The sequence below is a fragment of the Hakea prostrata genome, chromosome 2 (genome assembly GCF_041222555.1).
Source record: "Hakea prostrata isolate BN-2017 chromosome 2, UWA_Hpros_2, whole genome shotgun sequence".
NCBI classification, from domain to species: domain Eukaryota; kingdom Viridiplantae; phylum Streptophyta; class Magnoliopsida; order Proteales; family Proteaceae; genus Hakea; species Hakea prostrata.
This window is the reverse complement of record NC_142601.1, coordinates 22368459-22440547: the sequence shown is the minus strand read 5'-3', so window position 1 is coordinate 22440547 and position 72089 is coordinate 22368459. Positions and strand designations below refer to the sequence as shown.

Genomic DNA, 72089 nt, shown 5'->3' with positions numbered 1-72089 from the left:
GCATACATTCATATTTTGTAGCAAATGAGCACCTGCCGAATCTTATGTATGATGATTCCATGAACTTGCAATCACTATTTGCAATTTTCATGACGAAACCATGCCGATTCAAAATGGAATGGTTTCTTACCTTTACGTTTCCCACCAATAGAGTCCAGAATCGAAGTACAATGGTCTGATCCAATAGAAGCCCAAACAAAAACTACAACATCCATCCATGTAAGCACATCTCCAATCATAATTTGCAAGAACCCTATCCAATCTGGTCTTGATATTTGCATTACCCTTCCTTTTGTTTGACCAAGTAAATGCCGAACCATGAAAACCCAAATCGAGAAAGCCACGAGTATTAATCATATCAAGAAATGCTTTCTTTCATTAAGAGGTATTGCTAGTAGATGGAGCAGCCAAGATAATTGATACTGGATTGGGATTTGATATAGATTGGTTAACTTGAGTAGGGGAAGGAGTGGTGGTTGTTGGGTAATTGCATAGCTGATAGATGAGGAAGGAAGTTCACCAGCGATGAAAGCAACTCAGATCGTTGATTTAGGTGGGCTCGTCACAAAGAAATTTGAGAATCATGATCTGGGTTACAGGACAAGGTGGGTTGGGTGGGGAATAATTAAGGTGAATATGGGTTACTGGGTAAATTGCCCATTTGAATAAACTACTAAATTATTAACTAGAAATTATTCACAAACTATACTAGCAGAGCAACCGTGAAGGACCCAATACATCTTCAATTCTTCAAAAAAAAAAAAAAAAAAAAAAAAAGAAAAAAAAACTCTTACATCTCTGTTGTCCTCAATGACCAATTATAATATAGTAGTTGTATGTTAAGATATCCATTCATGAAGTAGTATAACTTTCCATTAAGAACAAGAGGGGAAAAAGAGAAAAGAAAATATAACCCTTAGTAATTTGGAACTGGAATTTAAGTTGTTGGGGATACGATGCACAACCACAAAGAAGAGGAACACAAACAAAATACACCGGAGGAACTTAATGTGATTTGACAAATCTACTTACGTTCACTAGAGAGAAAAGGAGTTTCACTATTCCTAGGAAACCTCATACCACTTTTCACATCTCACAAAGTGCTACCCCTTTGCTTGCCCCCATTCCTTCTATGGATGAATTCCTCAATCCCTGGTAGGAATTGATTTACCTAGGTTATCCCACAAAGACTATTTATAAGGAAACGTAAAAGCCTAATCCCCATATAATTACAATTTTATCCCTTTACAAGTAATTGAACCAAAACCCTGATCTAATTACAGATACAACGACACCATAAATATAAAGACCCTCATAATACAACACATACAAACCCAGTAATCTCTATATTAGCTTGAATTTTGCAAACCACATTGAGGAAAACTATTGATGATGTCTCTCTGCAATCAACCATCTCTAAGGATGCCTTCCTGACTACCATCACCTAAACCAACATGCCCCCCCCCCCCCACTTGGGGTGTCTTATATAGCTTATTGCCGCTACATGACATGGCTTCACCGCTCCTCCTGCTACGTACAACCTGCTTTGAGAGATCCCTGCCACTCACCAAGTCCTAAGCGGAGTCATCTACTTCCTTCCCAGATTTGCCCTTATTTGATACCTGAACAACCTGCAAATTCTGATTGCTTGTACCGCTTACCCAAGTGCCAAAAGAGCTCCACCTGTTTCAGCACTTCCTGCAAGCTTGTACAACTTACTTGATCTATACCCTTTGTACCCATTATCGACCTAAATGACCTAATTGTTGATTTCTCTACGAGCCCACAAGATCAATACAAAAAAAATGAAATCTCCTCAATCTATTACTTCCATTGAGTTTGGAATGCCCAAAAACCCTAAGAACACCTAACTTTGGACCAAGAACCTTCACACAAAATCATGTGAGAACAACCAGTACGGAATAGATCTGATAATAAAAACAAAAACCTTTTTTTCCCTTTTTTCTCTCCCGCCGACTCACACATTTTTTTTTTGTGGGGGGTCTCCTCCTTCCGTTTCACTTTCTCAATTCTCTCAATTTTTTTTCCTTCTTTCGATGTAATCATTACTTCAAAATAAAAAACAAGAAAAAAAGTAATAAATCTTCAAACCAGAAACTACTATTTGCTTAAAACCTCTATGAACACTTTCCCATGATTTCACCTCAATCGAAACTGCTCCATTTTGTTTCCGTCAAAAACTGCCAGTACAACTTATGAACTAAAAAAGCCTTTGTTTAAAAGAAAAACTATAGAACTTCAAGCAAAGTCCAGCTGAATCTCACAATTGGACAGGCGCCGCTACTTTCAACTATCAAGACCAATCATCACTCATCTTTTTTTTTTTGTGTGTGAGTGTTCTCCTTCTCCTTTCACTGATTTAAACTCTGATAAACAATCGCAAGAAAAAAAAAGGATAAACAAACTTAACAATCTCTAAATCAGAGAATCATATCTTTGATCAATCCTTTGAAACCTTCTCCATACACTGTTCCTCCATACACTGTTCCTCTCCAGTGACTTGTTGGGGATACAATGCACAACTACGAAGAAGAACAACACAAGCAAAACACATATGAGGAACTTCTACTATTTCTAGGAAAATCTTCCTATGTCCACCAAAGAGAAAAGAAATTTCTAGGAAATCTCACACCTCACAAAGCACTACACCTTTTCTTTCCCCCATCCCCTCCATGGATGGATTTCCCAATTTGTAGGTATTGATTCACCTTGGTTACCCCACAGAGAGAATTTATAGGGAAATCTAAAACCCTAATCTCCATATAATTACAATTTTATCATTGTACAAGTAATTGACTCAAAACCCTTTTCCAATTACAAATACAACCAAACTATAATTATATGCAAGGTTTAAAGTATCTCACGATAACATACGATACTAGCCGATGCATATCTATATTTGACACAACCGATATGATACATCTCTGTAGTTAATTGCACTAAAATAAATTAGTCAGAACGACACTATACTCGAAACGGGACGATATGTCTCTTAAAATCACCTGATCGATACGATACTTGATACCGATACTTAATACCTTGATTATATGGACCTGCAAAATACAAAACACACAAACCCAACACAAGCCCCTGATACACCCCATCTCTATTCCTTTTTCTCACTTTGCCACTCACGCATTCAACTCTTTCCCCTTCTCTTCTTCTTCTTCCCCCCCCCCCCCCCTAATTTCTTGATTCATTCTTAATATTCTTTATATTCTCTACATATAAGACACATCTCTCCTATGTTTTCAATGGGTTGTTCTTTAAGAACATGTTTTTTTCTCTCCTTGAATTTGTATGTGATCTTTTTGTTCTGGTTATTGTTAAAAGTAAGAAAAAAGAAAAAAGCTGGAACAAGAGTCTCAAAAGAAACTAGTTTATTGAAGATAGAACTTTTTTTTTTTTGGTTAAGAAGATAGAACTAGTCTCTAGGTAGACATTTTACACAACCGAAAAAACAATTTGAAAAAAGAAGCTAAACCATGCTAACGTGCAAAACATAAACTAAGAGAAAAAAATAGGTTGTAATGTTTAAATTAGAAAAAATAGGAACAGTAACAGGAAGTTTTTCTTCCAATGACAGTGTTCCAATGATCCAATTTGCAATAGACTCCTACTGGCTTCAACAACCTCAAACAACTCTAATCAGCCACATTCCAAATCCCGACTCTAATTAGCCACATTCATTGACTAGTTTAGCCTCCTATTTTATTGGAGCACTTCTCAACACTCCCCTTTGCACCAAAATCACACATACCTAGCAAAGACCTCAGATACTCATCTTCCTATTTTGTTGGAGCACTTCTCAACACTCCCCCTTGCACCAAAATCACACACACCTAGCAAAGACCTCAAATACTCATGCTTATTTCTTGCCAAGGTTTTGTGAAAATATCTGCTACTTGCTCCTAGTGCTATAGTACTCAAGAACTATCTTTCTTTTAGCAACAAAATCTTTGATAAAATGCACCTTATATCCACATGCTTAGTTCTTGCATGATATACATGATTTCTTGACATGACAATTGTTGATTTATTGTCACAATAAATTTTCATTGCTTCTTTTTGCTTGTGTCCAAGTTATTCTAGCACTCTTCTTAACCAAACAGCTTGACAAGTCGTTGTATATAGTTTCTGCCATATGTTCAACCTCTTATGAGGATAGTGCAATAATTGCTTGTTTCTTTGAATTCCATGAGATTTCTCTTGACCCAAGGTTGAAAAGATGACCTTAGGTACTTCTTCTATCTTCTAAGCAGCAAACCCAATCACTACCTATATATCCAACCACCTCACAATGCTTTACATGTTCATACCGTATTCCCAATTCGTGTACTTGCCATGTATCGGAGAATACGTTTTGCAGCTCCAAAAAGATGCTTTGAAGGAAAGTGCATAAATCTGGAAATTACACTCACTGAATGAGAAATATTGTTAGGCCTAGTAGGAGTTAAATAAATAATTCACATACTAGACTCTTAAAATAATGCTCATCTTCTGGTCCAATGCCGCCTTCTAGTTGCAATTTTAATTTATGTTCATTGGCGTGCCTACTTTTTTTCATCCTAATATATATTATACCTCTTCAACAGGTCTATAACATATTTCTTCTGTGAGATGAAGATGCTCCCTTTCATCTACTTTAATTTAGAGAAAATAATGCAACTGTCCTAAATCTAACATTTCAAACTCATTGCTCATGCTTGCCCTAAATTTATCAAGAAGAAAAAAAAAAAATGATAAGCACATATAGATCATATCATCTACAAAGAGGCTAACAAGCAAAACATCTTTACCTTCCCTTTTGATGTACAATGTGGGTTCACTTTTGCTCCTTTCAAAATCATTCTTGATGAAGTGCCTTCATCAACTTGTACACCTTTGTCTCTGCATTTTCAATCTCAAATCCTCTAGATTGTGTTACATAGACCTCCTCTTCTAACTCACCAATAAGAAAGGATGATTTAACTTCAAGGTGATAGACTAACCAACCCAATTGAGTAGCAAGAGCTAAGAGTGTTCATACAGTTTCAAGGTGAGCAATAGGTGAGAATGTTTCTTCATAATTATCCCTTTTTGTGGAGAATACCCCTTTGCCACCAGCCATGCTTTGTGCATTTGAATGCTACCATTAGCGTTATGCTTGATCCTGAACATCCATTTTACTCCAATTGCTTTCTTGTCTTCAAGCGATCTAACTAGCTCCCATGTGTCATTCTTCCGGATTGCATTTAATTCTTCCTCCTTGGCTTGCTTCCATTCAACCTTTTTGATTGCTTCTTCATGGGTTCTGCTACATATAGGGCTTGGGTAGATGCATAGATATTCTGCAATGATCTATAGCCTCATAGTCCTTCATCTATTGAGCTTGATGAGTCTAAAGGGGATTCACTATTTGAAGGAGTGGTGGGTGGCGTTGAGACTTTCGAACTACCAAGTGATAGAGTTTGTGGTTGACCGTCAACATGGTGCTCCTCATCTGCTATCTGTTGTTTTTCTCTTCCTTAATAGCTATTTCTTGAAGGCAAATCATTCATCTAATGTCTTCATTCAATGTCCATCGTCCTTCTTCATTAAATATGACATTTTTGCTGATGATAATCTTTCCACTTTTAAGATTGAATAGTCTATATGCGTTTGAGTTGGTACAATAACCAACAAAAACACACTTTATGGCTTTATCATCACTTGCTATGAATCTGAGAGTTAATTAAGGTATAAGCAACACCACCAAAAACTTCAAGTGGCTTACCCCTGGTCTTCTACCTGTCTATACTTCATAAGGAGTTTGATTTGGAACAACTCTTATTGGTGAGATATTTTGGATATATACTGCTGTAGCAACTTCTTCCCAAAATTGAGCGGGTAGCCTTTTTCCTTGGAGCATGCCTCGTGCCATCTCTACCATTGTTTGATTTTTGTGCTCAACCGCATCATTTTGCTCCGAAGTGTGTGGAGCAGTGAGACCCCTATGAATGCCATTCTCTTTATAGAAAGAATTGAAAGCTTGTGAACTGATTTCTCCCCTTTGATCCATTCTCAATGCTTTAACATGCTATCCACTTTGCTTGTCCACTTAACTTTTCAACTAAAGCTTTGAATTTTTTTGAAGGCATCAAAGGTTTTTTCTTTGTTCTACAAAAAATACACCCAACTCGATCATTCGACTATGACAATTAGTTAGAAGCAAGAATTATTTACTTTGTCAAAATGTCTTTGTCTTCATAGGTCCGCACAAGTCTACATGGATTAAGTTAAAACTGTTAGGTGCTCTCCATGCTTTTCAGTTGGAAAGGGTCTCTTGCTTTGTTTCCCAAAATGTAGGCTTCACATACTCCTAAAGCATCAAGTTTGGGCTACACCATCTCTGATTGTTGTAGCAGCTTCATGCTATTTAGATTGAGGTGACCATACCTCTTATGCCAAAGTCTTGTTTCTGTTTCTCCTTTTGCAGTCATGACATAATTCTCCAAGCTTGAAAAATCAACTGGAAACAACTTATTTCTTGTCATTTTTATTTTTAGCTACAACTTGCTTAGCTTCTTTGTGTTTAATCCAGCAAGAAGAATTATCTAATACCAAATTGTACCCATGTAATATTAGTTACCCCACACTTAATGACTTTTGAGATAAGCAAGGAACAAAAAATACATTGGGAAGATAATAAGTTTTACCATTGCCTTTTCTTATTGCAACTGTACCCTTTCCCTTCAACTTGGAGTTGTTTGTTGTCATCAGACCTAGCATTGATCTTGTAGCTTTCATCTAGCTCCTCAAACATGGTTTTAGTACCTGTCATGTGATTTGAACACCCACTATCCAAGAACCAAACTCGTTGATTTTGAGGTTCTTGCTCACCAATGCCATGAACAATTTGCAATCCACTTTGTCTCCTTCACTAGGTTCGCCTTTTTATGCATAATTAGGTTGACTTTGCTTTTTCTAGTAGCTAGCTTGGCGATGACCATAACTTTTACAATAGAGACATTGGATCCCTTGACCATGACCTCTTCCTCTTCTCGAACCTTATCCAAGTTCTCTCCCTCCAACTTTCTTGTTTCACTGTACTTGCATTGTTCTTCTACATTCCCTCACATGGAAAACCTTCTCCTCAACATCCTCCTTAGGTCAATTGATTCTTGCTTCATGAGCTTGCAAGGATCCCATTAATTTAGTGAAGAAAGGCTTGGTTAAATCCTTCGATTCTTCAATTCCTGCATCCACATGATCAAATCGGGTTCTTAGACTTCTCAGGACTTTTGTTACAACGACATAGTCACTATGTTTCTTTCCATACACCTGCATTTGACTCACAATTGTCCTACTTTGGAGAGGAACTCTTGAATGGATTCAGTATTTTTCATCATTGCAGTTTCAAATTCCCATCTAAAGGTCTGGAACCTTACTACTTTCACTTTGTCATTTACTTGAAATTCCTGTTTTAGAATTTCCCATGCCTCTTTAGATGTTGTGGCACTCATGATTGTTGGAAAGATAGCTTCACTGACTGCCTACTGAAGAAGATAGAGTGCCTTGGCATCCTTCTTCCAATTTTCCTTCGACTTAACAGCTTCATCAGGATCTGCAAAGCCATCTTCAACAAACTCCCAGAAGTCTTGTGACATGAACAAAGTCTTTATTCTCACACTCCAAAATTGATAGTTATCTCCAATAAACACTACGATTGGAAACTTTGAGGATGAAGACCTCTTTGCTACCATTTCAAACAATCTCTCGTTCTCTGTTAATTTCTCTTTAGCGGTCAACAACCAGCCTGGCTCTTATGCTACAATGTTAAAGTAAATAATAATAATAATAAATGGAACAAGGGTCTCAAGAGACCAAAACCCACAAATCTGTTCAAGTGTTTATTGAAGATAGAACTAGTCTTTAAATAGACTTTTACACAACCGAAAAAACAATTTGAAAAAAGAAGCTAAATCATGCTAACGTGCAAAATAGAAAGTGAATAGGAATAGTAACGGGAAGTTTTTCTTCCAATTGTAGTGTTCCAACGATCCAATTTGCAACAGACTCCTACTGGCTTCAACAACCTCAAATAAATCTAATCAGCCACATTCCATTGACCAGTTTAGCCTCCTATTTTATTGGAGCACTTCTTAACAGTTATTTCCCTGTACAATGTACCCTCTTGTGTTTAATTCCCAAGAACATAGACTGTAGATTAGTTTAGACCCATCAATCTCCATGCAGTGGAAGTAAAGGTATAACCAAGATCAACGCCAATAGATTGAAGATCATCTTGGATGTAGCAATTTCTCCATCTCAGCCAGCTTTTATCCCAGGACGATTGATCTGTGATAATGTCTACATGGTGCACGAGCTCCTCCATTGCATCAACCATAAGAAGACGGGCTAGAAGTTTATGGCAATAAAGAGGAAGAAGGCATAGGATAGGGTAAAATCGATTTCCATAGATAAAATTGCTGCTACAGTTTGGCTTCTCTTCTCCACCTTCTCATGACTTGTTTGAGGTCAGTTACCTACAAGCTTGTTATCAATGCATGGAACCACTTTACCCTGTGCTTCATTTATGCTCCTAGGTTCTCAGCAGTTTTATCTTACATCCCTCATAGAATGGAGATGTCACAGGCATCCCATTTGCAGCCCCACTGTTCCTATAAGTCACTTGTTCATTGACGACTATCTACTCTTCTCTGAAATGAGATTGAGTGAAGTATGCCAACTGAAGCATTTGCTAGATCTCTATTGTGGTGCCGATGGACAAACAATAAATTACAACAAGTACTAAATCTAAATGTACTGCTGAAACTCCAGCGTTGGTTTTCTTGTATCCTCAAAATTTCCTATGGGAAAGGATATGTGAAATATCTTAGGCTTCTTGTTTGTGGTTTATCTAGACCTAGTGTGCTTCAGGAGCTAATTGATAAATCAAGCAAGCGCTTTGCAAGATGGAAGACCAAGCTAGCTTCTCTCACAAGTAGGTAAGAAAGTCTTACTTAAGTCAAGTGGCTTCTCGTTGTCGAACTATTTCCACTTCAAAGTCCCCTTGTTTGATCTTAGGAAGACGGTTACTAAATCTCTAGGAGATACTTTAGACAAGGAAAAGATTCACTGGATTTCTTAGTTAGGACTGTGCCAATCCAAGAACAATGGAGGGCTGGGGTTTAAAAACTCTGCTTCACAACAAAGCCCTCCTTTTTTTTTTTGGTTGCCAACCCCGGTTCCAAGGCTTTGTCCTGACTAATCCGGTGTTCGACCCGGGTCGCACACCTGGCTGTGGTGGGTGAGTCTCCCAGCGGGGATTTTTTGCATCCACAAGGTTTCGATACCGGAACCTTGCTTAAGCGGACCAAGCTGCTTACCACTTGGACCAACCCCCGTTGGTTAACAAACAAAGCCCTCCTTGCTAAGGTGGTATGATGGCTTTGGAGCTAATCCTAATTCAGCCTGGGGAAAATTTATGAGAGCTATATATTTCCCAAAGAGAGATTTCATGGATGCACCTTGGGAGCTTCCCCCAATTGGGATTAGAGGAGCCTGCCTTATTGAGGACCGAGAGGCTTTGCGTATGGTTCTTCTTTGGATTGTAGCGATGGGTGAAAGCATCCACGTCTAGACAGGTAGATGGATCCGAAGCTCACCTAACTACATGGTGTAATATCCTTCCACAGAATTAGATGACCTGCCCACCATGCTCTCAGAGCTTATTGATGCTCAAAATAGATGCTGGTGAGACAATGTTGTTGATAGATTATTCCATCCTTTGGACAGAGCTGCTATATATATATATATTTATAAGATACAATTAGCATTATTCAAATCAGATGATAGAACAGAAAAACATGGGATATGCTCGGTCAAGAGCATACATGATGTGTTGAATGACCAATGGAGCTTAAAGAGAAGAGCAAAAGCATCACTGCGTTTGGCTATTGATAGCTATCCATCCCAAAACAAGTCTGATAATTCATATGGAAAAGTAATACTCTCCCCAAAATCAAGAATCAACTATGGCATGTTTGTGCCAATGGTGTACCAACCTCCATCACTTTAAGTCGTTGGTAGATTCCAGAGGATGAAGGCTCTGCGGGTTTTCTAGATTAGTCTCGTTTGGCTGCAGGCTTGGTTTTACGATTCCTATAGATGATAGAGTAGGTATCCCAAGGTGGATCGATCAGGAGCTGGAAACACTTTTCTCATCTAGGTAAGTCAGAGGCTAAGGGGTTGCTCTATGAAGTTCTCTTCTATGGTACATCTGGATCACACGAAATGATCTCTTGTTCAGTAGGCAACATTGGACTCCAGACAAAGAGTTATACTATCGGCCTAGAAAACCTTTGATTAGTTTACGAATTCTAAGGGTGCGTTTGGTAACATTCTTAGAAAATGTTTTTGGCTTTTGAGGCGTTTGTTAAAATGGTTCATTCTCCTATTCTTTAAGAACGGACTGGTCAGAAAAGTGGTATCAAGAACACTTTTTGCGGAACATCAAAAAAATGTTTTTACCAAAGAACAGAAACAGAAGTGATAAAATTGATCCCTGTTGAAACCTTAGAATGAGTTTATCAAACACCAATTTATTCAAACAATGTAATGAAAATATTTTCAAAACGGATTTATCAAACACCCATTTCCAATCAAAGAATGATCTTTTAGCACAGAAACACTAAAAACTGGTTTTGCATAAGATCTAGTCTCTTATAACAGAAACGTCACCGAACGCATGCTAAGCTTCTTCGAAGTCAACAGAACATCTCTACAGGGGTGAATCAAACCACTACATGGGCTCCTCCACCACCTAAATTCTAGCTTCAAGGTTAACAACAATGCCTCTCTCTCACCCAACATCTCTAAAGGCGGTCTAGTCGGATTTGCTTATTAATTAGAAATTAATTCACTTGGTCAGACTTGTATGGCAATGTCTAAACCTGTTGAATTGATGGATATCCCAGTTGGAGAATCCATTGCTATAAGATCAGAGGCATGTTGGAGAGTATCTCAGAGGGGTGCTACAAGCTTATTACAAAAAACGATAGTAAAAAAGGGAAATTGCTTGGATGCTGCGCAATTAATGCACATAACCTGCAACGAACTGTCCGAAATCGAGATCTCTACCGTCCATTTTCGAAAAGTGTGTTTTCACACTTTTGATAAACGAATGGTGGAGATCGAAATCTTGGTCGAGATCAAGATCTCGACCATTCGTAGCACTGCGCTACACTGAAGTCGAACTCGTAAAAAAAACCATATCTTACCTTCAAGATTTCTCAGGACCTCTAGTTTTGTCATTACAACCATTGGTTGAAAACATTAAAAGCATGTGCGATAATGGGCTAGGGAATTGTTTTCAGCGTTCTATTGTTCTCAGAGTACGGAAAAAAGGACCATAATATATTTGGCAATTCAGGTTGATTTATCATTCTCAGGAATAAACTAATTAATCTGATTTTCGTGCTTGAGAAGGCATTTTGCAAAACAACTTTGACTAGCTTTGTAGTTCTCAAAAGCAAAAGGCAAGTCTCAAAATAAAAAATGAAGAAAGAAAACACAACCTCTTCTTCAACGATAAAGATGAGATGAAAATTGTAAATTTATCAAAACTTTTTAATTTGGGTTGAAAAGAGAGAAAGAGAGAAAAAAGGTGTAGAGATTTGATAAACAAAAGAGAGAATAATTACTAATGTCCCCTGTACTCTAATTTAGTTACTAATTGAACTCTGCTCTTTATGAGATTACTATTGCACCCCTCACTTTTAATGCTAAATGACTATTAAGGTTGGGTGTGCAATGTCCATTTTGCCCTTTGCTAAAATTAAGAAGACAAAAAGATGATATTACGACCCTCAATTAGAAAAATTATATGAAATACCAATTTTGTCCTTATATTTCTTGTTGTCATCAATTAACTAATGGAGTTTAAGGTAGGGGAGCATCACTAATTTCAGAAAAATCTAACATTGGGATTGTAGCTTCAAAAAATATAGAGGATAAGGTACTAATTGAGCTATAGTACAAATGGACATCAATAACTATCTCTAAAAAAAGGATGTACTAGTTACTTTACACAAAATATTAATAAAACAATTTTCGGGTTCTTGTACTTTAATATTAAAATATGATTTGATGTATTAGACCTTAAAAATCTTTTGTTAATGACACTTTTCTCATAAAAATCATTCTTAGAAATAAAAGTTATCAAACACCAATTTGTTTGACACTCGTTTTCAAACTTTTGAGTACAAGTTTTACCAAAAGTCAAAACTATGCTCAGACCACCATTTTTTTATGATAGCACAAAGAACGATTCTAGAAAAGAATGCCATTCTCAAGAAAAAAAAAACATTACAGAACGCATGCTAAACATCCTATCTCCTACTTTGTTGTATGTATCTTTAGTTATGTTTTAAGGCAAGTCAATTGTTTGGTACATATCTTAGCTAGAGGTCCCAATCCATTGCACGAAGGACTTGTCAACCTAATTCTGATCCCTATTTTTGAGTATTTCATTGACCATGGGAGCCTCTCCTGTTTTGCTCAATAGAAAAATCATGATTATATTTTCAACATTTGAAGACCAACTGTATGTATCTCATGGAGGAATATATTTTGATGAATGTCATGTTCTGAAAAGAAAAAAAATGATCTAGAAAAGTAAACAAGTGATCTGCTAAGAAATTATCAAGAGAGACAAATGAATCAATTGGTAAAATCTGAGATCTTGTTTGACATAGCTTTGAGGAAATTTTGATTTACCATCTTTGTCCACTGCTTCACCTTTTCTTTTTATGCATAGGGTCCTTGAAATATTTGGTCATAGATGCATAGGAGAGGGGAAAAAAGAAGAAGGAGAAGAACAAGGGAAAGAAAGAAAGAAAGAAGAATTTAGAGTACTCTAGCTTTTGGAGACCTTGAGGCTAGGGTGCAGGGTCTTAGGTTGAGGTAAGGCTGATTGTCTTTTCTTTTTTTGGTGAGAAACAAATCTATTTGAGAAGAACGGCAAGGAAAGCATGAGGCATCCAAAGTACACAACTCCTGAAGCCACAGAGAGGAAAAAAGCCAAGCAATCTGACTTGCCACAGACAAGGCCTTCCGGTCTAGAGTATGAGTAACATTTGGCCACCCTAGACACAAATGAAAGGGAGATGTTGGGGAAATTCGACAACAATTTCCGTACGTCCCTGACAATGGTAGAGACCTCTGTCAATAGAGGAGAAGATCCATCCACCATGTTTACAAAATATTCACTATCAGATTCTACAAGCACATCAAGAAAACCTTGTTGAATAAACTCTAAGAGGCCCGATCGAACAACAATGGCTTCACCCACCAAGATTGATGTATGTTGTACCGGGACAGAAGAAGCCCACAATGCCTCTCCTAGGTGATTACGTATCACTGCTCCATAACCACCTCTAATCGAGTTTTCAACCCATGCAAAGTCACAATTCAACTTGACAAGTGGCTCCATTGGAGGATTCCAAATAGGTTGAACAACCCAGGATTGGTTATGTGTAGCTTTATTGACCTTCATAAATTCCAGATGGGCAGTTGAGGCCTTGTGCATCACGAACTCGAGAGCCAGTCTTCACCTCTGAACACCAAGGCATTCTTGGCTAACCATATGGACTAGTAGACATAGAAGACCATGCTCAATGCCTCTTTTTCTACTTGCTTTGAGGGGAATGTCCTCTTATGCCAATTGTTGAGGTTTTCAATTAGGTTTTCAGGTTGGGAGCTGTAAAAGATACCAGAAAGACTACACTCAAACCAAATTGCCTTGCAAATAGACAGTCAATAAGGATATGGTCCATTGTTTTCAACTTTGCACCACATCTTCTACAACCTAGTTCGACTTGCACTTGCCTCTTATTGAGGTTTTCAGCAGAAGGAAGGCCTTGAGCTGCAGCTTTCCACATGAAGGATCTTACTTTTGGGACACACTTTGCTTGCCAAATTCTCCTCCATCCATGTTTTCCTATAAACTCCCAATAATGCTGTCTAGAGGAGGAAGCCAACCCCATCATTTGAGCATCTCTCTTATTTAAGAGCACATGGTAAGCACTCTTAACTGAAAAGACACCATTCTTTGCACCACCCCATATTAACTTGTTTTGAGTATGAAACACACTCAATTGAATCTTAAGGATGGCCTCAACCTCAACATGATTAAATAGATATTGGGGAATTGATAGCTTCGATGTATGTGCATCTGTATCAATGAGGTCAGATACCAAAATGCAGTTTTGTTGGTAATTTGGTGGAGAGGAGATTTGAAAATTGGGAAGTGAGGAGACCCAACCAGAATTCCATATATTGATGTTAGCACCATCACCTACTTGTGTTGCTTGTATCTCAAGATATTACGCAAGTGTACGTATCGCAATCAAGTAATAAATGATAAGTAAAGTATCGATCCCACAGAGAATTCTATCCTTAACTTTCAATGTAAAATCAAAACTGATTTAAACAAGATTAACAAGATTGATTTGTGATTGACTAACTAAATAACCAAATGACAGGTAATTAAACTAAAAAACTAAAATGGAGATTGAGCAATAGAAGGAACTTAGTGAGTGAAAAGAGTGTTGGGAATGAAGTTTCCCTTCCCCTGAATTTTATAATGCAAATACTAAAGTAATACTGCAACCCAAAATATATTAAGAACCTGGAATGAAATGGCATAATGGTATTTTCCAATACACATATACTTAGCATCCTAATTCAACATCTACATATTCCTATGAAGAGTTGAAATATGAATGCAATTTAAACCCAATCTCAATCATGGCAATGTGAGGTAATTGAGTATTCTTACCCAACCTACTAATTAACCCAAAATAATTAAAGATTATGCTTACTCACACAATTCAGCAAGCATCTAGACTGCATTAACTTTCCAGTTAACTAAATCATAACAATCGTTCATGAAAGATTAATCAAGAACCGAAATTAATCAATATATATCACGCTGAATTTATTGACAATAAGTTGTATTGCAGTAAAACTAAAGAACACATGATAGTTGCATCTTAAAATTCAGATTTAGGTATTACTATCATCCCGACATAGCACAAGTTTAGCCCATAACAGAAATCAAATACACAGCAGTAGTTATAGTTATCATTAAGCTAGAAGATAAGAAGATAAAGTTATAAAACTGAAAAGAAACTAAAGCTTCAATGCTTCCACAAGAGCTCCAGCCTTCTTCTCCAGCAGCTCTCCCTGCTTCCGCACGAGTCAGCTCTGGTTCTCTTCCTCCCAGCCGTGTCCTCTCTTCTCCTTCTCCTCAGCCTTCTCTTCTCTTTCTTCCATAAATGCATTCAATCATTAGGGTATACTCTGGCCATAGGATTAGAACATTCCTCCTAAGATCAAGGGCTGAGAACAATCATATATTTACAAGAATAACGTCTTCCTAAGTTAACCCCTTCTGGTCATTTCCACTTGAATTGGATCTAAGAATATTTTGCTCCGTATTTGTGAAATCCCCCGGATTTCTACCCCTTTAACCCGTGGCTTCAAAATCGAGAAAACCGGGCCTCGAGTTGACGGCAAATGTGGGCCATTCAAGTGGAGCTTGAAGGGTTGGAAATGGAACCAATGTTTGTGGATGACCCTTGTGATGACTCATCAACTCTCCTAAAGTTTAAGTGAAGAAAAAGATTAATCTCGATGGTGTAAAAAGGGTGATTTTGGAATGTCGGTAAATCGACGATGGAGAATCCGATTGACGCAAATAAGGTATCAAATCGAAGATCGTCGAAAGACCTTTCCAACAAGTCAAAAATCACCAAAATCGGAGTCCATTTGAGGGGTTAACTTGGGACCGGTTGAACGGCCGGTCGACCGCCCCAACCCCCCAGCCATTTTCCAGCTTCGGGGCAGAATCAGGTTTTTCATGTTTAAAGCCCTATTCTGAGTTTCTAACCTCTCATACTCGCATTTTAGAAGGCTAGTACAAAGATGAGGCTAAAGGAGGAAGAGAAACCAAGGGAAAGTAAGGTTTCTAACAATTTGGACGCGTGCTAACACCCGGATCATTGCGAAAACGTTAGGAAAGGTAAGAATCATCAAACCCTCTTCTTTAAGCTTAGTTTTTGGAGTAGTTCTTCACAATAAATGATAGATTTGAGTAGTTGTTGATTGATAGGTGTTTTGAATGCTTGCAAATAGTTTAATTTATGTTTCCCTTTGGTTTGTAAGTGATTTGTGCGAGTCGTTGCAAACGATTTTGCATTTTGGCTCTCAGACCCAGCCGAGAGCACTCGCGAGAGCCCAAAATTGGGGCTTTTTGATTGAGATGGAATTAGATCAAATTGAAGGTATACTTAGGATCCTATTGCTGCCAATTAAACATTCGCAAAGTTTCGTTTCGATTTGACTTCGAATCGATGGTGAAATTTGATTTTTTCCGAAACTAGGTTGAGAAAGGTGGGTTCAAAACTAGTTGGCAGATTAGGCTTTTGTTGGGTGATTTTGGGAACTCTATTAGAATCCAATTGACTTCTAATTTATGTCTATTGATCTTCTTACATGATTAGGTTTATTTTGATTATAATCACCAACTCGTAAGTGTGACTTTGTGGAACTTTGGAGAGCTTATGCTAACTAAAAAGGGGAGGAATATACTCAACCTTATCTTGCATGGTTAATTATGTAATTAAATTTCATTATTGATATATTGTCTTGCTTTAATATTTATTATCACATAAGTGGGACTTTGCACGAATGAAAGGTAAGCAAGTATCTTTGCTTCTATTTTCAATATTCTTTGAAAACAATATGAGAATGTATGAGATGGATGAGATTGAATGGATTTAGTGTTTTCTTTTATCTTCAAATTCTAAATTATTGATATGAAGATATATGGATGATGTTGAATAAATTACTCTTTTTATTTTACGTTTCAAACTAGGGTTGTGGGTTCGCCCATTACCCTAGTGAACTTACATGAGTATGCATCTAGACTTAAGTACATGAATACTAAGTGTCTAGAAGTGTTTGGCTAGGTAACCTCATGAGTACTACTACCCTTCCGGCAGGGGTATTGAAGCCGGTTAACCCGTGATGTTAGTGGCTGGGTCCTGAGCGTCAAGCAGGCCCACTATCATCATAGAGAGATAGGGTTGCATATAATAGATAAGGGCTCCTGGGCGCTCAAGATCGGTGAAATGATCCGTGAGAGGACATGGAGAGCATCCTGTCCATTATATGTGGATGACCACTGGGTTAAGGAATGGGATCCAACAGATGCCTCCCGTTGAGGATTCCATTCATAGGTGGAAATGTATTGAACCAAAAGGGCACTAGGCATGAGGGGAGATATCCAGACCATATGTAGTACGAGACCGTATGACTTTGCACTAGGCTAAGATTATCCTTGACACGCGTCAATCTCATACCAAAAGGTGATGTGAGAGAGTGGTGACCTATACCCCAACCATGGCTTGACAGGACTTTACCCAACAACCGCGGAGAACCCAATAGACGTCTCTTGTTGAGGGAGAGTGACTGAGACCGCCCAAAGGAGATTGGTGTACAAACTTAATGCGTGTCTACCATAGAGACCTCATGATAGAGTTAGGAGCATAATATCATAATCATTCATACATCATATCACTATCATTAATTACATTATCGATACTCAAGCTATATGTGTGATGTGGAATCTTGTGTATGAATGCATGATATGATGTGGAATCTTGTGGACGAATGTATGATAAGATGTTGAGTTGACCTCACTGAGTTCTGTTGAACTCATTCCTTTTTATATGTCTGTGTCTATTAGAATATTCTGCAGGTTATGAGGACTCCTTTCAAGTGGAGGATTCGTTGTCGGCAGGCTTTCTTGAAGGAGTGACTGAAGAAGATGTAGACTTGCATGGAGCTTCATGCCTGTGCAAAGACTATTCTTATGAGGTTGGATTCCGTTAGGGAATCAGTTTAGTTTAATTTTCGCTGCAACAAACTATGTTTCATTCAAACTCTGATGTCCATTTTGATTAACTTTAAATAATGGATGACTGTAACCTTTTGATCAATCAAGTTTGATAACTTTATACTTGAACTTGATTTATTCTTGTCCTTTTAATTATGCTATATCTTGTGTTGTATGGAATTGTCACTGAACCTAGGTCCTGCGGTGTATCACCCCCACGGGTATTCGGGTATGGCCGGATCTGGCTGGGTGGGGGTGTGACAGTATTGCTGTAGCAAACTCTACAGCAAAGTTAGAGGACAGATTCTTCTTCAATTATGGATCTTCACCTACATTTTTCAAGAAAAAGATGATTAATCAAATTCATCCATTAATCTGAAGAGAAATTCATGTAAGAGTGACAATAATGACCTATACAAGATACAACATGTTAAGACTCAATAAAACAACATCTAATGAATACTAACACTAAAACAAAGATAAAATATTCTTAAATCAAGTCATCTCAAGTATAAAGTTACCAATCTTAACTCTATTTCATAGAGTTATCAACTTGCCAAATGAGACTATCTTCTAAAGCTTCCTTTCCTTTCATAATGCTTTGCCATGCCCAAGAAGGATTATTTCCAACTCTTGCCTCAAGAAGAGAATTGTTAGGAAAATAGACTGCCTTCATAAATCTTCCCCATAGAGTATCTGGCTCTTGTAACAGTCTCCATGCCACCTTGGCAAGGAGACCTTTATTGTGTAAGATTGGGTCTCTAAAGCCTAACCCCCTTTTTCCTTGGATCCATAGAGACGATTCCAAGAAATCCATTGGATCTTCCTCTCATCTTGTTGTTGGCCCCAGAAAAACCTTGCAATCTCTTTCCTTGTGTATTCAATTGGATCACAGGCAATGCGAAGTGAGATGCTTCATATGAGGCTATAGAGCTCACCACGGATTTAATGAGGACCCCATGGCCAGCATGGGAAAGGAGTTTCTGCTTCCACCCTTGAAGTTTTTTTGAGACCTTCTCCCCCACATCTTTAAAAAGCTCCTTTTTAGATATGCCAAAATATGTAAGCAAACCTACTTTGAAGGGGCCTCCCCATACTTGATTTTTAGAACTCTAGAGAACCATCTTTTGAATCTATTGAGGGCTGAAGGTGAGGCATGACTTTTGTTGGTTAACTTCTTGACCACTACTAGCTTTGTAGTAAGAAGTCAAGTAGCAAGTTTGCCACCTAGTTGAGCTTAACTTTAGAAAACATCAAGCAATCGTCAACAAACAATAGATGAGTCGTAGGACGAGTCTTACCTTGAACCTTGACCCCTAGACCAGCCTACTTTCTTTGGCCACATTAATAGAAGAAGCTAACACTTGAGAGCATAATATGAATAAAAATGGTGACAATGGGTCCCCTTGCCGAATGCCCTTAGATGGGATAATAGAACCCTTAATTACCACCCCATTAACAGGCAAAGAATAAGAAACAGTAGAAATGCATTCCATAACCAAATTCACCCATTTGCTACAAAACCCCAACCTACATAGGATAACATAGATAAAAGGCCACTCAAGTCTATCATAGGCCTTCTTCATATCAAGTTTAAGTGCCATTAAACTCTTTTTACCTTTCTTTTTGTGCCTAATGTGATGAAAGAGCTCATAAGCAACAAAAATGTTATCTGGAGATAAATCTTTCGGGACAAAAGTAGATTGGTTTGGGGAGATGATACCTAAAAGAGACTCCTTCAATCTATTAGGACATATCTTTGAGATGATCTTTATCACCACTCCACAAAGGATTATGGGCATGATTGCTCAAGAAGTTCCGGACCTTGATTCTTTGGGATTAGGCAAATGAAGGTTCTATTGATTTTTGGAGGCAGAGAGCCGGAGATGAAGAAATTCTGCACCAACTTGCAAACTTCCTCCTTAGTTATGTCCCAATATTTTTGATGAAAGGAGGGGAAACCATTGGTACCTAGAGATTTGAGAGGGCCCATAGAGTTGAGGGCGCTCAAAATTTCTTCTTCATCTGGACACTTGCATAAAGCTTCATTAATATCATCAAACACCACTGGTTCCACTAAGGGCAAAAATTTGTTGTAGGCCACATTATCGATTCCTTAGAATGTAAGAGCTTCCCCAAAATGAGAGAGAAGGAGAGCTTCCACTCTGAGTCTGAGTTGGTCCATCTTCCATCAGCCTTCTTCAACTTGATGATCCTATTGAAGTGTCTCCTTTGGAGAGTAGATGCATGAAAAAATTTGGAGTTCTTGTCTCCACATCGGATCCAATCAAGCCTAGACTTTTGGATGCCAAAGCATTTCTTCCCTGAGCAATTCCTCATCTAGCCTTTTAATAATTCAGATTCCTCTTCTTGATCAAAGCTGTTATTCGGCCTATTTTCCATTTTTTTCAAAGCTTTCCTAAAGTTTTCCTCCTTCCAGGTGATGGGAATTCCTTCCTCTCAGACAATGTGGTGTGCCCATGAATTAGAGATAATTCTCTTGCAGTCGGCATGAGTGCTCCGTACAACTTCAAACCTAGAGGGGGCCTGAGGTCCTTCCCTTTGTAGTATCGATCACAATGGGATTATGATCAAAATAAAAGGCAAGCCGCACAATGCATACAGCATCCTCAAACATAATCCGCCAATTAACATTGATAAGGGATCTATCCAATTTGATACGAATATTCCCTCAGTAACGCTGATTGTCCACTTAGTGTATTTATATTAGTCATTATTACTTAATAAAATTTTAATGACTTTCCATGGATAGATAATATTCAAGAAATTAATAATAATAATAATAATAATAGTTTAAAAAAAAAAAAAACTGGTTTAATTGATCACTGATAATTAGTTGACCTTCCGATCATTCCTCTCATCCATTAACCATCAGGTTTGTTTATCAAACAAAAGCTGTAACATTTGCAGGGAACGGACGTACTGACATGTAGCTATCCTTATTTACATATCAGATAACCAGATGGTTCTGTTTTCGGAAAGGCAACAACCAGATGCAAATCCTAACCTCTCTGGCATCGAAAAACAAAAAGTGAAAAAAAAATAAAAAAATTCTAATGAATTATCTCTCTTTCTCTCTCTCTACTGCTCTTCTTCCTTCCTCAATGATATAAGCACTTAATCTGCATGCGGCATATAGGGTACATTTCATTCTATTGCTCCTCAAGATCAATCCAAAGGGAGAATGGCTGCAGGTAGTCATGTGAATTCGAAGTTGCTGCGGATCAATGCAGCTATTAAATTAGGACCAGAAGATGATTTTGGGATGCTATGCATCAGACAAAAAAGGCTTCTCTGTAAAGGAATCTTCAATGGCGACAACCCTTTCAGATTTGTTGCTCCTGTCTTCCTAGCTCAGCTTGCTCTCGGTTCCTTCCTCACAAGTGCGTGCCAATTCCTTCTTAGACCTTTGGGCCAAGCAGATATTGTTGGTCAGATTCTGGTGAGCTATTAATCAACCATTAATAAATTTTCATTTGATGACATGACTTTGATATCACCGGTTAGGTTAACACTGGGATGGCTAGAACAGGAACGAATTTGTCAATCCTATCAAATCTGAACAATGCGTCTTGCCAACCTAGATGATTACATTGGACCCATACATAAACATAATTGACTTCCTTTACCCCCCCCCCCCCCAAAAAAAAAAAAAAAATCATTTAATTTCTGTTGCTTGCTTGCTTTATTTCAAGTATTTCAAGTTTGGTGGGTATAATTGCAGGGTGGTATAATTGCAGGGCCCTCGGTTCTTGGGCAGAGCAAGGAATATATGGATGTCATATTTCCAAGAAAGAGCATGAATTTAATGGAGACAGTGTCTTTGTTTTCGTGCATGATGTTCTTGTTTCTGGTTGGTATAAGAATGGATGTGGATGTTATGAAGAGATCTGGGAACAAGGAATGGGCGATTGGTATCTTAACCTTCCTTCTTCCAATGCTAGTAAGCATCCCAAGTGGTTTCATCCTCTATCGCTACACCCAGCAACGATCCCATTTGGAATCTCATGGAGATATCATTGATGGTGAACTCCCATTTGTTGCAATTTTAACCTCTATGACTTCCTTTCATGTCATCTCTTGTATCCTCCATGACCTGAAGCTCCTCAATTCTGAGATTGGGCGTGTAGCTGCTTCAGCTTCTATGATAAGTGGTATGCTCAGTTGGTTCACTCTAACAATGGCTTTCACAATCAAACAATCACTCAAATCTGGGTTGGGTTTGATTCCTTGCTTTGGCATTGTTGCTTCCATGGTGGCTACATGCTTCATTATGATCTATGCTATAAAACCACTGTTGGTATGGATGATTAACCAGACCCCAGAAGGCAAACCCATCAAGGAAAGCTTTGTCATTGGTGTCCTCCTGGTGTTCCTCTTAAGTTGCTTCTTGGGTCAATTGGTTGGTCAGCATCCCTTCTTCCTCCCAATGGCTCTAGGGTTAATCATACCAGATGGGCCTCCTTTGGGATCTACAGTGGTGGACAGGATTGATTGCTTTGTGTCATATGTATTGCTGCCGCTCTATTTTATTATCAATGGTGGAGAGGTTAATGTATCAGGCCTGACTGGCTTCACTTGGTGGATTATTGCGACTTTGACACTGATTGCTACTTTGGGCAAGTTCGTAGGGACTTTGCTGCCTTGCCTCTACTTCCAGATGCCTTTCATGGAGTCTGTCTCGCTTGCACTCATCTTATGCTCTGTTGGCCTTGTCGATTTATTGTCTTATACTCGCTCACTGCAACTTGGGGTACTGCACTTTCCAATTGGGTTATGCAACAAAATTGTTTTATTTCAGATGATTTTTAGTTTATGAAAACTTCTGCTTTAAGAAGAAACAGTTTTGATACAACAACTACTTGCTATTGTATCTATTTCTCGTAAGAAAAGTTGGGTAGGTTTAAGTGAGAGTTTAGAAAAGTGTGATTCTGAAATTTAACACTGTAAACATAGGAACTTTATAGTATTCTTTGTTTCCAGAAACAAGTTTTATCATCCACCTAAAAATGTGTTTCTACTTACAGAAACAACGAAAATTGTTTCTGACGTTTCTGAAAGTATATACACTTGGTGGTTATCAAACGGGTCTTAAATAAATTAATCTTGAATAATGTTGTTTTGAATCTAATGGTTTTATCTGAAAATGTTGCAGTACATAACCAGTTCATCTTTCAGCATTTTGTGCATGATGGCACCAATCATCACTGGCGTAGTCTCATCTGCAGTGAAGTATCTCTATGATCCATCAAGGAGGTTTGAATGTTCCAGGAGAAGGACTATCATGCACAATCATTCAGAGCTTCGAATTCTTGTCTGCATCAACAATGAAGAAAATGTGCCAACCGTCCTCAACCTTCTTGAAGCCTCAAACCCTACTAGAGAGAGCCCTTTGGGTGTATATGTCCTCCACCTGTTCGAGCTGGTTGGTCGAGCATCACCACTTCTTGTAGCCCATGAAAACACTCGAAACAACATCAAAGGGTTCACTCAAGCCAACGATCGACCAAACCCAACTCAAAGAATCATCAATGCCTTCAAGATCTTCGAAAACAACAACCAAGGAATTGTGTTTGTTCAATTCTACACCTGCATAGCTCCCCATTCTACCATGAACCATGACATCTGCACTGTCTCTCTTGATAAGTATACTTCCCTTGTCATACTTCCTTTTCACAAATTCTGGTCTAGTGAAGGAGTAATGGTGGAATCTGCTGGTCTTAGAAACGTTAACAAAAGGATTCTCTCCAAATCTCCATGCTCAGTTGCCATTCTTGTTGATCTTGGAACTTTTGGAAGACCAAGATCGATCCATGAAAACTGGACCTTTTATCGTGTGGGAGTGATCTTCCTTGGTGGGCCTGATGATCGTGAAGCATTGGCTTATGCCATTCGTATGTCTTCTCATCCCAATGTCAAACTCACAGTGCTTAGACTTGTTGAAGCAGGTCATGAACTTGGCATGACGCAATCTGTTACTCATCCTATCGAAAGAAAGTTGGATAATGATCTAATCAATGAGTTTCGGATCAGAATTGCTCATGTGGGTGTCAGCGCTAGCCGCATTTCTTACATGGAAGAACCTATTGAAGATGGGTTAGACACATGCAATGTGATTAAATCAATCGATGACTCTTATGATCTGATATTAACAGGGAGAAGACATCACAGCTTTTCAAACTTCTTCAGAGGAATTCACGACAGAATGAGGTACCCAGAGCTCGGACGCATTGCTGACATGCTAACTGAAAATATTTATAAAAGCACTGTCTCTATGTTGGTAGTGCAACAACATAGTTTTGATTCGGGACAATCAGAGAACAGCGAAGCAGCATGTTTGGTTCTAGATGTTTCATGCAGCAGCAGAACTAATGTTAGCTGTGGCAGCAATGGCAGCAGGAGAAATAATTTATCAGAAGATGTAAAGAGAGAACAGTAAAAACTTCTTCTAGGATATACAAACAGATCTTGTATACTTTCTGGTAATGAACAGATGAAGTGGAATGCTTGATGTATAGAACCTTTGATAATCTTTGAAAGACGACTGAGTACTCGAATGGGTTTTAAAACCCCAGGTCAATCCTAGCTATAGTACTTTAGTTTAGCTTAGCCCAAGCCTGCCCAAGCCTACCTAACCCTATCCCAGGGTCTGAAGATCGACTCCAGATCCTCTCAACCCAATTTTTCTCTCTCACAAGGTGGTCATTGGATTTAGATTTTCTCTACTTGGGTGCACGGTGCACCTAGCTTTTCCCTCTCATAGTTCATCTGACGCAGACCACTTGGGTGGAAATTAATGATCTTAGAGTCTAGACGCCTTGACACAGGTGGGCTGTAAGAAAGAAAATTAGATGGACCGTGAAAGGCTTGGATAGTGAGAGGGGAAAGCTGGATGCATTGTGCACCCGAATGGAGAGGATCTAGATGCTTTAACATAGGTGGATTGTGAGAGAAAAATTTAGTCAACCGTGTGAGTGGGTGGAGAAGATCTATGTCATCGCGGATCTCAGCCTAAAGACCAACCTGAATTGCCCTATATACTCAACCCAGGCTCATCTGGATTGACCCTGATCAGGCGAATTGGGCTAGACGAGGCAAAACCATCATTTGACCATTCCTATTTGGCCCTAGATAATCATATTCAATATGTTTGTGGAAGTTCCTCAAATTAAGGTATGTACAACTTGCATCACTAGTGATTTTCATCTTAAACGGGTAATTCATGAGTCATTTTACATGCTCGATCAGTTTAAATTGCTCTTTGAATTTTCTGTGTATAATACCTAAGTTGTCTAATACCTTATGGTAGCGTTTTCAAGTCTCCTTACTGGAAAGAGAATTGTGTCTAGTACCAAATGCATGGTATCATTAACCCTATTTTCCCTGGATGTTTACCAACTTTGCCACTTAGTGTTCATTTGACCAGTTCTCATCTCTCTCTCTCATGCATTTAGGTAGTATGGCCTTTACATCATATTAGCTAATCAAGGCAGGTGATCATTCATATTCTCTTCTTTATACAAGTCATTGATAAATTAGTATTTGTGTGAATTTAAAAAACAAAAAAGGTTGAACTAACTGCCATGCATGTCTTTTACAATTTTAACTTCATACAATTTAATAGTAGATTGATTCACATGATGTTTCTTGTATTTTAGGTTAGGTTTAAAATATTCCAAAATACAATATGATATTAGTTTGATACATATCCATATTGGATACAAACGGTATGATACATATAATAATACTTCTCTCCCTCTTTTTTCTAAAGAGTATGCATTGAATTTATTAAAACATATGGACCCATATAACAGAGTGAGGTCCATATCCACTATATGCCTATGTTTCTCTCAACCATACCATTATGGGCTAAAATGTAACACTCCATAGTACCAATCCCATCAAGTGATAATATCAAATGAAGTGGAGTATCAACAACAGTTTTAGAAGTAGGAAATGGCAGTTCATGAGCTTTGCCTAACTGACATGCATCAAAAACATTAACAGTCAGCTTAGAAGAGTCCATATATAATCTAAAATTGTTTGCAATCCGATTTACAATCGAATATGAAGCCTGACCAAGCTGTTTATGCCATAGGTCTGGTGTAATCCTAATAGCAGAATAAGCCAAAACAAAATCCTTAGAAGACATAGCAGGAACGACAAGAACAACCTCAGGAACACGTAAATGATAAGAGTCCATCCTTAAAGGGGTCTGGTTAGCAAAATACTCCCTGAGCATCGATTCTTAAACATAGAAACACTTCACATGAAATTCAAAGAAAATAGAATCATCACAAGCAACTTGACTAATAGATAACAAATTATGTTTCACACCATCAACATGAAGAATATTCTGAAGTTGAAATAAACGATCAGAACCAGTAAATTTGCTGGAACCAATATGAGATATAAACAAACTTGACCTGCTATCAATGTGCACACCAGCATGCTAAGGAACTATAGCTTGTGAAGCACCAAGATCAGTAGTCACATGATGTAAGGCTTCAGTATTAGGATACCATGCCTGATAGAGAATTGAAGAACCACCAACAGCATTTGGCATTGCAGCAGCAACCAAACCAAGAGCTTGAGAGTTGGCAAAATGAGCAACAGGAGGAGTGCTAGATTGCAAATAACAAAGTATAGCAGAGTGCCTAGACCTGTTACAGATTTGACAAGGTTTCCTGTGATTTTTAGTGTTACGAGGAGAAGAAGAACGAGCACCACCACGACCAGACTGTCTATTATAGCCCCTAAAACTACCACGAACAACATAGGATTTCTGTAAATACTAGCATTTCTTCCATGAACACCAGTAGAACGAACACTTCTATCATGAACACAACATCAAGGCCCCTTGTGCAACTTGAGCATTGACATTAGTTATATTAAGTAACGCAATAGACAGTTGAACTTCGTCATTAAGAACAAGACCATGTAATTCGGTCAAAGAAACAAATTCTAAACGAGTAGTCACAGAAGTAAAATAAGGAGAGTGCTAATGCAACCTAGAGTGGGGTGAAAAAGTTGCAAGTAGTGGATTAGTCTAATTTTTTAATTAATCGCGCATACAAGATTAAATAGGTAAATTTAAATATAATGAAATCAAACTTAAGCAAATTTACAAAACACCACAAACCATAACACAAGGATTTTATAATGGTTCGACTTTCCAAGTCTACGATTACTTCTTTTTACCCTCAAGAGAGATTCTCACTAGTGGTTCTCTTTTAATAAGGTAGATAGATAATCAAACCTTTATAATTTGTGTTATGGGGCAAGAGAACCCTTACAATCTTGTTCAAAGAGAAGAGCACCCTAGCAAACTTTGATTGCGAGCAAAAGCACCCTAATAATCGTTGTTCATGGGCAAGAGCACCCAAACACCAATTCTAATTTACCTAGACTAGAATTGAAAGCACAAAGACAATATTTGGTAAGATATTACCTAACAAATGGTGTGACACTTTATCCCTTGTGTGTGACTAATGCAATGAGAGAGATTGCTCAAGTTAAATGTATGCACCACAAAGAAATTCCCCCAAAGCTTTCTATCACCACAGCCTTGCTTCCATGAGCTTGCTTATCTTCCTTAGAATGTACCTCAAGAGATGGGTATGGGTTAATTAGAGGCAAAAATACAAGTTGGTCTCCAAGAATTTGAGAGCTTGAGAGTGAGTATAGTGTGTGTGATTAATGTGCAAGGTACAAGCTCTCAAATGGGGTGAGTTAGGCTTATATAGATGGTCTTCAAGTGTCTTAATCCAACCCCCAACAAATAGATTTTAATAGTCATATTCTATCTCAAACGGTGTGCTATTCCAAACAGACGGTGCATCGGTAGGGAATATAGCATCAGGAAAATAGTCATTGGACTTGCTCAGACGGTGCACTATTGGGTTCAGACAGTGCGCTGGTCAAGGAGACGGTGCCCCATTCATCTGGACGAATTGCTCTATTTTAGCTTTTGTGATGCACCTTAGTTCTTAGGGTGTTCCGTTGGGTTTCTACTGGTGCACCATTATCAAACAGTGCATCGTTCCATTCAGGCAGTGCATTGTCTAGACCAACATATGGATTTGAAGGGTTTTTTGTCCTCCTAGCCAACTGTAAGTCCACGCATACGCTCCCAACATGTCCTAGGTCATTCTGATGCAGATGATTTCATTATTTAAATGCAACTACGAGTATGAATGTGCACAAGGTATGTCCTACAGCCTTAGTGTACCAAATCTTCATCTTGAGCTTGATTTGATATTCGTTCTTGCTTTTGAGTCTTCTATGGACTCCTATCTCAACTTAACTTAGTTTCCATATCCATTCTTCACTTGGGCTTGAACATATCCTTTTGAGTTAGGCTTGTCTCATTGCATTTTGGCATACACAACTCAAAACATACATTAATACCTTGTGTTTGTCACAATCAAAACCAATGAAGTTTGAAGTGGCATTGATGTGGCAATGCTGAGATGGCATTTCCTTAACAAAGAGTATTCATCCCCAAGCCCTCCAAGAATGAACAACACCAAATCCTCAGAAACTGGACAAGAGGCCATGGCTAATTCATTAACAATCCCTTTGACTCAAAGAAGAAAGGCAGACATACCCTTTGACTCGAAGAAGAAAGATAGACATAGAATCAGAACCTCTTCTAAGAGAATGTAAAGACGTATAAAGTTGCAGAATTTTAGCTTGAGAAGGAGAGGCAAAAGAAGAAGCTAAAGAACTCCACACTTTGCTACAAGAGGTGTCTAAACCAACCACATGAGCATGAACATCCTTAGTCAATGAGCTCAAAAGCCAACTGAAGACTGTTTGATCCTTCTACTACCAAGTAACATATTCTAGATTTGGAATTGGAGTATAAGTAGAAAGAGAAATGACACTCTCTGGAGGACATGGTACAATACCATCAACAAAGTCTACGAGTCCAGAACTCTTTAACCAAGGGAGGAATTGAGAACACCAGACTAAATAGCTTACCTGGATACAATCTTTACTTGGGGTGCTTCAAGTTGGTCATAGTAGTGCTTTAGTGTTGTGGTGTGATAATATTAGAGCGGTCTATCTTTAAGTCACTCCTATTTTTCATGCTCATACGTCAAGATAGATTTTTATTTCTTTCGGGATAAAGTTGCTAGAAGGGATCTCCGCCTTACTAGATATTCTTACCAAACCTTTGTCTTCATCTTGGTTTCGTCTCTTATGTCCAAAACTCTTTTACCTATTCTAGACCCTTGAGTTTGTACCCAAGGGGGTGGGAATGTTAAGGAGGTTACATAGTTTCTTTTGTATGCTCATATAGGTAATTTAATGTATTTTTTATGTTTGATTTACTATAAATAAAGAAATTGTGAATTGTTGGGGTTCACCGATTACATTTCATTAACAGAAACAATACTTGACACAAGATGATACGTCTTTCAAAATCATTTGATCGATACGAGACTCAATGATGATGCTTCAAACCCTTGATTTTTAGGCCTTTGATACATAATTCTACCATCACTTAAATTATTTTTTCCCCCTAGGTCTAAGATATATGATTGTGTATTTCTAGCGTATCAAACATAGTTTGTGTGTCATTGTTAATTTGTAAAGTTGATCTTGACTTTAAAATTAAGAAACACTAAAACAAGAAATTGGTCAAAGCTCACCAATCCGGATACATGTGACATCTTTTCCAAGCATAACTTGACATTTAAGATCTACTTACCCTTACGTTGGAGTCAACATAATCTTTTACCCGCAAAAGAGAAACATCATTTTATGGATCCTACACCCTATTCTAGGTGGCTGTTCCCTTTTCTCTCGAATAGCCCTACCCTAACGTTTCTTTCACTATACATACAAGAGAGGAGCCAACCTCTGAATACTAACAAGGTGGGCCCTTCTCTTGAATGCATGATAATAAGAGGTCATGATAGAATTATCATCTACGCTCGAGGATAGAAGAACTTAATTGGAAGAACTTATAAACTTGTCTCTCCCATGTGCCCTTTTTTGATGTAGGTCTGTATAACCTCAAGATAGAAATACCTGTTGAACCTATCGCCTCCATCCTAGTGGATGGGATACCAATGCAACTCAAGAACCGAGAAAGAAAAGGGGGAACGGATGGCATAGTAAGGATAGTGTAGAAGGAACAAAGGTAGGTCTGTCTCCAGAACGTAGTGATGGAATTGGGACTTGGTAGCAGCAATTTTTTTTGTCCTTATAACTGTAGACATATGCACAAGGCTCTATGCTTAAAACTAGATAGAAGTCCATGATGAGATCTACATCTTGCAATGAAACATGCCAGCCCATCATCATCTGCTATGCTATAACTGGTTTTGATTTCTCCCATTTTTAACATCCTCAAGCACATGAACTACTTATATGCAAATATTTTCTTTAATATTTTTTAAGTTAAAATTTATCTTAAGAGCTAGCAAGGCCCCCTGGGGAAGGAAGGTGTGAACTTGTTGTTGGGACTTGGGGAGTGGAGTTTGCACAGAAAATCCATGTGAAGACGAGTTCTTCAACATAAGTTAATCAATTTGCCAGCTTTCAGGCATGTCTTTCTCATAACTTGAAGATCATAAAATATGTTGCAATTGGGTTTCTGGGTTTGCCCCACTTCTCCTTCTCTGGGGTTCTGGGTTTGCCCCTCTGTCTCTCTCATATTTAATTTTGACTCAACCCTTTGGGGGATTTGGGTGTACTATAAGTAGTACTTATTCTATGAAAGTTCAACTTCAATTCAAAGCAACTGCTACACAGTATTAACTGCAAGAAGAAGTCATTTAATGGTTGTTAAGTTGCAATTTGATTAATAGTTGAAGTTAATTAGTCCACCCTATATGGATCATGAACTGTTCTAAGTCAAAATCATTATATCTATCTGTCTATATAGTGAATTTCAGCCCTTCGTAGGCATTTTCTCTCCACTCTGTTAAAATATAACCCTGGGAAATCTTATGCAAAGTCAACTTCACTAGATATGGTTTAATGGGTTCAACATGGAAGTTTAAAACTATAGTGAATTTTTTTAACGGAATTTCATTAGATGAAAAAAAATTCCTGTACAAAACAAAAATTTTTATCTACAAAAATCTCTGGAGGAAAGAAGACCAAAGCCTGAAATAGTTGAGCTTTAAAACTCTCAAAGCAATAAAATTACCTAACCTATATGCTGTCTATAGAAAATTCAAAATCTACACAGCATTTCAAGATCTCCTCTATAATCAACTTGAACATATAGATGAGATGAGATCCTTAGCTTAAATTCAGCTGAGTCAAGAATGCCGTGTCGGCGAGGTTTGAGGATTTTTTACTTTGGTTTTGGCCGAGTTTCAATATCTTTTTAGGTGATTATAAAAGATTTTCATTACAAATTTTTTCATTATGTAATAAAACATCTTCGGTGCGCTTCATGGACATAAGTATTTATGTGAACCACATCAAATCTTTGTATCATAAATAAAGTCATAATTAAACACTTCAACCATTAGATTGGCATAGTATCTACCCATATCCCAATCTAACTGCTGAATTGTTGATTCTACATCATGCACGACCGTGTATAATAATTAATGACTCAACCCAAAAAATATCTTTTAAGACTTGATTATTATATTATGAGAATAATGAAGAAGCTTGAGCTTTCATAATGATGGAATTTTAGTGCCGCATAAGGTTTAAATTAGGCTAGCTGGCTGGCTGAGTTAGGTTACTGTAGCAGATGGTAGAGTCGTTGAACCCACACTTATAATACTAAATTATGATTAATTAATGGCATGAAACCAATCATTTCATGAAAGAATTATTAAACACATGCAATGAGTAATCTAAGGAAATTAATTTGTCTTGAGATGATAAGATGCCCATTAATTTTCTCATTAGATTCTTGAACTGCTCCCTAGTCCACATTGGGATTGGAAATTATTGGATTAAAACAAGGAAGTTTAATTTGAAAGAGGATTAAGTAATTGATACCCAACAAGTTACAAGTTGGTTTCTGTAAAATACAATCTCAAGATGATCCAGAATTCAATTTCTGATCTGCTCCCCTCTTACATCCTGTGTAAAATTATACAAGAAACAGGGGAGGGAAGGAAAGAAGAAGAAAAAAGTACAATCTTTGTTTATCCACAAACCAATGATGATAGAGAAATAAGAACAGAACAAAATGTGCTCCACAACTCTGCAAATTTTGAATCATGAAGTATTTGCTCTTCCTTTCTCCCTCTCTTTTGTTGTTGCTGTTTGGACTTTTGGGATGTTGGTTGTTGGAGTTGTAATTCTGTATTTAGCTCTGAGATGTTATGAGTCTTCTGAGATGCTCTGGAGGTGTGGTCTCCAAATTGATACTCGCCCACCACGGCGATGATCTCTCCGGGAGGATTTCTTCTCTGAGAGGATATCAGTGAGGTATCGATCACAATCTTTTGGGCCACAACCTGAATTTGAGGTTGTGGGTGTGATGGCAGTGGTGATAGGTTTGATCTGTTTTGCGGGTTTTTTCGAAGAAATGGACTGATTGGAGAGATGGGTTTTGTTCTTCTTCTTCTTGTCAGCAGGGAGAGAAGAAGAAGGAATCAAGAAGTAGATATTACCTCTCTTGAGATCAGATTCAGGGGAGAGAATGAGAATTCTACGAACAACACCTCCCTGAGAAGATGGTTTGCTAAGAATATGGTTTGGATTCTCTTTGAGAACCTCACCAGCAGAGATTGGACGAGTGATCTCTTCTACATGCCCATTTAAATGAACGATCCGAATCACATCCAGAGCTCCGCAAGGAAGAACACACGCCAAGCAACACCTCAAACTGTTCCCCATCTATATATTCCAAATTGATCAAAATCTCTTCCTCTGCTTCTGCTGCTGCTTCTTATCTCTTCTCAATTTTTATGGGTTTTGCAGGTGAGAGAGAGAGAGAGAGAGAGGGAAAGGAGAAATGGGAAGGGAAGATTAGAGAGGGAGAGACGAGAGTGGAGAAGGAAGAGAGGGTACCTGTTTATATAGGGAGATTGTACTTTGTAGCTATTCCTGTACGGTTCTTATACAAATCAAATCAATAAATTAAAAAGAAAAATGTAGTGTTTGGGAGTCGTGTGGCTATGTATGCTTCTATTGATGGAAATAACCAATTATGACCTTGGCTTGCTATTGGCTATTTTTTTTTGTTATCTTCAATTTAACTCTAGCTTCTGAAGAACTTTAACAATGGCTTAAACCCTAAGCTCACCTAAATTGGCTCTTAAGTGAGACAGTAGCACACGAGTTTGGAATATCTGCATGTGTAAATGGGCGAATCTACACTTGCAATAGATCTATCTACCTGTCTTACTTTTATCATTTACACAGAGAGGAGGGCCGTATTTGTGAAAATAACAAAATTACTCTAAGGTTGCATTTGAAGTGTGTATTCACCTTTAGGGACATGGAGATAGATCTACACTCATTATTGTGTTAGCCTCATGGTTTGAGACTTAACACCAGAATTTGGAGTCGAAATTCTCTACCCACATGAAGAGAAAAAAAAATTACAATTCATATCTTCTCTCTTTTCCTTAAAGGATTTTGTGTAAACTTGTCAATTTCCTTTTCATGTGGGTGGAGCATTTAGACGGTGAAATTTGCTTAGGTGAATAATTGATTTGAAAAAGAAACAATACTTAGAAGTAACGATTATTGTTGATTTTTACTTGGTTTCATATTTTGGCATGGTTTTCTTTTTTTTAAGTAAATAAATGATGTAGAATTAATACAACTTACATTAGACAAAAGGATTCTAAAGTTTAATGAGTAAAAAATTTCTAACATAGTAATATTTGTTTATTTTGTTTTTCTATAACCCTTTCATTTCATTTTTTTTTTTTGGGTAGACCTTTCACTTCATTTTCACTCCTTAATCAAGGTCTTCATGTATATTAAAATTTTGGAAATCGTCCACCTTAGCCATGTATGTAAGACCGGAGCAAATATATTATATCAATATTCTTTTTTGTTATAGTCTTATGGATCAAATCAATGAGTTGAATCAGATCATTTGGACTAAGAGGAGGGTTCAAATTTGGCCCAAGCTGATTCAACTTCTCAGACTAAGTACTTCTAGGAAGAAATTTCATCAGAGAAGTTGTATAGCAAAGACCATGTGGTGACACACAGTTGTCCCGATGCGACTTTTCGGCAAGGGGATAAGAAATCCGGCGTGTCCATTATCCAAACGTCAATCACAGCATTTAATTCTGCATTGAATGCACTGAGAGTCATTAAAGGCTCATTGCTGGCAATGAAGCTTTTCATTTGTCCCAAGCTTGCCTTGAGCCTTGCATCTGTACTTTTTTGCTCCCTCAACTGCGGGCTAGTGTCATGTCAGTATCAATTTGAGACTAACCACTTGACTTATCAATAAGATTTTCCACTGACGTAAAGATCACACGGCTTAACTTGTTGCGCAAGCCTTTCCTAGAAGCCATCTCCACCCTCCATTCAAACATTAGAGGATCGAAGGGTTGTTAGGCGTCCTTATCCACCAAAGGTATGGACCAGCTACATATATAATCTCATTATGCACGAGTAACAAAGGCAGTGGTGAGATACTCCAACAATTATTCTTCTGCATTAACTCCTGAAGAACATTCTCTTCTTCATTCTCTTGAGCATTTATTCTTCAAGGGGAGTCTTTGGTTTTCTTACCTGAACTAACTTAATCATTTGAGGTGGCTTCCCATCCCCAGAGGCAGCCCACTCTCACTATTGTTTTAGTCTCAGGAACCACACCCAGATCAGGAGCAAACCAAGGAGTCCCAAGCATATTTTCATCACAGCACTTTTACTACACTCTTTTTGGAGGAAGTCTTACAACATCCAATTCTTTATTTATTTTATTTATTTTCTTCCTTTGTCATCAGTAAACTAGTTAAAAAGATTTTGGGACTATAGGCCGAGGGGATAGAAAGACGGGAAGAAAAGTGTAGAGAAATAAAACTTCGAATTCAATATCTCCTTAGATTTACTATCTCTATAAAAGAAGGCTGATATTAACCATATGATTAAGGTTCATCAATAGACACCTCATAATACGAGGTCAAGAGTTCAAATATTTTTTAATTTGAATATTTAGTTGATGTGTACGTAAGCCGACTCAAACGAACCTTAGTTCCAAAATGTTATTCGTCAATTGATGTCAGAAATTTTAAGATTGAATTAATATGAAAAACTTCCAGAGAGGACAAATCATTGAACCCATTGGTTGAAGCAAAGAAATATACATTATAAAGGGGCTAGTGGTTTTCATTAATTTGGCTAACTATATAATTTATTCTTCTTATCTTGATAGTTTGGTTGTAACTTTTATAAAATATATATAAGTTATTTCCAATTAATGATTAATACAAGTCTTATGTCCTAATCTATGCGTTGGACTTTGGGGTCCAAAGGACTAGAAAGGAATTGAGACAATACTTTCCAAGGTGACCAAGTCTCAAGTGCCCCACACCACCTCACGAGTCACCGCCAAGAAAGGCGTGGATACATTACATATTAGAGTATTTTGAAAGGAGCACATTTAATAATTAGAATTGCACAAGGAGCTCAAATAAATTATGTATTCTTCCTCCAATTAGTGATTAGGTACGGACTACAAATTTAGAGAGAGAGGTCACATTCTTAAATTATTTCTGAATAAGTCCAAACAGTCCAGCTGTTTTCTTGTATTCATGCAAGGTGGCTCTCCTCCCTGTGTTTCTTTGATTTTACTTTAATACCCTCCTTCCACTAAACTTTATTAGTTTGGGTGGACCATGTGGGTTGTTGGGTGGACCATGGGTGGATGGACAATGGACTTATCCCATGATTCACACATCATTCAAATTATGATGATAATCAATCTTATCAAAATTTTGTTAGGGTTTAGGGTTTAAGAGAATTCTTACTTAGAGTACTATACCTTGAGTATTTAGTTTGGAGTTCTCAGATCGTTTTTTCTAATTAATATTTATAGACTATTCTAGGGTTTATGACTAATGCATTCGTCCATAAGGTCCACTATACTACTAGATTGTAATGAATCTAATGGATTATATTAGACTTAAATTGAGTATATCTTTAAGTACATCAATGATTTTTATGAGAATGAAAAGAAAATCTCTCCCATAAAAATCTAAAGAAAAACACACTGGAGATTAATCTCTCAAGAGTACTCAAATAGAAGCTATACACTCTTACCTAGGAACCTTGAGTTAGAAAACCTGAAAAATCCACCTTTGCTTTTAAAAAAGTTGATCTCAATCAATACGACGAGTACAAGCACTAACTAGCTCCTATTTGATTGTTTTACTTTTATATATGCACAGAGATATAGTACCCATGCTTCAAACCATGACATATTGGCCACAACAAATTGAATTATGGAAAGCATGGATGAAAATGCAGGTCTTTTTTCTTGGGTAATGAGTAAACTTGTCTATTGAAACGTGCTCAATGCACAGAGTCTCAATTACATAAGTCGGAGATTCAAAGAGTGGAGGGAGGCCAAATTATCTTACGCGTTGAAGACAAAGCTTTCCTGATAAGAGAAACAGCTACTTCATTCGCCTCTCTTGAAATAAAGGAAAAGTTTTCTGGTTGAAAAATAAACGAAAACTTGCAATCCAAAAAAACTTATCCTTCGAAAAAACAAAATGGTCATGTGGGTCATGGGGTTAAATAAATACTAATCAATGGACCGGCGGGATGGCAAACATGTAAATAGAGTGGGACCGGATGGACAGAATGGTAAAAAGGGGAGTGGGTGGGGGGACCCACGATGTGTTCTTGGAGGGAGCGTGGGTGATGCGAATGGGATATGGTTAGAAGAGAAGCGTTCCAGCTTCCAGGCGCACGTTAGGGTGAAGCTTCGTCGAGCGTGGGTTTCTGGCACCGACCACAGCGGAGGATAGCACGGGGCTCTCTCTCTCCTCAGATTATTTTTTAAAATCCCATCAAACACACAAAACAAAACTCCCAGATTCTTAAGTAAAGTTTGAATCTATTCTCGTATTGGTTAACGTGAGTTGGCCACACCAATGCCAAGGTGGATCGCCAGAAAAAAACCCATCAGAGAATCCACCACCCTAACTCTCTCAGCCTCTGAGCAAGCAGAGGATTACAGATTTTTAAACCTATTTCATTAAGGCTAATTAATTATTCATTCTCTTTAATAATAAAAAATATAGTAATATATACTCAGAGTCCAGATCCTCTCCTGTCTGTCGTAGGTGGAAGATAGATTACACTGAGTCCGGATCACCTCCCTATCGGGGGAGGTACCATCTGCACTATTGATGATTTTTCACCACACATATTACCTAGTCCACGTCTAAAACTGAGATAATCCAGATGCGACTACATTACTTTTACGTCTCTCTCCCTCTATCGTACAAACTTAGAACTCTTGACATGATAAATTAAATGTGAACCCTCTTCTTCTTCCTACATATATGGTGAAGAAATGTAAGATGTCATCTTTACCCTTCTTACGTGGGAACTTAACTTTCTCTGACTTTTAACACATACGGTTGTCCTTTTCACCCTATATTTTGTACTTAAACCCACCACCCCTGAAACAATAATTAAGGAGTTTAATGTGGTATTAATAATATTAAATCAGTCTTAAGTTGGTCAGTTAAATTTTGGGTATTGGGCCATTGTCAAAAATGGTCCAATTGTTACTTTATCAAGGGTGGGTGCTTGCGTGGCACCTACTTCCGCTGGACCAAAATGAGAATATATGCTTTGAGATCATGATTCGCGGATTATTTCTTGGGACCAATTCCAGCAGATTGTTATTCGATCTGCATCAATGTTGTGACAAGGACTGAGTCGATCCCGATTCCTTGTGTTTGAGATGTTGATCAGATGAAAGTGATTTTTTTTTTTGGGGGGGGGGGTGTTGTTGTCGTTGTTGTTCTCCCCAAATAAGGTTAGATGATGCCAAGTTGATATGAAGCAAAGATTCTTACCAGAGATGAGCAGCTGAATAATTCTTTAATGGCATGTTTGTTTGGATTTTGATATCTAAGTGGGTACGGAACAGAGAATACACATGCTCTGGTTCAATCACCCACCCTATCTTCTATCTCACATTCAATATCTCAATAAAAATGGGATCACAATGGATTATGTTTGTTTAATTTATATTTGGTGGTAGCATCCAGACAAAATGATGCCTCACCTATTACATTTTAATGAAACTGCCCAGGAAAAAGCTAGACAAGCAAGGATTAGAGGAACCCACCTCTTTCCTAAAAAAAATAAAAATAATAAATAAATAAATAATAATAAAGCATTTAAAAAAAGATTCTCACTTGGTTTTAGTGGCTTACAAATTGGCTTTTAATAGGTTGATATGATATATATTTTAGAAGAACATTTATAAAATTCGACATCTTAAACATAAGAACCCTGCTAAACCCGATTGATACAAATTTTCGTTACTTGAAGCGAGTTTTATCAAACACTTTTATAAGTGTTTCTACTTCCACAAACACCCAAAACTATTTCAGTGTTTTTCAAAGTAGAAACACTTGATAGATTATCAAATGGATTCTATACTAAGATCTTGATGACGAAATACTGATTCATAAATCAATAATTCCACAGCAAAAAGCTAACCCAGACTAGGAACACCATGAAATGGTTAATGGAAGCTCCATAAAACAGGGAGACACCAGAGGTTGAAAATCTTCTCCTGTGTCTCACTACTTTTTCCAGATACTGTGTTTATATCTTGACAATCATGATTGAATTACTTTGATTACAAAACATAATTAGCCCCATTACCAACCATACTTTTCTTCTTCCAGGTTCCACTAATCCGGTAGGACATTAATTTGATGCTCCTGCATTAATAGCTTCCACCCTTTGAGCACTCTTGACACCCTGTCATCTCTCAAGCTAGAAGCAGGAACCCAGCAAAGCATATGATCATCCATTCATTCTGTAAGTTTTGGCCTACGAATATAATAAGGAGAAAATTTTATAACACTGAAATACCCTTACCATTATATAGCCAGAAAAAGATTAATGAGGATATCTATGTAATTTCACTCAAGGCCCTCCCACATCAACCATGGTAGAGAATGGTTTTGCTTCTCCACTCTACAAGACAACTGAAGATATAAATGGACATTCAAAAATCTGTATGAAATCAAGGTTCATATCCAGAAGAATGAATGAATAGTATTTGGGAAACCCATTTTCAGAAACAGTAATTGAATTCAAATGCAGATAGTACCATTTTTGGGTTCTTTCTTATCCCACCCTTTATGTCTCTGCAACAAAAGTCCTACCTTACTGATTTGAGAAGGCTTTCTATCTTGTAATCAACAGAACTGTATTAAAATTAAGTTCTTGGAGACACAGATCTATATATGGCCTTGGAAATGCAAATGAACCGAGAGATCTTGGCTGAGCCAAACCGATACTTATTGACCGGGCCAGTTTTAACAGGTGTGGTTCTCACTTCTCTAAAAAGGAGACTAGCAATTTATGGGGGTTTGCTTAGACATTAAAATGTATTAACCATCTAGCATCATAAAAGTGAACCTTCTAGCCTACAAAAATCTGTATTGATTGTGGTTCATCCTGATAAGTGCAGGTAATTTTTGAAGAGTATCATGGAAATAGAACTTTTTGGTTTGATCTTAACAAATCTTCAAATGGAACATGATATTGATTACAAAAAGTGAAAGAAACAAAAAAGGATAGAATGTTCCCGATCTGCGGCAGATCTCAAAGTATTCAAATCATATAAGGTTCGGTTGTTCAAATGCAGAGGAATCCTCCACCCCCTCCAAGTTCCAACATGCTTCCTGCCAATAAGATAACATTAGTATTTTGATCTTACGAGATCATGAAGATTTTTTCCCTCAGGAATTTTAAGTGTACTCAAAGAAGAGACCAGGGAGTTGTTGAGATGCAGCATTATTCAAAGGGGAATGGTTGAATTTGCATTCTTTAATTCTTTTACTAAAGAAACCAGGTATGATCTCCCGCATATCATATCCTCTATTAAGAAACGCTTCTTCCACAGCTATTCTCAACGACAATGCGTCTTGTTTAATAATCCTATCAGTTGGGTATAGTCGCTCAACAAGCTTAGCAAACTCTTGGTAAAGATTGGGAGCGACGAGAGTTGTTAGGGCTGCCATGGAATCAATTTGTACAAGGCCACCTGACATCTTTTCATTAAATCTGAACTACGACGACTCAGAGACGACTCAAAGTCGACATGAACAACACAAAGCCTATGACGACTGTAGACCTATATGGACTGAAATCCTTTCGGATTTTTGTCCGCTCCAGTTGTAAGACAAATGTGGGTTTAACAAGCTTCCCTCTTCTTCCGTTTCTCTCTGTTCAGGCTGCCACTGTTCTTCCTCTTCTCCTTTTTCTTCTTTTTCTTCTTCTTCTTTTCCTTTTCTTGGGTCAATGGCCAGAAGGACGTCTGTCTGGGCTAGACGGATAATCCGTCTGGTCCTCTATGATTAGATGGACGTTTGTCTAGTCCGTTTTGACCACATGCGTTTGGGTTCCAAGGTTCGATGGGGTGGGGTCCAACTAAGGCTAGACGAACTTCCGTTTCGTACGACACAAAGGAAAACAAAGGAAAAAATCATTTTCCCCCAAAAATGAACCCAAAACACCAATACAAGACATGATTCATGATCTCAATATCCCACATGAAAAACTTCACAAAAAGACCAACAAACATAATAAAAAAATTTTACGATTAACAGTTTACACAAATTATTATGATCCTCCCATTTGGATCCCAATGGATCAAATCAACGAAATTTAGTTCCTTAATGATTTAGAGTTTCAATTCAACCATAGATTCTCCCATTGAATTCAATCAAAATGCAATTGATCGATTATAGTTTTGCAGGGAAAGCTTTGATACCAATTGTTAGAACTTATAGGGTTTTCCTCAAAACCCTAAACAATAATAAAACCATGCAAGAACTATAATGAGATATAATATATTATAAAATATTATCCATACTTTACACCAAACGTATATTGAAGAAGATTGATGCAAACCTTGAATGCCAAATCTGTAGAATGACAAAATGAATCAGATTGCGAATCAACGGAGACGACAAAAATGTCTTGAATCCTGGCATCAGGTGGAAAAAAGCCGAAAACCTGATTGTTAGCACCCTGGGTTGGTAGATTCAAACCCTTGTATTTGTGAAACCCAGCCCTAACCTGACCCTGACCTTGACCCGGTAACCCGGTTGTTTTTAGGTCTGAAGACCCAGAGTAAAGGAAGAAGCCAACTATGGGCCATCTCAGTAGAAGACATGGTGTTTGACTCTGAACCCATGGATGTTGATGATGGAGTTCCATACTTGAAAGTCTGTGCAGATCTGGAAAGGAAGCTGCAGCTTGAAGAAGATGAGATTAGTTGAAGGACTTGGAGTATTATCTTACTTGGTTTGAAGGTATTTCTTTACACTTGACATGTCACTTGATGTGTGTGCAAAAGCCCATAAGGTTTAGAGCCCATTTGATCCTTCAATTCCCTATCTTGGCCTTACTGTCTGCCTTGGTCGAGTCCTTGGTCAAGTGGACCACTCGACCAAGCACTCGACCAAAGGAGTGTGAAATCCGAGAATTTGTAATTTTAGGGTTTTTTACTTTTATTTAAACCCTACTTCGTGTTTCTTTGTTACGGCTGCCTCCTAAACACTTTGTGAACTTGAGAACACCTGTCCGAAACTCTCTCTGGTGATTTCGAAGACTCCTCTACATATCTGAAGCCTCTCATCGCGGTTCTGACAATTCAAGGTTAGTAATCGCTTCAACATTGCGAAATTCTTTTCTTCGATTTTGTTCTTGATTGAGATCAGGAAGAAGATGTTGCATTCTTGCAACCATCTATTCCATGATCTCATTCTATTCTTTGAGATCTATGATCATCGCCATGATCTCAACCCTAGCCAAATAAATTTCTTGAAACCCTAACCCTTGCTTGATTTCTGGAAAACTTTGGTGATCTCCCATGTGAGGGAAACCTCATGGGTAATGTTTATGTTATTCTACACTAGAATTTCTGTGATTTTCTTATTATGTTCTTGATTGCAATCATTCCCTTTCATCCTGTGATCATAACCTTTCCTAGGGAGCCATAAAGGTTGAAACCCTAATTTCTTGGGTTAAATCAAGAACCCAATTTTTACCATGATTTGATGTTTTTACCTTCCCATATGATTCTAATACATCCTAGGAAGTTCCCTTTCGAATTTCGGATCAATCCGACTTCAAACGAGGAAATTATGGCCAAAGCAGTCTGTACAATTCCGTACTGACTTGCTTGGTCAACTGCTTGGTCGACTAGGCCAGTCTACCAAGCACTCGACCAAAGGAGTCAGTAGCTTCGTTTTTCGCCCGATTTGATTCGTTTGCTCTCTGATCTTTTAGGTATCTTTCCTAATGTTGTATCTATGGTTATTAGGAGTTTATTTACTAGGTTTGGAGTTGCTCTCTTTGATCTTCGGATTATCTTCGGCGATAATCAAGGTAAGGACAGTTATTTCATAATGATATAGATCGTATACTCTCTGGTTTCTACCTTATGAAACTATGAGTTTGTTCACTGTTCTTGTACTTTATACCTCTGATGTACTACTGTAAGTATAGTAGCACTTGTTTATGTATTCTTTTCATTATTCAAGCATATGAGATGTTTATTACTGCTTGATCGGATTATGCTTTTACATTCTCTTTTATATGATGAAGTGTTGACTGTGTATGTCATGATTAATCTGAGAATGTATTTGACTAGGTATGGTTTGGGATTGGGAAGTGTCCTTAATTTTGACGCTTCTGTCCTTGGACATCGGAGGGAATAGTATGGGATGTTCTCCGAAGATGCCCATCGACGCTTTCCTGAATCATTGGTTGTCATACCTAGGGCTGTCTAGCAGTGTTTGGCTAGGATGTCCCTGTTATATTAGACCCAAATTAGAAGGGTATTGAGACCGAACGACCCGTGGTAATAGTGTGATTCACGGACGCTCAAGACCGGTAACCAACCCGTGAGAGGACGGGAATCATATTGTGGGGGCCATTTATTGGAGGGTTGCATATGGCTAGACTTGGGCTCATGGGCGCTCAAGACTGGTGAAATGATCCGTGAGGGGACGTGAGAGCTTCCCGTTTACCATATGCGGATAACCAATATGGTAGATGAGTTCGTAGTCCGAGACTATTAGGACTCTAGTGGAAAGGATACCGGAAAGGATCTCCCGGGGCGAAGAATGGAGGTATCTGGACCTGAGTTGATGTAACTAAGTAGATGACTTGCATTGGACTAGGCTTTACCCTGACATGCGCCGGTACTTATACCAAATGGTTATGTGAGAGAGTGTTGACTTAACCCCCTGCCATGGTTTGTCCCGAGGGATGCCGGACCCACTACCAACAGGAGCCGTATGCGTGACCTACCCAAAGAAATACGGTGTTATGACTTAAAGCATGTCTGCCAATAGAGACTAGCATACATAGAGTTTAGAGGCATACATACATTATTTGTTTCATACTGCATTGCATCTTGTTATGTTCTGATATATGTTATCTATGCTGTTGTGAGTTAACTTGCCTTACTGAGTTTCTTTCGAAACTCATTCCTTTTTGTACAATCTTTTGTTAGACTATTCTATAGGTACTGATTACTATGACGGACAGTACGATGAAGCGCAAGCCGATGAAGCGTACTACACGCAAGGTGTTGGCGACAATCAAAATTACTCTGATGATCCCTCAAGTGATCAAGTTGCTTACTACGATTAGAGGCAACGTGGAGTTGGAGCATCTATGTTGGACTGACGAAGTCCACTATTTTGAAGATGTTATTTATAAAATAGAAGACTTTTAAGTTTAGTTTATCTTCTTATTTCTTTTGTTTCGGTTGTTATTCCTTTAGACTTATGCTACATTCCGCCTGTATCGTGGAGTGAGTTTCCGCCTCACTCTACTTCTTTTGATATCTTCGGATATCTGGTATCATTTTCCGCACTCTGATTATATTGTTTATTCATTTCTTGACTTTAAATCTCTTGTTTATAATATTTAAACCATGATTATTTATTGTTTATGATTATGTTATTGTATATGTGGGAGGATGATTTCCTCGATACTTGATCTTCAGGGCTGTGGATCACACTCTCGGGTATGCTAGTTAGGGTACCGGCCGGGGGGATGTGACAGAGTGGTATCAGAGCCTAAAGTTCAAGGAAATCCTAACCACAGAAAACAGTAACAGAACATTCCTGAGTCATAGATCTAGAAGTGACTCATCTACTCTTAGAAATGAATAATAGAACACTTGGATTAGAAACTTGTATAATGAAGCATAACTGAATACTTCTGAATAATGTACAATAATTATATTTGAACAACTGTCATGTAATGCAATAAAAGAAAAGTTTATAACACACAATAATAAAGTGAAACAAAAAGAACTTCATTAACTTTAAGAAAAGTTTACATCTGAAAAGCATAAAGGAAAATCCTAAGTACAATCTATCTAGGTGATCTCCTCTGATCTCTGTATGCTCTGAAGTCCTCGGCCATTTGAGTAACCTGATGCTCTATCCTATCTTGCTGTGACTCCATCCTCTCATACATTTGCTGTTGTCTGACCTCCATCCTCTCTAGCATGGAAATCATAAATCTCATCTGGGCACCTAAATCAAAAGTCTCTAGAACTGAATGTGAAGGGCCTCCTATCTCGAAGTGTGGTGAACTGGGAATCTCATGATACTCAGGATCAGCCTTATGCATCTTTGTATCCTCTGCTTGATCATCAGAATCTGAACTAGCATCACCCTCATCTGCTGGAGCCTCCACCTCATCCTCATTCTCATCTGTATCCTCCTCACCATCTGGACCCGGGGATCTCACAGTCTGAGTGAGCCTCATCTGCCTGATTGTCCTAGTCCCAATGGCATATCCCAGTGAACTAGTAAGCTCCACTGTATCCTCCAAACTAACCCCGAAGTGTTAGAAGATCAATATCAGTAATCTCCCGAAGCAAAGGTTCCTCATACCAGGACGTGCCACTAGATCTATCATGACCTGCTGGATGATGTAGGACACGTTTATCTGAAAGCCTGTGTAGATGCAGTAGATGACTATGGCCTCCATCACAGAAACCCGATTGTGATGTCTGGCCTTCGGTATGATGTTTCGGCCGACGATGAGACCGATGATCCTAGCTGAAGCTGTCATCTGTCCACTGTACCTCGGAAGGTAGCACTCTGTGTCATCCCAGATAGTGGCACATATCTCATGAAGCTCGTATGGCATCAAGAATCGGTCTATCTCTCCCCCGACAGGTATCCATAAGCACTGTCGTGGATAGTGTGGTACATGGAGAATGTGTGTCAGATCTCTAGTGGAGAAGCGGATCTCTGTCTCTCTGACCCTGCTCTCGAGTATAAGTCTTAAAGGACGACCATGCCCTCTGGCCTCCTCGATGGACGTGATGTTGTTGAAGAACAACCTCACTAGCTCAGGATAGACGGGCAAGTCTGCTGTGAAGAGATGAGTCCATGACTGAGTGTCGAATCATTGTTGGATCCAGATGACCCGAAGCTCTCGCAAGTGAAGAAGCCGTTCATTTGGGATAGACAAAAAATCCGTCTGGTCCTCTGTGATTAGACAGACGTCCGTTTGGTCCGTTTTGACCACATGGGTTGGGGTTCTGGGGTTCGAAGAGGTGGGGTTCAATTGAGGTCAGACGGACTTCCGTTTCGTACGACTAGAAATAAATTGATTTCTTCAAAAAACGAATAAATAACACTCACACAGGACATGATTCATAATCTCAATATCCCACATGAAAAACTTCATTAAAAAACCAACAAACATAATTGTTAATGACTAAAATGGTCATTCTATATCCCCGGTTTGAACCGGCGGTTGCACGATCCGACCAGGTTCGCAACCTAACAAGGTCCGGCCAGGCGGTTCATGGTAGGACCGACCACACTAATAAGTCCATCCGAATAGCAGTATGAGATGGCCTCATGAAGGTAGACTCCTACCACCCAATAACTGGAGAAGAGAGTTAGTTAGGTAAAAGGACTCTTCTAAAGAGTTACTCTCCTATAACAACTCATATCAGGGTTATTCTGAATATAACTCCATCACCATACACTATATAAAGACCTCTGGTAAACACTAAGAGGTAGGTATTCATATTTCGTGTGATCAATTACTTGAATTCTCTATTGAGTAGTTAAGATAATATTATTGGTACTGACTTGTTCGTCGGAGACGTACCTCGACCCCCCAAGGTCGAGCTCGTATCTTGCAGGTTCGTGACAGGGAAGGGCGAGCGAGATTCCGTATCAACAATTGGCGCCGTCTGTGGGAAACACATCAAAAAGTCATGGTGCGATCAAAGGTGAAGGTCGTAAATCAGAAGGAGGTAGAGGATGACGCTTCGAAGGGAATTCCTCTGCCTGAAAAATTGGTAATTCCCGATCAGGTGGAGATAAATACCGATCAAGGGGAGAAAAACCCCGAACACCCGAATCATGGAGCATTAGCAAATCAAGTTGAGACACTCCAAAGGGAACAAACAAAGCTTCGGGAGGAAATATCCTCCTTGAATGAACTACTTAGGATGGCCGTGGATCATATAATTGCCCCTAATGCAGACCCTAAAAATACTCAAAAAGTATTTGAGGGAAGCAAGAATAACCACCTGGTCATTCCTGATCGAACGCCTCGACCATCTCTGGAAGACGGACAAAAGTTAAAAGAGAAGGTAGGCGAAAAATCCCGGGCATCTGAGAAGGAAATTCCAAATAAAGATCCTCTGATCAACGAAGATCATGATCAAGGAAGTAGCAACGATCCTCTCAAAGAACCAAAAAACAAGAGAGTTGAGTCCGAACCGAGCAAGCGGGAAGATCGTTTGAGCAAACAAATCAAAGAGTTAGACGAGAAGGTAAACAAGTTAAATGATCCAAAGAAAGAAGAGCTATATGCTTTTCTAAAAGAGGATCCTTTCATCCAAGCTATCTCTGAGGCGGAAATACCAAAAAGCTTCAAATGCCCAACTTTCATACTGTTCGACGGATCACAATGTCCAAAACATCACATCACTCGCTACAGATCGACCATGTCAATCTATAAGCATAATAAGGCAGCCATGTGCCAAAGTTTTGCAGCCTCTTTAACCGGTTCCGCATTGGACTGGTTCTTGGCATTGCCAAGCGGTTCGATTATGAGTTTCGATCAACTAGGACGAGTGTTTGTGCTACGCTTCCAGGGAGGAGTCGGATTGAAGAAAAGAGAAGATACTTTGTTTGCTATAAAACAAGGTAGAACGGAATCTATCCGAAGTTTCCTTCAGAGATTCAATAATCTTACCATGCAAATTGAAAGCATGGACGAGAAAATTGCCTTTCATGCGTTATACCAAGGAATTACTCATGAAGGATTGCTAGAGCGACTGCTCCAAGATATGCCAAAAACATATGCGGAACTGAATGAAAGATGTCACAAACAAGCAGAGATTTCGGAAACCATAGAATCTCGAAAAAGAGAACCAAGGGCCGAAAGAAGAAGCAGTCGAGAAAGGGCTCAACCGACCAGGATGTTAGGGATAAGCTCAACCAAGAAAGCTCGAGCAGAATCCCCAAAAAAGCAAGAGATTAGTAATCTTCCACCACTGAATACAAAAATATCCGAAATCTTGATGCAAATAAAAAATCAAGGACATATGAAGTGGCCGGATAAAATCCGAGCACCTCCAGGAAAACGTGATAAACGAAAGTATTGTGAATATCACAAAGATCACGGCCATTGGACGGACGATGCAAAAATCTAAAGACAGAGATAGAAAACTTAATCTCTCGAGGACACTTAAAGAAGTATATCCAATCAAAAGAAGATGGCCGACCACAGGACAACCCTGTCCCGAAGAGAGAAAGATCGAGCCACAGGGAAGAAAGGAGAAGTCCGGCCAAACGCCGACCTGAGGCGGATGAAAAACAAAGAAAAAGATCTCCAGTCTATACTGTATTTGGTGGTCCGACAAAAGAATTAAATCGACAAGCAAAAAGAAAAGTACGATATATTGGGAATACTGAAACCCATAAAAACATATCTACTGAGCCAATAATTTTCTCTTCCAAGGATCTACGGGATATCACAATCCCTCATGATGATGCCTTGGTAGTCAAAATTCTCCTGGAAGAAACTGAAATTCATAGAGTATTGGTGGATACTGGATCGTCAGCAGACAAACTATCTTTAGACGCATTCAAAAAGATGAAGCTAAAAGAAAACATGCTCGTCCCATGCGAAACCCAGCTTTATGGTTTCACGGAATCATCAACCCGAGCAGAAGGAACGATCCGATTAGAGCTACGGATTGGAGAGCACCCACGAGATAGAATCATACAGACTAATTTTATGGTCATACGAGATTTATCAGCATACAATGCAATCATAGGACGACCAACCCTCTGTGCACTTGAAGCAGTGGTCTCCTCGCTACACATGAAGATGAAATTCCCGACCACTGAGGGAATTGGAGAATGTGTAGCCGACCAGAAAAGTAGCTAGCAAAGTTACAACGACTACATGCGGAAAAAGAAAAGGACGAACTCGACCATGACCATTGAAGTCAGGGACGAACGTGATGAAGAAACCTTGCAAAGAGCTGAACCAGTGGAAAAGCTAGAAAGAATCCACTTCAATCCCGACCAGAAGGAGCAAGGTACCATGATCGGTTCCGAGCAAGAAGCAGATTTCAAATCAGAGCTCACTGAGTTTCTAAAAAAGAATTCTGATGTTTTCGCTTGGTCGGCTGAAGACATGCCAGGGATCGACAAGGAGGTGGCTGAGCATAAACTCTGTATGGATCCATAGGCAATTCCGGTTGTTCAGAAAAGAAGAAACTTCGCCATTGAAAAACATGAAGCCATTCGAATTGAAGTGCAAAAGCTAAAACAATCTGGCTTTATAAAACGCACAGACCACCCGCAATGGCTAGCTAATGTGGTAATGGTCAAAAAAGCAAACGGGAAATGGCGGATGTGTACTGATTACACAGATCTCAACAAAGCCTGCCCAAAGGATCACTATCCACTACCAAGAATCGATCTTCTTATAGATGCAACGGCAGGACACGAAATGCTCAGTTTCATGGATGCATATTCAGGATACAATCAGATCCTTATGCATCCTGAGGACGAAAAGCATACGGAATTCATGACTGATAGGGACAGCTATTACTATAAAGTAATGCCTTTCGGTCTAAAAAATGCGGGAGCAACATACCAAAGAGCGGTAAATAAAATTTTCAAACATCAAATTGGTCGAAATATGGAGGTGTATGTGGATGACATGTTGGTGAAAAGCATCTCAAAAGAAAATGAAATTGCGCCAACTGTTCGGCACAAACATTCCCGGACACATTTTAAAATGTACCATTATGCCTACAAATAGGGGGTGTACGGGAAGACGAAAACCACTCTTCAGAGCATCCTCGTAAAGGGCGAATTCACCCGGGGAAGGAGAGTTGGCACGCTCATATATGGTCGGCACGCGTATTCTATGATCTGAAGGAATTTCATACTTTACTCTAAGGTACTCTAGACGTTCCTCTGTCATTTGGGAAGGTATGAAGTCGGGACTAGATGAATAGGGGTCATAGTCAATGTGATCGGGAGTCAACTCCTTGATCTGTTCGAGCTTATACTCCTCAAGGGTCAAACTATCTTTCCACCGTTGTCGCTCAGCCTTGAAACGAGCTCGAGCACTTTGACCGACTATAACGGGATGGGACTCCACTGCCTCCTCACCATCCCTGTTACGATTCTCTCGACCAACAGAGGCCTCGGGTACACATCTTCGGACCTACCATCATGGCTAAGGTCGGGATCTACAGGGTGTTCGGGAGTTTCAGAACAAGAGGGTCCTTCTTCTAAGTCTCTCCTATGTTTCAAAATGGCAGAACTCCTTTTCACTGTTACCATGATTCTTTAAAATAAAGGGAATATGAAGAAATTTTTTTTTACGAATTAACAATTCACACAAATTATTACGATCCTCCCATTTGGAACCTAATGGAAAATCAAATCAACGGAATCTAGTTCCTCAATGACTTAGGGTTTCAATTAAACCATGGATTTTCCCATTGGATCCAATCCAAATACGAACGATCAATTATAGTTTTGCAGGGAAAGCTCTGATACCAATTGTTAAAACTTATAGGGTTTTCCTTAAAACCCTAAATGATAATAAAATTATGCAAGTACTAAAATGCGATATAAGAAATTACGAAGTATTAGGCATACCTTACACCAAACGTATATTGAAGAAAATTGATGCAAACCTTAAATGCCAAATCTGTAGAACGACAAAACGAATCAGATTGCGAATCAACGGAGACGGCAAAAAGGTTTTGAATCCTGGCATCAGGTGGAAAAGAGCCGAATACCTAATTGTTAGCACCCTAGGTTGATAAATCCAGACCCTCGTATTGGTAAATTAAAATTTTGTCAAGTTCGTCTTCTGCTTGATATTTTGCACTTCGAATTATTCTGACATTTAGCAACGTAGAGGCATCCAACAAATGCTCAAATTTCACTCTATTAAGAAACGCTTCTACCACAGCTATTCTCAACGACAATGCGTCTTATTTAGTAATCATATAAGTTGGGTATAGTTGCTCAACAAGTTTAGCAAACTCTTGGCAAGATCGGGAGCGACGAGGGTTGCTAGGGCTTCCAGGGGATCAATGTGTACAAACCCGCCGGACATCATTTACAGCCCCCCAAAAATTACTTGGCACCCCTTTCTGTGTGGTAACTTGTCTCGTACTAAAAGCATTTTATTTCTTCACTAGCAGAAATATCTGCATATTTTGAGCATCAAACTAGTTCAAAATTATCAGTTAAGTTCAACAACCAGTCTTGAGATAAGCCTCACACAAGGTTCGATAAATATTTTAAAAAGGTAAACGGATAGATCTGGATACATAGAGTTCTTGCCACAGGGTGGAACCTTACTACGAGCTCATCTCTGTTACTTCAGATATTATGATCTACATTTTTCATCCTCTGTTAGTCTTGTTTTCATTTTTGCTGAATCTCATTTATGAAACTCCATTAACTTAGCGATTATGCCTCTAGTAGAGGATTAGATTATGAATTCTGAAAAATGTTTGGAGAACTATCATAACAATCAGACAAGAACCATAAACAGAGATTGAATTGTCAATACAACAAAACCAAAGAGAAAGTCTATTTTTTCATAATTTACTGAAGAATCTGCGAGAAGAAAAGAGCAAGAAGAATCTGCTATAGAGGTACTCGATTACCTTGAAGAATCTACTGCAATAAACATCTGCAAGAAGTGAGAAAAGAGTGGTTGAGAGAGGATTTGACAAACGCCTTTCAGAGAAGCAAAGCCTTGAGTATCTAGTGGGACAAGAGGGATTGAGAAGCACCGTCAAAGTTAAGAAGCCAATCTGTTGCAAGTTAGGTGAGAAGTGAAAATGGAGGGATTTTGAGAGGGTTTGTGCCATTCAGAGAAGCCTCCTCGTTCGTGCTTTTAGGGTTTGAGAGAGGGTTTTATAAAATTATGTGTATTTACTGTTGTACCCCCAGCATAACTTTAAAATTTCAAGTAAACCCTGCGCATAAATGGTGAGAATGAATTGTCACCAATAATCCATAATTGATAAAAAGTCCATTATGGATTTTGGAGGTTTTTCAATTATTTTAAATAGAAATAAAAATGATAATAGATGCCAAACAATTTAAAATAAAGAAAGATTCTCATAATAGAGAATGAAAATTGATACCAAAAAGAGCCTTAATGATTTAGGGTTTCAATTAAACCATGGATTCCCCCATTGTATCCAATCCAAATACGAATGATCAATTATAGTTTTGCAAGGAAAGCTCTGATACCAATTGTTAGAACTTATAGGGTTTTCCTCAAAACCCTAAACGATAATAAAACCATGCAAGAATTAAAATTCGATATAATAAATTACAAAGTATTAAGCATACCTTACACAAGAAGTATATTGAAGAAGATTGATGCAAACCTTGAATGTCAAATCTACAAAATGACAAAACGAATCAGATTGTGAATCAACGGAGACGACAAAAAGGTCTTGAATCCTGGCATCAGGTGGAAAAGAGCCGAATACCTGATTGTTAGCACCCTAGGTTAGTAGATCAATACACTTGTATTGGTCGATTAAAATCTTGTCAAGCTCGTCTTCTGATTGATATGTTGCACTTCAAATTATTCTGACATTTAACGACGTAGAGGTATCCAGCAAATGCTCAAATTTTACTCTATTAAGAAATGCCTGCCACAGCTATTCTCAATGACAATGCGTCCTGTTTAATAATCATATCAATTGGGTATAGTCGCTCAACAAACTTAGCAAACTCTTGGTAAAGACCGGGAGCAATGAGGGTTGCTAGGGTTGCCAAGGGATTAGTTTTTACAAGGCCGCCGAAAATCATTTCATTAAATCTGAACAATGATGACTCAGAGACGATTCAGAGTTGACATAAACAACACAAAGCCTATGACGACTATAGATCTATATTGACTGATATCTTTTCGGATTTTTGTCCGCTCCAGTTCTAAGACAAATGAGGGTTTAACGAACTTCCCTCTTCTTTCGTTTTTCTCTGTTCAAGCTGCCGTTGTTCTTCCTCTTTTCCTTTTTCTTCTTCTTTTTTTCCCCTTTCCTCAGGTCTATGGTCAGAAGGACGTCCATCTAGGCTAGACGAAAAATCCGTCTAGTCATCTGTGATCAGACAAACGTTTGCTGGTCCATTTTGACCACATGGGTTGGGGTTCTGGGGTGATTCAACTAAGGTCAGACGGACTTCCGCTTCGTACGACTAGAAGTTTAATCGTTTTCTTCCAACAACAAATCCAAAACTCCCACACAAGACATGATTCATGATCTCAATACCCACATGAAAAACTTCATTAAAACCAACAAACATAGGAAAAAAAAAATTAAACCATTGTTTCTCCCATTGTATCCAATCCAAATACGAACGATCAATTATAGTTTTGCAGGGAAAGCTTTGATACCAATTGTTAGAACTTATAGGGTTTTCCTCAAAACCCTAAACGATAATAAAACCATGCAAGAATTAAAATTCGATATAATAAATTACGAAATATTAAGCATACCTTACACAAGACGTATATTGAAAAAGATTGATGCAAACCTTGAATGCCAAATCTACAGAATGACAAAACGAATCATATTACGAATCAACAGAGACGACAAAAAGGTCTTGAATCCTAGCATCAGGTGGAAAAGAGCCGAATACCTGATTGTTAGCACCCTGGGTTGGTAGATCCAAACCCTCGTATTGGTCGATTAAAATCTTGTCAAGCTCGTCTTCTGCTTGATATTTTGCACTTCGAATTATTCTGACATTTAGCGAGATAGAGGCATCCAACAAATTCTCAAATTTCACTCTATTAAGAAATGCTTCTGCCACAACTATTCTCAATGACAAGTCGTCCTATTTAGTAATCATATAAGTTGGGTATAGTTGCTCAATAAGCTTAGCAAACTCTTGGTAAAGACCAGGAGCGACAAGGGTTGCTAGGGCTACCAGGGGATCAGTTTGTACAAGCCCACCATACATCTTTTCATTTAATATGAACGACGATGACTCAGAGACGACTTAGAGTCGACATAAACCACACTAAGTCTATGACAACTGTAGATCTATATTGACTGACATCTTTTTGGATTTTTATCCGTTCTAGTTCTAAGATAAATGAGTGTTTAATTAACTTCCCTCTTCTTCTGTTTTTCTATGTTCAAGCTGCTGCTGTTATTCCTCTTCTTCTTTTTTTTTTCTTCCTTTCCTTGGGTTTATGTTTAGAAGGATGTCCATCTGAGCTAGACGAAAAATCCATCTGGTCGTGATCAGACAGACGTCTGTTGGTCCGTTTTGACCACATGGGTTGGGGTTCTGGGGTTCGACGGAGTGGGTTCAACTAAGGTCAGACGGACTTCCGCTTCGTACGACTAGAAGTTAAATTGTTTTCTTCCAAAAACGAATCCAAAACTCCCACACAAGACATGATTCATGATCTAAATACCCACATGAAAAACTTCATTAAAACCAACAAACATAGGAAATTTTTTTTTATGGATTAACAATTCACACAAATTATTACGATCTTCCCATTTGGAACCCAATGGAAAATCAAATCAACGGAATCGAGTTCGTTAATGATTTAGAGTTTCAATTAAACAATGGATTCTCCAATTGGATACAATCCAAATACAAATGATCAATTATAGTTTTGTAGGGAAATCTTTGATACCAATTGTTAGAACTTATAGGGTTTTCCTCAAAACCCTAAACGATAATAAAACCATGCAAGAATTAAAATTTGATACAATAAATTACGAAGAATTAGGCATACCTTACACCAGACGTATATTGAAGAAAATTGATGCGAACCTTGAATGACAAATCTAAAGAATGACAAAACGAATCAGATTGCGAATCAACGGAGACGACAAAAAGGTCTTGAATTCTGGCATCAGGTGGAAAATAGCCGAATACCTGATTGTTAGCACCCTGGGTTGGTAGATCCAGACACTCGTATTGGTCGATTAAAATCTTGTTAAGCTCGTCTTCTGCTTGATATTTTGCATTTCGAATTATTCTGACATTTAGCGAGATAGAGGCATCCAACAAATTCACAAATTTCACTTTATTAAGAAACACTTCAGCCACAGCTATTCTCAACGACAATACATCTTATTTAATAATCATGTCAGTTGGGTATAGTTGCTCAACAAGCTTAGCAAACTCTTGGTAAAGACCGGGAGCGACGAATGTTGCTAGGGGATCAATTTGTACAAGGCCATCAAACATATTTTCATTGAATCTGAACGACAATGACTTAGAGACGACTCAGGGTCGACATAAACCACACAAAGCCTATGACGACTGTAGATCTATATTGATTGACATCTTTTTGGATTTTTATCTGCTCTAATCTAAGATAAATGAGGATTTAACAAACTTCCTTCTTCTTCCGTTTTTCTCTGTTCAGGCTTCCGTTGTTCTTCCTCTTCTCCTTTTTCTTCTTCTTCTTCTTTTTTTCTTTTTTCTTTTTTTTTCTTTCCCCCTTTCCTCGGGTCTATGGTCAGAAGGACGTCCATATGGGCTAGACGAAAAATCCGTTTGGTCCTCTGTGATCAGACAAACGTACGTCTGGTCCGTTTTGACCACATGGGTTGGGGTTCTAGGTTTTGACGGGGTTGGGTTCAACTACAGTCAGACGGACTTCCGTTTTGTACGACTAGAAGGAAAAAATTGTTTTCTCCCAAAAACGAATCCAAAACACCCACACAGGACATGATTCATGATCTCAATATCCCACATGAAAAACTTCATTAAAAAACCAACAAACATAATAAAAAAAATTTACGGATTAACAGTTCACACAAATTATTACGATCTTCCCATTTGGAACCCAATGGAAAATCAAATCAACGGAATCTAGTTCCTTAATGATTTAGGGTTTCAATTAAACCATGGATTCTTCCTATTGGATCCAATCCAAATACGAACGATCGATAATAGTTTTGTAGGGAAAGCTCTAATATCAATTGTTAGAATTTAGGAAAACCCTAAACAATAATAAAACCATTTAAGAATTAGAATGCGATATAATATATTATGAAGTATTAAGCATACCTTACACCAGACGTATATTGAAGAAGATTGATGCAAACCATGAATGCCAAATCTGCAAAATGACAAAATGAATCAAATTGCGAATCAACGGAAGCAGCAAAAAGGTCTTGAATCCTAGCATCGGGTGGAAAAGAGTCGAATACCTGATTGTAAGCACCTTGGGTTGGTAGATCTAGACCCTCGTATTGGTCGATTAAATCTTGTCAAGCTCATCTTCTGCTTGATATTTTGCACTTCGAATTATTCTGACATTTAGCAACGTAGAGGAATCCAGCAAGTGTTCAAATTTCACTCTATTAAATAACGTTTCCGCCACTGTTATTCTCAACGACAGTGCGTCCTGTTTAGTAATCCTATTAGTTGGGTATAATCGCTCAACAAGCTTAGCAAACTCTTGGTAAAGACCGGGAGCGACGAGAGTTGCCAAGGGATCAATTTGTAAAAGGGCGCTTGTCATATTTTCATTCAATCTAAACGACGACGACTCTGCAAATCTAAGGTTGTATAATCCAATATTTCATAAGTTGGAATTTAAAAGTTTTCATTGCTAATTTATTTCTTACCCAGATCTTTTTTTTTTTTTTTTCCTCTCCCATTTTTGTCGAGACACCAGAATTGTGGATTTTTAGATAGTTTTCTTGAGTTGGATATAGCCAAAAGGGTAGCTTGTTCCTAGACTACTTGATCTAATTTTAGTGAACATGACTATGACGTTGGCATTATGGTTGACTTAGTTACTATAGAATTGTCTTTAATTTAATTAGATTAGTGATTGGGTGTAAAGAGAGATATGATATAGTTGATGAGACATAATGATGTTTGAGAAGCTTCTTAAGTTGCAAAGGCTATAAACACATTGGTTGTAAGTGGGTGTATAAGCCCAATAAGAATTCCTGAGGAAAAATTGCAAGGTTTAAAACCAGATTGGCAACTAAAAAATGTACTCAAAAAGAGGAAGTTGACTAGTAAAATTTTTTCACCTATCTCTTCTAAGGACTCTTTTAGAGTTATACCAAATAGATGTGAAGACTGTTTTTCTGATCTAGAAAACTTAATAAGAAAGTCTATATCATTTAGCCTGAGGGTTGTTGTAGTTGATGATCTTAATCATCTTGGTGTAGACTTAAGAAGTCTAACATAGTTTTGAATAAGCTTCCAAACAGTGGTACTTAAAGATTGATAGTGCTGTGACTTCATTCGATTTTGTTGATAACCTTGTAGATATATATATATATATATATATATATATATATATATATATATATATATATATATATATATATATATATATATATATATATATATATATATATATATATATATATATATATATATATATATATATATATATATATATATATATATATATATATGGCAATGTCAATGGAAGGAATTTTATCTTTCTCGTTATTTATGTTGATAATATTCTGCTCACCAGTAATGACATTAATCTATTGTCTGAAGGCCTAGCAATTGTTATCTGAGAATTATAATATGAATGACCTTGGTAAGATATCTTTGTCCTAGGCATTGAGATCCATAGGGATTGTTCACGTTATTTATTTGATCTTTCTTAGAGGGCATATATAATTTATATTTAAAGAAGTTCAGTATGTTAGATTGCAGACTTAAGAATGTTTTGATTATCAAGGAAGATACAATGAGCTTATTACAGTTGCCCTATAAAGGATACTGAGAGAGAAAAATTGAAGAAAGTATCTTATCATGAAGTACTTGAAAATCACAAATGATTATATGATAATCTACAAGCATGTTGCAGACTTACAACATTAGGTATATAGATTTTGACCGTGCTAATTGTCCCGATAATAAGAAGTCCTCTTTATGTTGTTTTCCTTGATGGCAGGACGGGTAATATCGTGAAAAATGCGAAAAATGAATAATTATTTATTTCATTATGTAGGTAGAGTTTGCTACTATTTATGTGGGCAATTGCTCAGATTGTTTGATTAAAGAATCTCATCAGATAATTGACTGTTTTATTTTAACATCGTGGATAGACCCATCTAATTGTACTATGATCACAATTTTGTTATGTTATTTATTAACAACAAAAATTGTGTGATCACAGGGTCTAAACACACGATGGTCAAATATTTGACCATTAAAGAAAAAGCTAAAGAAGGTGACATCACAGTAGAGCATATTTGTACAGATAATATGGTTATAGATCTCCTAACTAAGGGTCTCCACCCAAACTTCCTTGATAGACATGTGGTAACTATGGGCTTAAGAGCATCCTTAGATACAGTTATTTAGTGGGAGTTTGTGTATTTTGTTCTATTGTGTAATAAGATCTTCTATCTGTACTTGCCTCTTGACATTCTATATGCATTGCTAATCTGTTGTTTGAATTCAACAAAGTTCTTTAGTGACACGTGGGTGTTCAATATTATTATCATGTTGCATATTATGAAAGTCTCAAGATATGTTCTAACCTTAAGCAAAGGCTGGGGCATTTATGTATTAGCCTTAAAGTATGTAATATAGCACATACAATTAAACTTGAGTTATAAAGATGATACACAGGTTCGTGGGAACCATAATGTACATAATTTCATGGCATTGAGTCACGGGTTCGTGGGAACCATAATGTATATACTTTCGTGGCATTGAGTCACAGGTTCGTGGGAACCATAATGTTCATATTTTCGTGGCATTGAATTACGGGTTCGTGGGAACTATAATGTACATAATTTTGTGGTATTGAGTCACAGGTTCGTGGGAACCATAATATACATACTTTCGTGGCATTGAGTCAGAGGTTCGGGGTTCGTCGGAACCATAAAGTATATTCTCTTGTGGCATTAAGTCGCATAAAGTGAGAGATTTGGACCGACAATGGAATGACACATGAGGATTTATATAAAGTGTCATTAGTTGCCACACTACCATATTGCATCCATTTTCAGTAGAGTTAATAGTATTTGTGACCATGGGTGGTCCTGTGACACTTAAAAGATATAGTTACTGTCAAGATTCGGTACTTAAGGCTCTATGTAAAGGGATTGAGTTTTATGATTATCCTTAGACCAATATAAAATTGTGCACATAAAGGTCAAAATGTTTTCAACATGTTTTTTCAACTATTTTATTAAAAACAAAAGAGATGTTTTATTTTGCTTGACTGTGGCACAATTAATATAGTCCAAGTGGAAGAATAGTAAAATTAAATATTTTACATAAGATGACTTCATTGATTGTACACATATTTCTGTTCTATTATATATAATAAGGTCTTCTATCTGTACTTGTCTCTTGACATTGTATGTGCACTGATAATCTGTTGTTTGAATTCAACAAACTTCTTTAGTGACACATGTGTGTTCACATTATTATCATGTTGAATATTATGAAAGTCTTAAGGTATTTGTTAACCTTAAGCAAATGTTGAGACATTTATGTATTAGCCTTAAGGTAACACTGAAATACCCTTACCATTATATAACCAAAAAAAGATTAATGAGGACATCTATGTCATTTCACTTAAGGCCCTCCCACATCAACCATGGTAGAGAATGGTTTTACTTATCCACTCTACAAGACAACTGAAGATATAAATGGACATCCAAAAATCTGTATGTAATTCAAGGTTCATATCCAGAAGAATGAACGAATGAATGAATAGTATTTGGGAAACCCATTTTCAGAAACAGTAATTGAGTTCAAATGCAGATAGTACTATTTTTGGGTTTTTTCTTACCCCTCCCTTTATGTCTCTTCAACAAAAATCCTACCCTTACTGGTTTTAGAAGGCTTTGTATCTTGTAATCAACACAACTATATTAAAATTAAGTACTTGGAGACACAGATCCATATATGGCCTTGGAAATGCAAATGAACCGAGAGATCTTGGCTGAGCCATACCCCTACTTATTGACCGGGCCAGTTTTAACTCGTGCCCACTAATGGAACATGTTCAGTATATGGTTCTGATCACTTCTCTAAAAAGGAGACTAGCAATTTATGGGGGTTTGCTTAGACATTAAAATGTATTAACCATCTAGCATCATAAAAGTGAACCTTCTAGCCTACAAAAATCTGTATTGATTGTGGTTCATCCTGATAAGTGCAGGAGTATCATGGGAATAGCACTTTTTGGTTTGATCTTAACAAATCTTCAAATGGAACATGATATTGATTACAAAAAGTGAAAGAAACAAAAAGGATAGAATGTTCCCGATCTGCAGCTCGCAGATCTCAAAGTATTCAAATCATATAAGGTTCAGTAGTTCAAATGCAGAGGAATCCTCCACCCCCTCCAAGTTCCAACATGCTTCCTGCCAATAAGATAACATTAATATTTTGAACTTACAAGATCATGAAGATTTTTTCCCTCAGGAATTTTAAGTGTACGCAAAGAAGAGATCAGACCAGGGAGTTGTTGAGATGCTGCAGTATTATTCAAGGGGAATGGTCGAAATTTGCATTCTTTTACTAAAGAAACCAGGTACGATCTCCAGCATATCATATCCCTGTAACACGTGTAACACTATTTTTATCGATATTTAATCATTTCCAAACATCAAGTTTGATCTTCCCAAATATATATTAGGAATAAAAGTTTTACCAAGAAATATTTTAATTAAAATTCATTGTTGATTTACAATCTACATAAAGCAGCCAAATTGAAAATTGAAACTCCAGTCCCTCTAATAACTTCCATGCTAATCTACATAAAGCAGCCAAATCGAAAATCGGAACTCTAGTCCCTCTAAACACTTTTATGCTACTCGAAAGTTTTTGTCCAAAAAAAGAGGTAACAACTCTTACCACTTGTAATTTGTTCTAGACACAGAATCCAATGGCTACTCTACTTATCTTCCATGTCAAGTCAAAGATACAGTGGGCTATGCATTTCAAATATGTTTCAGGCAATGGAACCCCACTGCTGCCATGATAAAATGTAACAGTTCGTTTGATCTTAAGCGACAAGATAAACTAGAGCAATTCCACAGGATGATGTAAGAGTCATTACACCGGGTTTTGCTTCAGCGCTGCGCATTAATGCGCAGCGCTGAGCTGCGAACAGCCCAGATGAAGCCACGTGATCATATTTAATGTGAGCCGTTGATCTTTAACATGTGAGCATAAAACAGTTTTAAGTGAAGTAATTGGTTCGGCTCATGCGGTTCGGCTAAGCCCGTTTCAAACCAAAACGGTTCACATCCTCAGAACCGAAGCATTCAAACGTATTGTTTCCCTCTTCTCCTTCATTCGCTAGCCTAAACACAAAATTGGAGAGAGAGAGTCCAGAGATTTCTGAGATTTGGTTTCTCCGACGACGACGACGAGTTAGGGCTCCTAAAATCTGCAGCGTGAAGAGAGAGAGAGCTGCGTCTTCGCGAACGAGTCTGCGTGAAAGAGAGAGGTCAAAATCGAGGGAAAAAACAGGGTTTTCTTCGTTCTCACTCCATCCTGCGAACACATTTCATTCTTTCTCCGTTTTCTCACTCCCAACTACATCGCAAGCAAGGCCACTGTTACAGCCATTTTCAGGTCGACCATCACAGCTCTACAGGTCTATTTTTACTCCTTAAATCTGTATTATTTTTCCTTATAACCACGTCTTATGATTCCTGCCTCCTCTCTACTGATACAACCCTTGTAAATATATAGCCTTTGTATGGTGTGGGTAAAGCCGATTGCTGTTGGAAATATGGGTCATGCTTTGTCTGTTCTTCAGAAAAGGAGGATGGATTGTCTTGTTTTATATTGAATAATTTGAACTCCCAGTCTCGAATTGCATTATTCTTTTGTTGCTGCAGCTATTGTCTCAGGGGGAAATGGTACATCACAAGATAAAATTAAGACCATTAGGGAAGCTGGGGTGACAGTTGTGGAGTCGCCAGCAAAGATTGGTGCTGCCATGCTTGATGTCTTCAAACAACGGGGTCTTGTGAGTTTGTTTAGACAAGAGCAATGTCTTCAAACAGCTGACTTTTGTTACCTTATTTTACATAAATCATTCATGCTATGAGTGTAAACAATGTTTTGTAAGTCCATTACTCTTTTCACCTTAAGGCCAAAAGCTATTTTCACCTGCATGATGACACCTAAGGTTTGGTAGTCAAAAATGGATCTCATTTTTCACTTAATCATCATGTTCTCCTTTATGTTAATCATTGTGTAGAACACATCAGAATCAGAAAGTAAGAGTTGCTTTACTAGAAAGCATCATCTCCCACAAGCATTGACGAGTTGCAAGTCCGACGAGAGCGACTTGACATAGATGCCTTGTGTAGCGCAAATGGCCTTGCATGCATTTTTGTTCGTCTTTAATGTACTTTTATACTTTGTCATTTATATGATTTAGTTGAGAGCTTACCCTAAGTGGGGTATTTATATTTAGTAGAATGTGGTAGAGCCTAAGGAGTGGGCATGATTGAAGCTTTTAGTGTCTTCAATAAGAGTGATATGCAGAGGGTAGAAAGGAGTGAAGGGACAGAAAAAGAAGCACTCATCCTCTCTCCTCCAGCTCATTACACTTCAATTTTCGAATACGTTATGCTATATTTGTAGATCATTAAAGATATCAAGGAACAAGTACTTGACAAAAGATAGAGCAGTACGAAGTACTAGAAGAATTTGGAAAAGGGGCTTTTGGTTCTACTCTTCTTGTGAGGCATAAAATTTGTATGTATTAGTGTTTTCAATGCCTTTTGTTTTGCTCTTCTTGTAGTAATGTATTATTTGTTGAATGAATAATTTTCTTTGAATCCTTAATTCTTGTTTTATTTACACAATTGTGGATTCTTGTTTTGCTCTTTTTTCTTGCACTTCTCTATTTTCTGCTGAATATGATATTATTGTAGCTCTGTTTCTAGGAGTTACATAATTTCTGTTATAGTTATAGCTCTGTTTTTGAATATAGTTTCTTCTGCTATTAATGATCAGGTTTTATGGGCATTGAGCTTTTATATTTAAGTTTATTGATGCAATAGACCTCTTTTGCTCATGTAGGAAATATGTTTAGCTGAAGTTAATTCTAGTTGGCCACCTAACATGTTGTAAATGGTTAAGGAAAGATATATATTTTACAGTTTCATTTATTCCATCAATATTTTTTTTTTTTTTGCACCTTTAATTTTCATTGTGTTGTGTTATTTGTTGATGGAAGAATGAAATTTTATTAGATACACCGAATTGTAATAAAATGTTTGAATTTTAGACATGTTTCCTCACATTTGGTGTTTATAATTGTATCTCAGTGGTTGATTGGGTAATTTATTGCAATGGCTGATTGTCCTGAGCCTCAAATTGGCATGAGATTTACATCAGAAGAAGAAGCCTATACTTTTTATAACCAATATGGGCGTAATATTGGATTTAGTATAAGAAGAGCCTATTACCATAAGAACACAGAAGATCCAACTGTCATTGTGCAAAGGACTTATGTTTGTAGTAAACAAGGAAAGCGGAAGGAATCAGATAAAGTGAGAACAGTACATCGTCCAGAGACTAGAACTGGCTGTGGTGCAAAGATGAGCATATCATTACAGGCAGATGGACAGTATGAATGTAAAGACTTTATTGAAGTACACAACCATCTTCTTCACACATCAAATACCGCACATTTTATGCGGTCTCAGCGTGCAATATCTACTACCCAAGCTACTGAGATAGATATAGCTGAGAGAACTGGACTGGGGACCAAATTAACATTTGATTTATTGGGTTTCCAAGCAGGAGGGAATAAAAATGTTGGCTTCACCAAGAAAGATCTACAGAATTATCTCAATACCAAACGGCAACGTGATTTAGCTTTTGGGGAGGCTGGGAGTTTGATACTCTATTTAGATAAACAACGGGAGATAAACTCTGTTTTTGTGTATTGTTTACAGATGGACAATGAGGAAAAGATAACAAATATATTCTGGGCTGATTATAGGATGCAGTGTGATTATGAATTGTTCGGTGATGTGGTAGTTTTTGACACTACTTTCTGCACAAATAGGGAATATAGGCCCTTGGGTGTATTTGTAGGCTTCAACCATCATAGAACTGCAGTTATTTTTTGTGCTGCTTTGCTTTATGATGAAACTGCTGAATCATTTAAGTGGTTATTTGAGACTTTCTTTAGAAGTAATGGTCAGAAGAAGCCGAAGATCCTATTCACTGATCAGGATGCTGCAATGGCAAGGGCAATAGCAGAGGTTTCACCTAGTACCCATCATGCATTGTGTTGTTGGCATCTTTTGCAAAATGCAAAAAAACACCTCGGGTATATAATGCATGAACACTCATTATTCAGCAACTGTTTGAAAAAATGCATTTGGGATTACACTGAAGTTGATGAATTTGAAAATGCATGGAAGAATTTGAGAGAAAATCCTCGGCTTCAAGACACTTCTTGGTTGGATAAGACATATAAATTGAAAGAAAAATGGGCATGTTGTTACATGCATGAACTTTTCACAATAGGTGTGAGGAGCACACAACTTGCTGAAAGCATCAATGCGGATCTGAAAAAATGTCTGAAGTCCAGTTTTGATCTTATACGATTTATGGAACACTTTCAAGATGTTGTAGATGCAAAACATGCCAATGAACTAAAACAAGAGTTTGATGCACGAAATATCATACTTGGGGGTTTCCATTCAAAGATAGGTGTCTTGAAAGAAGCTTTCAGAGTATATACTCCAAATATATTTAAGATGTTTAAGACGGAGTATGAGTTGAGTCTTAGCCATGTTATCAAATCCAAGAGTGTAAGTGATTTAAATTATCATTATGCGATCTTGGAAGAAAGTGAGTGTGAACATAAGATTGGAAAGGAACACAAAGTGTTGCATAATCCAGCTGAGGGGAGTATGACATGTAGTTGTAGACTATTTGAGAGAGAAGGCATTCTTTGTAGTCATGCCTTGAAAGTCTTAGGTTACTTACAAATAAACTCCATTCCTAAAAGATATATTTTGATGAGATGGATGAAGGGGATAAGAATATTGTCCCTAAATGACAGGAGAGAAATGGAAGGTATTGAAGTAAATGACAAACTAAGTCACTTACAACGGTATAGGATGATGGTTCCTAGATATTTGAAACTTCTTAATGAAGCCTGTAGTACAGAGGTTGGATTTAAGATACTCGATAGGCATGCTAATGGGATACATCAGGAGCTTGAAGATGAATTTGGTGTAAACCATGTTGACCATGTTTCAACAAAATCTGCTGAAATATATACACAAATACAGCTTAAAAAGAAAGAATCTCAAAAAGGTGGATCAAAGAGAAAGAAGCCCTGGTATGAAAAAGGCAGAAACAAAAATAGAAGGAAAAAGCCAGTGGAAGGACAGAGCTCCATCGACATACCATCATCCGGAATACCATCTTCAATGACCACATTGGGTTTGCATGGTGGATATGAAGATATGCCACAGTCTAGTTTCTTGTCACTGTTACAGGTATAATATATATACAAAAATTCATTTAAAATTACTGTTAAAAAATATTTTTTTCTTTTAAATTACCATAATGTTGTTTATATGTGTTGTTGGATTATACAGCAAATAGGTACCTCACAGGGTTCAACAGTGTCTGGCATAGGTGATCAACTGTATCCATCTCAAGGTTCTACTCAGGTAAACGTTTATATACACTCTTTGTTATATGGTTTCCTAGTCTTGCCACAATATCACAGTATCATAGTTAACAAATAGTGAGCAGAACAGCAAGATCAAAATAATGAGGTTTTTTTTTTTTTTTCCCTGGATAAAGGCATTTCTATTAAACTTAAATCACCAGATAATATACAACCTAAATTCAGATAGCGATACAAAGCATGACTCAATTCAAATTCACCTTTCACAGCCAATACTGAATCTCGTGGGTAAAAGATGCAGGAGCAAACTACAAAAAAAAAATCAACTTCTCACCTGGAATACAAAAAATAAAACTAAGCATTTAATAAATACCATGCCCTAAACACTAGTCATGAAGCTGACATCTTCTTTCCAAAATTTGAACTACAAACAACTTCATGGAGCTGGTTCCTCAACATAGATTCTCAACTTCATGGAGCTGGTTCCTCAACATAGATTCCCAACACCTCTTCTTGCTTCCTTTTGCCGCACGTACCCTGATGCAACCTTTCTCCTCTACCAGGGAAACATATTCCATCACTTAACCTTTGACAAAAAGTAATAGCAGAGCATTGAAACATGGTTTGATAATTGGCTCCAAAATATCTCTAGTCTTCCTCCTTTCCTGCATGGTACAATATATATATTAACTCATCAATTTAGAAGTAAATTCAACAGCTATAATTATTTCTCAGGCTTTGAACTAGTAACTAAACAAGTCTCCTCAAGCTGTTCAAACTTCCAATGCAAGATTGCAAGAACTTTATTACTAGTGATAGGGAAGTACAAGGTAACTAATGATCATATCAATGTGTAGAATGCATACAAATCATAGTGATACCAGTAATAATTGAACCAAAAACTATAAATAACATCACAAAAATTTGAAGGAGAGTGAGAAAGGTTAGAAACACTAGATTTCATACAGTTGTCGGTTGATTTCTCTTCAGGTCATTGTAAGAAATATGCCACATCCATCTTATAGTGATCCCAAAACTAGGTGGGAAAAAAAAAATAGAATAAACCTTATAACAATCAAACTTTTCTCCAAGACTCCAACAATTAGTCCCTGTAAAGATTCACCCATATTTCACATTGAACATATATGTATAAATTAAATAATTGAACTCCACAGCCCCAAAAACCTGACAATCTAATTCTGTTTGTTTTCCAATCAATCGACCCCAAGTCATCACCTACTCAAAATCTAGATAGATTAGTAATTACAGCTTACAAACAGCTTACCTACTCAAAACCTCTCTCTCTCTCCCTCCCTCTCTGTTTGATTATCAAATTGGCTTGCCTAGAGGAACAAATCGCCATGAATTAATGAGACCAACTGCTTGTGCATATCTGCATAGAGTGACCAGAATCTTCCTTCTTCTCGGACCTAACTAGCAAGACGTGTAATTCATTGAAATTAAATCTCACTAGGTAAGCTACAAACAACATTCTGGGTTCTGTAAGCATGAGCACTCTCCATTTTATCCTATGTATTTATTTTAGCATCCTCTTCTTACTACATTTTCAGAGACAAAATATTCTCAAAAAGAAAACCACTTCCCTACCATCTATTCCACTTGAACAGTAACCTAATAGATTTTCACTGTATTTATCTTCATATAAATGACAACATGACAAAGTTCTAAAGCAAACATATCAATATAAAAGATTAAAAGCAAAGCATTTAAACACTACTTACTGTATCAATATGAACCAGTATTGCACTCAACACTTTGTGTTTTCCTTCTCAGAATCTGATGTAGAATTTGAAGGAGATCTTGATGGAGATCTTGTGGGCACCGGAATCTGCAAGTGATGAGCCATTTGGTCCAGCTGATGAGCCATTCGGTCCTGCTGACGAGCCATTCGGTCCTGCTGATGACGCATATAAAGAACATGTTTCTCCAATTGTGCATATCTTCCATCCATATGCTGTTGAAAAGCCAACAATTGATCATGTGTGAAGTGTGACTCCTCATTTCTTTGGAGGATGTGCTCCTACATCTGGAGGAGGGTTTTGAAAATCTGCCACTTCTCCACAAGAAAATTTTGTACAACGAATTATAACTTCTTTCTCCTTAGAAAGTTCCTCCCCTATAACATCAACTCCAAATACCTTAAATATGTAACTTAGGACTCTACCATAGGGTAGACCACGATTGTGTGTCACTAAAGCACATTGCATCATCCGAAGAATGATGAAGGGCAGGTTTATATGCTTCAAACTATGAACACAATGGGTCACATAGGCTTGAAAAGAATTTATGGAGTCACGATGACCCTTACGGGGGACGATGTTGTGTTGGATGATGTGGCTCAACATGTGGGGAATAGGTTTCAACTGTTTTTCCTTGATGCGGGTGATGCTGGTGTCACTCGTATAATTTACCATAATATCACTATACATGGTATCAACATTAACCAAGTGCATAAATTTCTTTCTAGGTTCCCAAAAAAGACAACGACCCTCATTTGAAATTTCAAGAATGGAAGCTAGGTTATCAATACCTAGGTCAATGTGGGTCCCTTTAACATAGGAGATGGCTTTCAAGTCTTCTTCCTCCCCAGTGAAATGCAAATTTGCATAAAAAATCCTAACTAGTTCAGCATAACACTTGGCTTTTAAATACAACATGTTCTCCCAACCTAACCCTTTAAACATATCACATATACCTACAGCTTGACAGGATTTTTTTTCTACCTCCCTTCCTTCAACTATTGTTTGCTTCTTTAGGGTCTCAAACCTTTCTTTAGACCCCGGCTGCACAAACCATTCATCCACTACTGGTTGCTTTCCTTTTTGTGCCTTCGTTTTTTTCCCCCTCATCGCTGCTTTTGGAGCCATCGTGGATTTAGTATTTGCTGCATAGATCACAAAACATATTAGTTAAACAACAATCCAAAGTATGAAACTCAAGTGAGATGTCACAGTCTAACACATTATGAGGAGCAATATGCAAGTTCCTTCTCATCCAATTTCTGAAATAGCTACTGTTTGCAGGGTAACACTAAATAGACCAACTGCTTTGGCCCTTAACCCTTTAAAACATGATGTCACATTGTCAACCATAGTTTCTTATTTCAGTCCAACATCCAGTGGCATCCGTATTTCTACCTCTCAAACACTAGTTGTTTCTTCTATGGTAGTTACACAACCAGTTCATCCTCCCTCCCCCCCCCCCGCCCTTAAAAAAAAACAGCTCAGCAAGGTTTAAACAGATATTATTCTCCACCTTGACATGGATATGACAGAAATTCAGCACATCCCTCATACATAGTCCCTCCATCCCACAAAAATGCTCCAATTTGATGTCTTTTTAGTGTCCCAAAATGTTTGTCTATTTACAAACCAAGATTTGAAGTTTATTGGTTTACCCTTAATGCACCAATTTAATTTTCCACAATTCTCTTGTATATACTCCATAATTGTTTCCCTCTCTTACTTAAACAAAACCAGAGACACAATTCTGGAAATGAGCTCAGATCACCTGCATGGGCTCAAGTGATTATACACATGCCTTTTGTTCCATACTTCCATAAATGCTCCTCCCCACACAATAAAATGGTAGTTATGAGACGTGATCACCTGAGGATATGTGTAGGTGACCCAGGTCTGTTGGAAACAGGATCTGGATAAGTAGGAGACTGATACATTAACAACGACCTTAAAATAAGGGATTCTTTTGGTAGTCAGTAGATTGAATGACCATGTAAGTGAGAAATATAAAATCCAGTAGCAGAACTCTCAGTCAGCATCTGCACTCTCAGCAGCAATAATATATAAAATCCAATATCCTCAGATCAGATAAAAAGGAGTTATGGATTCATTTTGAACCAAACAAATCATCCAGAACAGACACAACAAGAATTTGAATCACCAACCAAACCAAGGAACTTTATGGAGCAAATCATGCAGTATAGAACAACCATTTTGAAATGCCAACAACATAACCCAATGATCTCATTGATGTGAAAAGTGAAGTTGGACAAAACCCTTGTTTATGGACATAAAATAAACTAAATCATAAATAAAACCAACCAAGAAAAAGAATTCCCGATTCTACATTCAATATTCAGTTTGCTACAGCTACTATGACGGTTGAATCTTAACTTCATACACCAGTATGAAAAAAACAGATCTGAAGGAGGTGATTCATGTTCATGGTATAGAATTAGGGTCTTGCCTTAATTAAATTTACTTCAAAATTCACCAAGAATATCAAAAAGTTTTTACTGACTTGTCAATCCTGTGATGCCAACTATCTAAGCAGCAATTGAATTCACCAACTTCAGATTTGAGTGCATTTCTAAGCTGCCTGAAGTACTTTTGATCCTTCTGCTACACCCCCATGAAGTGGATGACGAATTCAGATGAGATAGGGATCCTCTTTTATATGCATTAAGTTACTTTGTAAGGATAAATAGATCCTGTAGTCCAACTAACATCTGTATCATTCTACCACTGAACCATCATAGGTATGCAAAGATCATTAAGAAGGTTATTTCAAGATTTTGATCTACTTCCTTCAGGTCGTACCAGCCTTTACATTATCTTCACTAATATTTTCTGATAGAATACATAAATCCTTAAATACTACACTATTTTCTGGTTCTCCTGGAACTTTTTGCAAGTTTGCATTCATCTAGAGCAGGTAAACATACATCAGCACAAAGTGCACATGTACAAGCTAATTTCCCAAAACGCCAAAGCGTCCAACAATACCAAGCCAAATGTTAGGTGTAAAGACAATGAGATCGAAGGTAAATTACATCCCGATGAATTATAAAAGTTGACCAAATTATAAAACCAAACTAATTTAGCTTCAACAAGGATATGCAAAAATAATAGGATTATTATACAAAACAGGAATTCTGAAATTTGGGGTAAAATTAAGGGATGAGACAACTTGTTCGATGGAAGGCTTACCAAGAAGCGAAATGCAGGAAGCCCTAAGCTTTCATCTTCTTCTTCTATTTTCCCCTTAAAAACAGAAAAGATATGGAACCAAATCGTTAAAACAACTCAGTGGGAGATCAAATCGATGAGATAAAACCTTCGTTAACCTCTGTGTTCATCCTTACTGTTACAAGAAATTCTTCTCTTCTATTTCACGCAGCTCTCTCTTTAGTTTGCAGATTTGAGAATGAAATCACTGCAGCTCTCTCTCGTTCGGGTATTTGAGACTGAAGAAGCAGATTTGAGAAATGAACCCTAATGAAGGTATTTCTCTCGTTCGCAAGCTGGAATGAAGACGAAGACCCTAAGTGTAGGCTCTCTCTCTCTCTCTTTCTCTTGTTGGCAAGCTGGAATGAAGAAGAAGAAACGAACCCTCAGTGCAGTGTGCAAGCTCTCTCTCTCTCTCTTTCTCTCGTTCGCAAGCTGGAATGAAGAAGATGAACGAAGAAAAGCCCTATTTTTCCCTCGATTTTGCGGGTTTTGCTTCAGTGGCCTTGCTTGCGATGTAGTTGGGAGTGAGAAAACGGAGAAAGAATGAAATGCGTTCGCAGGATGGAGTGAGAACGAAGAAAACCCTGTTTTTTCCCTCGATTTTGACCTCTCTTTTTCATGCAGACTCGTTCGCAGAAGACGCAGCTCTCTCTCTCTTCACGCTGCAGATTTTAGGAGCCCTAACTCGTCGTCATCATCGGAGAAACCAAATCTCAGAAATCTCTGACTCTCTCTCTCCAATTTTGTGTTTAGGCTAGCGAATGAAGGAGAAGAGGGAAACAATACGTTTGAATGCTTCGGTTTTGAGGATGTGAACCGTTTTGGTTTGAAACGGGCTTAGCCGAACCGCATGAGCCGAACCAATTACTTCACTTAAAACTGTTTTATGCTCACATGTTAAAGATCAACGGCTCACATTAAATATGATCACGTGGCTTCATCTGGGCTGTTCGCAGCTCAGCGCTGCGCATTTAATGCGCAGCGCTGAAGCAAAACCCCATTACACCACCATTCTTATAAATCTACAAGATAGATGTTTTTTCATACCCTTCCACATGAAAGCTACAGGAACTATGCTCAGAGCACATTGGTACATCCAAGTGTGTTGCGGAAAGTATTAAAGCTCAGTAAACCTGAAGCCATGGCTTATGCATTCTTAGATATTGATATCACTAACAGGTTTTTGGAAGACTACTGTGCAATGAAAGAATTTATTACAGGTGATTTCTGGAAGATAACTAAGCAACTTAAGAATTCACAAACAACTCATCAAGATAAAGATCTGATAAATTTTGGGAAATCACCTCTCTCGATCCAGGCATCGGCCCTAATGATTCCTTTTTTCCTTGCAGTATAACCTGCCACACCCTACAATCCCCCCAGGGAATCTAGCGTTCATGTCCATTGACTCCTACATCAGCACTTCCTCCCTCCACTTCTCTCTCTCCAAGGAACCTTACACCTTTGGTGAAGTCTGTCTATCATGTGATTCTGGGTGTTGGACTACTGATGCTACAGAAAAGTGAAGATATGGAAGTTGAAGGAGGAGAAATGAAGCATTATATCTTACAATATAAGATACATTTACCATTTTGTCCTCAAGATCCATCTTTGACATCACGTCTTTTATAATGCTGAGAGTGATTTCTAGTTAAAAAAAATATATATATCAAAGGAAAACTGTGCCACTCCTTAAGTTATCCCAACATTAGTGAGTTTAAGACGTAGAAATAAGCTCAGTTATCAATGAAGGACCAACACCTCACACCAGAAGAAAG

At 37.9% G+C, this 72089-nt stretch overlaps 2 protein-coding genes and 1 pseudogene across 2 annotated transcripts; 2 read left to right on the top strand and 1 right to left on the bottom strand.

Annotated features, from left to right (window-relative positions):
• The first annotated feature begins 21152 nt into the window (after positions 1-21152).
• On the top strand, positions 21153-24407 carry LOC149024064 (cation/H(+) antiporter 15 pseudogene; annotated as a pseudogene).
• A 7281-nt stretch (positions 24408-31688) lies between these two features.
• Positions 31689-32962, bottom strand: LOC149024063 (uncharacterized). Its single transcript, XM_089142879.1, has one exon. It carries the CDS (start codon positions 32795-32797, stop codon positions 32279-32281), a length of 519 nt encoding a protein of 172 aa, XP_088999005.1. The 5' UTR covers positions 32798-32962; the 3' UTR covers positions 31689-32278.
• Positions 32963-63011: 30049 nt separating this feature from the next.
• LOC149024062 (protein FAR1-RELATED SEQUENCE 5-like) lies at positions 63012-67327 on the top strand. The gene is made up of 3 exons (XM_089143403.1): positions 63012-65183; positions 65286-65360; positions 67127-67327. Exons 1-3 carry the CDS (start codon positions 63012-63014, stop codon positions 67325-67327), a joined length of 2448 nt encoding a protein of 815 aa, XP_088999529.1.
• The last annotated feature ends 4762 nt before the right edge of the window (positions 67328-72089 follow it).

Excerpts from the sequence above, each read along its gene's own strand:
- LOC149024063 (XM_089142879.1), bottom strand. The coding sequence starts at position 32,797 with ATGGGGAACAGTTTGAGGTGTTGCTTGGCGTGTGTTCTTCCTTGCGGA.
- LOC149024062 (XM_089143403.1), top strand. The coding sequence starts at position 63,012 with ATGGCTGATTGTCCTGAGCCTCAAATTGGCATGAGATTTACATCAGAA. Across the intron at positions 65,184-65,285 it reads GTTTCTTGTCACTGTTACAG|CAAATAGGTACCTCACAGGG; the intron begins GTATAATATATA and ends TGGATTATACAG. Across the intron at positions 65,361-67,126 it reads CATCTCAAGGTTCTACTCAG|AATTTGAAGGAGATCTTGAT; the intron begins GTAAACGTTTAT and ends AATCTGATGTAG.